Raw genomic sequence first — 68,329 nt, 5'->3', positions numbered from 1 at the left:
GCCTTTATAATAAACTCGTAAACGTGAGCATTAGAGCAAATTACCAAACCCGAGGAGGGGCTTGTGGGAACCCCCAATTCTGAGACCGAAGTCGTGGGCAGCCTACTACTTGCAGCTGGCATCTGAGGTTGGGGGGACCGTCTTGTGGGGCAGCCCGTCCCCTGTGCTCTCTTCAGGTAGGTGGTGTCAGAATTAAATCGAGTGTTAGGAGGCCCGGCTGGTGTCCACAAGGAACTGGAGAATTGCTTGGTGTGTTCTGTGTGAGCAGAGAATTGTGCCACGTGGAACTCACAGTACCCTTAGGCCCCAGAGGGGGAAACCAAGTCACACAGATGGAAAGCCACTAGGCCAAGGTCGATAGCTAGCAAAGGGCACAGCAGGATTCGAACCCACGCCGCCAGTCCCGGTGCCGCCTACTTCATTCCTTCCCCACATTGTTTCTTAGACTGACTCCCTGTATTGTGTGGGCCCAATGTCCACTCCCTCCCCCCGTCTGTGGGGCCCAGACCAGGAGTACAAATGGGGGCCCACACCCCATGTCTTCCAGCTGCCAAAGTGTTCATTGAACTGGGTTCTATCCTCCTGCCTTGACACGCAGACCTTTCTAATGCCCTGGAGGCCAGGTGTGAATTCAGAATTGGTGATGCCTCAGAGTTTCTGGACAGGACTTGGTGCCCAGGAGAGGTTGCCCAGGGCTACCTCCTGTCTTCTCAGCCCTGCAGGAGGCCTGGCACCCTCGTACAACATCCACTGCACTCCCCAGGTCCCCCCACCCCTGCCGGTGATGGGGCTTGGGGTGTCCACTTCTCTGAGAACGGGCCTGGGATGAGATCACTGAGGGCCCTGGACTGAGCTCCGAGCCTTTTATGCAGGGGTTTCGGGCTCCCAGAGCAAGCCCCACATGCAAACCTTGGGGGAGCAGCACACGGCGGTGGGGGGAGATGGCAGAATTACTCCCCGCGCTCCCCAGGCCCCGGAGATCTCACCAGCCAGGGGGTGTCTGCTCCTGCCTCGCATGGGGCAGCCACACTGGACGGGGGCACACAGTCGGTGACATTGAGCCTGAAGCCTGGGTCACACGGGCAGTCCTCCTGGCACAGCGTCCCTACAGCTGTCAGGCAGGGCAGGCTGGCTGTGGAGGAACACAAGTCATTTGTCACAAGCACGTGGATTCACTGCCCCAAGATCAAATTCTCTTGTCTGCTACCTCCCCAGTACCCAGCACAGGCCAAACCTTGATGAACAGTTGCTGGAAGAGTTCATGAACATATCGAAGCCCCTCTCTGTAGCATCTGTTCAACCCAAGCTCAAGCATCTACGACACGCCACGTCCCAGTCCCTGCCCAGGCTTACCTGTCACCTCCCAGAAGTGATCCTCCGTCATCCCCTTTAATCCCACGGGTGCCCGCCTTGATCGACCGACCCCAGTCACACTGGCTGTGGGGCTTGGGTACCCACTGCCCACCCACACCGTGAAACCGGCCCCCCTGGGGCCCCTCGACAGGTGTAGGACCTCTGGGTGGGGATGGGGGTCACCTAACACCTATCTTTCGGGAACCCCACCAGGCTCCAGTGTGCACTCACACAGCTCCCAGCAGAGGGCGCTCAGCTCTGGAGCCCCTAGGGGCAGGACACGGCCCTGCTGGGGGCAGCCACAGAAGGCTGGGTCCTCCAGGCCCCACCACTGACCAGACAGCTGGTGTCCCTCATGCCTCGCTCATGACCGACCCAGTCTGCGGCAGGCCAGCGACTCCTCGCGTGGGCACCTTGCCTCACAGAGATCAGCACATGTCTCCCTGTGGCCATTTTGGGGGCAGGATTGTTCAGGAGCAAGGAGGGATGGAGAGAAATCAGCACCAAGCATTGGACAATCCCCTCACCCCTCCCTCAGAGCCCCAGACCTGTGTTTCCCTCAGAACCACCCCCAACACACACACACACACAGAAGAGTTGTGTCCTCTCCGACCCCAAAGCAGGAACAGACGTTTCTGTGCAGTTCACAACCTGTGCCACTGTATACAGTCGGTCTTGGCACAGATCCCACCCTCCTCTTTGCTGTCTCCCTCCAGCTCACCGCTGAAGCTGGGAAAACACTAGGTGCCCACAGGGATGTCAACAGTTTGACAGACTCTCACTGGCTGCACACAGCTTCTCCATGCAGCTGGCCCTGAACGGGCCCACAGGCCCAGATTGCTAGGGGCCTGTCAGTTCTGAGAGCTGTCCATAGGCCTTGAGGCCTGCCTACCTGGCTGTCCTGTGGGCCGGGCGGCTGGACCATTCTGAGCTGCAGGGCCCCACCTCCTGCCCTCCAGCCTGGAGCTGCTCAGGCTCCAGCTGGCGCGTTCCCAGGGGCTGCAGGGCCTCGGGCCCATACACACCGCAGCAACTGTGACCTCAGCTTCCAGGTGCACATCCTGGATCCACAGTTCAAGGCCCACGTCCATGGCCAGGTGGACGACTGAGTACCATGTGCGGAGGGCGGCGGAGGCAGAGGAAGCAGGTGCCCGCTCGGCTGTGGGGACAGGATGAAGGACTGGGATCAGGGGGTCCCTGCAGGCTCAGTTCTGGGGGGGGACAGTACAGACTCTTGGTGGGAGGCATTTCGGATAAAAACCCCTGTATCAGGAAGAAGGGGGTAAGGCTCAGGGGATGAGTGATACTCTGAAGAGGGAAAGGGGATCGACGGCAGAAAATATGAAAGTGATGCCCAAGGTTGTGGGTAAAGATGGGAGAGGAGGAGGGTGGGCCGAGTCCCAGGCGTCCAGGATTTGGGGTGCCGGCAGCTGGACAGGTGGGAGGAAAACCAGGAACGTGGGGTTCTGGAAGCAGGGAGAAAGCGCTTCGTGGAGGAGGAGGGTTGGGTTGTCTAAAGTCACGGAGTGGGCCACTGGACCGAGGGAACCTCATCCAGAGAGGTTTGGTGGCACGAGCTTGAAGGGGGACAAAAGCCTGACCAGAGGAGGTTCACAGAATGAAAAAGGGGGCATCGGAGGCAGTGAGCACAGACAGTGCCACAGTGGTTTTGCCATAAAGGGTTTCTAAGAAAGGGGCAACAGCTAGAGAGGCTGAGGGTTCGGGCAGGTTTATAAAGATGGGACAGATCACAGCCTGTTGGAACAAGATGAGAAGGACCCAGCAGGAAGGGACAGACCGAGCTCGGACTCAGACCAGTGGGGCCCAAACTACAGTGGACATCAGAGTCCCCAAAGGCCAGCTGAAACAGACCATGGGCCCCAGGGAGTGGTGGCCAGGAGTGGGACCCAAAAGCTTGCATTTCACACACGAGTTCCCGGATGCTGCTGATGGTGCGCTCTGGGACCCCGCTTTGAGAACCACAGACGCTGAGGAGAGAGAACAGGAAGAGTGCCTGGGTGAGACCCAGGAGCAGAGGCCATGGTCACTACAGCTTCCAGGACTCAGAGGGAGCTCCAGAGTTTCGAGAAAGGATGTGTGAGTGGTCATGGGCCAGGGAGGGAGAGAGCAAGCGTGCGTCGCAGGGACTGGGGAAGGTGGCCCTTCAAGGTCATGATGGCTTCACCTTCAAGGTGAAGCTGGCCCAAGGGCAAGAGCAGGAGGACAGGGGAGCTTTCTGCAGTTGGGTTTTCCCTGTGAGTGGGAGGAAGGGGAGGGCACAGGCCGGGAGGAATTGTAGACCAACCCTGGAATCCGAGAGGACAGGGCACGGGCAGCCGCGGTGGGCTCAGGGGTTGGAGGTTGGCCAGCCAGTGGGCTCAGCCAGTGACGGGTCAGGAGGCAGCCAGAGAGGGTTGTGCAGCCAGGAAAGTCGGGAGTGGAGCGTAGTGGAGGTGAAGCCCAGGCCTTGGAGAAAGTAACAAGAGGCCTGTGGTGACGACCAGACCTGAGGAGGGCCCGCCTGTCCTGTGACCCTCTGCCTCAGGAGAGCCTGCCGTGCGGTTCACCCTCTGCCTACTGTGTGTTCACCTGTCCGTCTGTCTCCCTGACTTCTGTCTCACCATGCTTCCGTTCATCCTGATATCATTCTGGCTTTCTGGTTTACCATCAGCCTGACGCTCTCTCTGTCCATCTGTCTGTCCATCTGCCGGACGGTCTGTCTCCTTGTCCCTCTCTCCTTCTGTTTGCCTGTCCAGCTGCTGTTTGCTCTCTGCTGCCGGGTTCTCTGCCTATCTCTGTGACCGCCCATTCTCCCACTGTGTCAATCACTCCCTGGGGGGCCCCTCCCCGCTCCACTCTCTAGCCCAGCCCCCGCCTCATTCACCAGCACGCATCCTGTTGGGGTCTCGGGATCTCACCACCATGTCCCAGCCCGGCACCACCAGCCGGACCGGCTCTGGCACTGGGGCTCCCCACCCCCCAGCTCAACTTCCACACGGACGACGCCAGGACAAAGTGGCAAGGCTGGATCTCAGCTGCATCTCAACAGTGTGTGCAGATGGCCCTGGGGACCAAGGTGGCCAGCCGGGGATGGGAAGTGGTATGCAGGTGCCCACAGTGGCCCTGCCGGCTTCGGGGATTGCTAATCCAGAAAGGGGTGGAGAGGCGGGGACTAGGCTGCGCAGAGAGTGGGACTGGGACCCGGACTCCAGGTCCTGAGAGAGGATGGCACTGGGGGTCCTGCTTCCAGGGCTTGAGAGTGGAATGGGGCGGGGGGAGGGTTGACCAGATTGGGAGCGTGTCCAGCCTCACCTCTGATCGCCTCGCTCCTGGTCACTTGATTCTGCAGGACTGAGGGTAGGGGCATCAGCCAAGCGCAGGGATCCACCCACCACAGCTGGTCCTTTTCCTGCGCCCTAGTGCCTGCCGGTGCGCCAGCAGCAGCTGGAGCATCGCCACGGCAGCCTCATGTGCTGGGTGGTTGCAGTGGCTGATACCCAGGGCTGCTGTGGGGGCCCGGGAGGGGGCTGAGGTGGGCCTGGGGATCCTGTACCTCAGCTCCATGACCCATTTTTCGAGGATCAGCAGGCCCAGGAAGCTCGTAGGGAACCTGGTCCTCAGCCGGTCTGGTCTGGCAGGGGCCAGCCCAGGCAGGCCTGCAGAGGTGGGTGTGGGGTAAGATGGGGAGAGCGGACAAATGGCTTCCAGGGCCTTCCCCAGGGGCAGGGTTTCCACAGGCACCCAGAGTCCAGGAGGAGCTCCCCACTTCATCAGCAGGCCCCAGCGTGAGTCCAGCAATCCGCAGATGGGGAACTAGAGCTCAGTGAGGGCACAGGTGCCTCTCCTTCCCTGGGCCTGGCCCCGGCCGGCGCTCTGCAGGACGTTAGAGATGCACTCTCGGCCTCCTGGGCCCTGAGCTGGCAGGTGCAAAGGAGGTGGTCCAGATGTGCCCCTGGGGAGTTTAAGGGGCTGCAGGCCGGCTGAGGGGCCCATGGGGGGCGGCTGCAGAGAACGATGTGGGGCTCTGTGCTAGAAACTCATAGCTGAGCATTTGGGAACATGCGTGGGGGAACCTACTGTCAGAAGGCGAGATTGATGTGGAGCTGGAAATAAGGGACCAGCAAAGAGGGCTCCTACCGTGCACCTGTGGAGATCAGTGGGGGCTGCTTTGGATGAAGACGTTCTGAGTTAGGCCAGGGGACTCCATGATCAATGTGGGGATCCTCAAGGCACTGCACTGGATCCTCAAACTCAAGGGTTCATCTGGCCAAACCAGGCGGGAGAGAGGGGTGCTTACCCCAGGCCCTAATGTGAGTGGGCCCCTCACCTTCCCCGACTCTGAGGAATCTATGGTTGAGACTTCCCAGCTGCATTCCCAGAACACCCCAGCATGGGGGCCAGGGAACCCCCCACTCCCAGCCCCCCGGGAGCAGTGTCCAAGCCTGATCAGCAGGGAGGGGCTGGCAGTGGGGGACCCGGGCCTCTCTCCTGAGATGTTAAGTCACAGCCCCAGTTTCACTCCCTCAGACACGCCACCTGGAGCAGATTACACGCCCCCCCTGTAGGACATCACACCCCACAGCCCTCTCCTCCTGGCATGTATGAGGATTAAAACAGCATTTCCCAGAGTGTGGCTGGCTGGTGGGCTGCTGGTGCAGGAATTCTGGAAGCACCTAGGAGGGAATGAGGAAGCACTGGGTAGTATTTTACTCCTGTTTGTTTATCTAATATTTGTGGGGCTTTTTTTTTTAAGATTTTATTTGTTTGAGAAAGAGCATAAGTGGGAGAAGGGGCAGGGGCAGAGGTAGAGGGAGAAGCAGGCTCTCCATGGAGCAGGAAGCCCAAAATGTGGCTTGACCCCAGGATTACGACCTGAGCCAAAGGTAGACACTTAACCAACTGAGCCACCCAGGTGCTCCCTAATATTTTTTATTTCTATTGAAAAAAAGTATGCCACTGCCACATGAAATCTTCAGTTTTTGAAAGAGTGTTAAAGTCAAGGCTAGGCTGAAAAAAGAGAAACACAAAAAGAAAGAGAAGCAGAAAGAAATGATCTAAATAAAATAATATAAGTGGGACCAGTGGTATTTGTTCCTGGTCTGTCCTCCCCACCGCCCCCCACACACAAGACAACCCCATAAGAGCAGGGATTTCATCTGACTTGTCTCCAGTTGTGTCCCTAGCGCTCGGAACAGCGCGCACTTGGCACATAATAGGTGCTCAATAAATACGAGTTGAATGAATAGTAAAAATTAAGAAACCCACACTCAAATGCCCGACTTGGAATAAATAATGGAATAACACACATAACATTCTCAGCAGCGCCCAGCACAGAAGTACTAAACAACATTCATACCCTTATTCTGATGAAAGTCATTATTATTTACAGGCAACAAAAAAGCATACTGGCCAAATCCTGACCAGCATTAAAATCCAGACAAGCCCAAAGCTGAGTATCACCATCCAAGGATGAACTTCTTGAAACATAAAAACAAATCTAAAAACATATTAAACATTTATCACTGTCACAATCTTTTTATCCACAATCACAGCAGGCAAATCTTTCAGGTCAAACACTTTAGTGAAGGACAAGGTCTCCACTTGGCCACCGGCCAACCTGCTCCTACAGTCCATGAGTTTCTGTGGCGGTTCTAAAACACGGCCCCAATTTTTTTCAACGGATTGAGATGGGGGTCTGTCTCTCTCTGCTCTTCTGAGTCTGGGCAGGTTTGTGACACCTTCAACCGACTGAGTAGAGCAGAGAGAGGCTGGGGTGTAAGAGGCAGTGTTTGCAGAAATGTTCACTGAGGAATCAGAGACCCCTAAGGTGTCCCAATGTCCTGAGGCAGCCGTGCTCAGAGGCTGGTGGGCTGGTATTGGAGCCCAGCCTCTGAGCCGCTCCAGCCCAGGCACCAGACGTGCGAGTAAAGCAGCTTCCCTACTCCTGTCTCTGTCCACCAAGTCCCTCCATCCTTGAGATCTTTGAGACCGTGACATCACCGAGCAGAGCCAAGCAGTCCCTGCTGCTCTCGTTTGACTTTCTGAGCCACAGAATCCACGAGCATTCTAAGATGGTCACTATTTTACGCCACTAAGTTTGGGCTGGTTTGTTATGCGGCGAGGGAACGAGAGCCGCTGCCCACATGATACCACAGGATTTAAATAGTGTTACTTTTCTGCAGAAACGAAAATCCATTCCCTGCTCGCACCACTCCTTGAACGTTCACAGTAATAATTTCTGATCATCACAATCACTGTTAATCACGATGGCATTTTCCTTGTAAGATAACTATTGTGAAAGACTGCGTTGCTCCTTCCGCTTGACTGGGAGGATGCCAGCCGAGGAACCACGTGCGAGGCTTTCCATTCCAACTTACATCCGGCAGCCTTTTCTATATTTGCAAGTGAATATTCAGCACATAGAAGCACTGACTGTGGATGCAAAGCCTTGCTTGAGCTCCTGATATGGTTACACTGGGTGGGCCGGATTCTTCTGGCTCAGAGATGCCCACCGGTGACATGGAAGTGAAGAATATGGATGGTCAATTTTTCTGAAGATCAAGATGCCAGCAGAACATCAAGACAACCCTATATTTTTTTTAAAAATTTATTTATTTATCTAACACAGAGAGAGATCACAAGTAGGCAGAGAGGCCGGCAGAGGTGAGGGGAAGCAGGCTCCCCACCAAGCAGAGAGCCCAACGTGGGGCTCGATCCCAGGACCGAGATCATGACCTGAGCCAAAGGCAGAGGCTCAACCCACTGAGCCACCGAGGTGCCCCAAGACAACCCTGAATTGTCATCATGGTTCTAACAGCTATGTGGCTCCTTGGGGAGGGGGGTCAAGGTTGGTGGGGGCAGGAGGAGAAACTGAGGCTCACCGATCCCTGGCAAACACAGGAAGCTGGTAGATGGCTGTTGAGTGAATCAAGGTTTCCCTAACTGATTCCCAGCTTCCAAGAGAGCAATAATGGTGGCGGATGCCAGAGTGGCCTCCTGGTCGACCTCTTTCCTGTGGCCCTGCTATTGGATTTTAATGCCCAAAACATCTACTAGATCCCCTAGAATAGGACTGCCTCCCCTCAGGTCCCCCAGGGCAGGCCATGCCCTCTTTTGTCCCCTGCAGAGCCAGGCCAGGTCTGCTCAGAGCACCCCCTCCTGCCAGAGTAAGTTGTATCCCCCTATCCCCTCCAGGACATGGTTGTATCTACTCAGGAGCCCCCACCCTGGGGCCATGTCCTCTCTGGATCCCTGAGCTTCATAAAACACAGGCGCCATTCATTTTTCAGCTAATTACAAAATTCTAACAAAACAATGTGTGAGCCAAGTCTCAAATGAACATCTCCAATAGGATGGGTCAGACCTCACAGCCCCGTGCAGACGTTTGGGAAACCTGCCTGGATCTTGCAGATGAGACTGGGCAGAGGTGGTGGGCGGGGGTGGATGTGGGGTGCTGGGGTGCTCTGGAAGGAAAAAGCTATGGTGGGGATCAGCTACGCTAAGGGTTTGGTATCCAAGGACTGAAGCTTGGAACTTCTTCCGAACAGTCGGCTGTTAGTCAAAGGCACTTGCCTGCGTCTACGTTTCAGGAAATTGCTTAGAGCATGCAGGTGATGGGCAACACTCTATAATTTTTTATCACCGGAAGTCATGGGAAACAGGCTCCGGTGAGAATTTTCCCCGAAGACCAGCTGGTTTTCAGCAACATGTGGACAATTAGGGCAGAAAATGCTCAATTTCTCACAGTTTAGGGGCAGCAGCACCCCCTGGTGGCAAACACAGGAAACACCCGCGGTGGCTATCAAGCCTTTATGAGATGGGCAGATGCTCTAGGGAAGAGTGGGTCCCAGGGGAAGCTGGGACCTAACCTCCAGCCCAGATGAGGGAAGGAGCAAGGGTCTCAGGGCCTGGGACTCCTGTCTCTACCCTACAGCGCCCAGTTTCTTGTGTTGGCCTATGGGGAATGTCTATTTTCCCTCCACTGGGCATCTACATACCTTTTTTAAGAAAAAGCACTCCGTTTTCCTTTGGGGAGCTCCCTACACTGAAGTCATATAGTTCTTGAGAGTCAAACCCCTGACTCACGTATCACACATCGTGATCTGTTGAGGGGCGAGCATATAACCCAAATATGTCCAGTGAGAACCAGGCCTGGGCCTTTCTTGCTGTAGCTATTGGGAAGAAAGCATTTTCTTTTCACTGGGGCTGCTCAGTGGTCCGTAGCATATCAGCCTAGCATTTGGGTAGGTGGGGGACATCTCTGTCTCTGGTTGTAGGGGAGGTTTCTTGCAAATAAAGCTTCTCTCCATTCAAAAGCAGATTTTGGAGCAGAAACGAGGCAGTCCTGATGAAAAATATTTGAGCAGCTGGATCCAGCAGTACCTGAAGCCACTTGCTCCAGAGCATTTTCAGTTAAGTGAACCAATTAATTTTTTTTTTCTCTTAAGCCAAGGGGAATTGGAGGATAATGCTCCCTGCCTGATTTGTACCAGTCCCTAATTTCTCCCTTCCCTCCCAGACAAATGTCCTCATTGCTATTTACACTTGCAAACTCAGAGGCCATGTTAATCAAAACCATCTTTATTATTTAAAGAGCATCCTGTCATCATGGGCACCTAGATGGGGGTCCCCAGATGGCAGAACAATATTTACATGGGGGTCAGGAGGGTGAGGCTCGGGTGTTCCCAGGGCTGAGTGGGCCCGCCACTGTGGAAGAGAGGAGCCTGGAGGGAGGGTATCCTTGGACCTGTGGGCTCAGCCCAAGAAGAAAAACGTCCCATTCCGGGCCCAGGGTGAACCCCATCAGGTGAGGCTGGAGCCACCTAGATGAACTTGGGCCCTGGAGGCGTGCACATCAAGGAGAAGCCACAGGTCAGAGCTGGGTCACCATGCCGCTGGCTTCGGAGTGAGTCTGGAGAAAGACAACTGGGGGCTTCTGAGGTCTGAGAGGCTTCCCCAGTCCCACGGCTAACCTCCCCTCCCCACAAGCCCTTGGAAATCCATCTGTCCCCTGGCCTGAGCACAGGTTTCCAGAAAACCCCTGCCTCCTCCCCACTCCCCATTAGAGTCCCAAACACTCCCACCCAATGGCCCCCATCTGGGCCCAACGTTCACCTTTATGGCCTGGAAGATCCACTCCCGGAAGTCACTGACTTTGGTGTAGACACCTGGTTTCTGGGCCAGGGCACAGCCGGTGCCCCAGCTCACGATGCCACACAGCCGCCAACGTGGCGTCCGAGAGATGCTGTCCTCACACACGAAGGGGCCGCCGCTGTCACCCTGGTGGGGGCAGGGGAGGCCTGGCTGGAGGCTAAGAGGGCATCTGGGAGGCCCTCTGGGATGGCCAGGGGCGGTGGTCACAGAGCCATGTGGCCCAGAGAGAGGGTCCCCGGCCACCCACTGCCTGGTGTGTCCATCCCTGGAGTGGCAGGGGCTCGGGGCCACCGCGCACAGTCTCACCTGGCAGGCATCAATGCCACCCTCAGGGAAGCCGGCACAGAACATCTTGGGCTTGATCTGGTTCGCGTAGAAGTCGGGGCCATTGCAGACCTCATTGCTGATTATGGGGACTCGGGCCTCCTGGAGTACCCCAGCCTGTTGGCCTGGGGGTGTGCGGGCAAGGCTGGCCGAGGCTGGGGAACAGGCGCGGCCCCCTTCCCTCCTGCTGCGCCCCCCACCCCAGGCTCTTCAGGATTCCAGGGCCTCAGGGCCAAGAAACATTTGCCTTTCCAGCCAGACTGCCTTTCCCCAGCCCACTTCCATCTCCCTCTTGGTGGTTCTGCAGGCAGAAGATGGGACTCACCGTAGTACTGCGTGTTGCCCCAGCCAGTCACAGTACAGATCTTGCCATGCACCAGGCCCTGGCCGGCAGCCGGGAGGCACACAGGCTGGATGTATTCTGTGAAAGACCCGGCGGTTCAGCCCCTGTGGGCCTGCCCTGCCTGGGACAAAGCCTCTGTCCCCAGTCTCAAAGGCCCCGACACACCCTCTCCTCTGCTCTTTTAAAACAATCACATTAGAAGCTGCCTACCCTGAGAGCCCACCAGGTCGATGTCATCCTGCCTCACTTCCTCCAAAGTCCTGCCAGTCCAGAGAGTGAAGGGCTAATATTAGCCCATTTCCAGAGGAGGCAGATGAAGCCGAGTCACTTGTTTGAGGTCTCATAACGAGGCAATGACAGAGCTAGAATTTGAACCCACGTTGGCCTGGTTCCCAAGCTCTGCGTTCTTAACCGTGGCCCACAGACAGCCCCCACTCCGCCCTCCCCCAAGAAGGTGACTTTGTGAGAAACAGAAGAAGGCCTCCCTATCTTTAGATACTTGACTTCCATCTGCCAGAAGATCATTATACTTGGTACACAGATCTACACCAACAACAGTGAGAATGGTGCCCCTAAGATGTGATGTCCTTGTGCAGTGCACAACCCACACCGTAGATCCTGGCAGCTCTGTCTACGGCCTGCCTGCTGGAGACTTCACAGGCCTATCATCAGGGCTCTCAGGTATAAAATGGACAGAATAATCATCTCGCTTAGAGGCTGTGGTGAGAAACCGGTGAAGCCCTTTGCAGCATGCTTGACAAATAGGAAATGCTCATGTAACTATTAATAGTAATAAACAATGACAATAGCAATGACTTCTCATGGTAACTGAGTGCTCACTGTGTGCCGGCATTACTCTAAGCTCTGTACTCATATTACCCTTCCTTTTTAAAGATTTTATTTATTTGAGAGAGAGCAAGAGAGAGAGCCTGAGGAAGGGGAGGGGCAGAAGAAGTAGGCTCCCCTCTCAGTGGGGAGCCTGACATGAGGCTCTATCCCAGGACCCCAGGATCATGACCTGAGCTGAAGGCAGACGTTTAACCGACTGAGCCACCCAGGTGCCCCTCATATTACCCTTTTAATCGTCTCGATATCCCTAGGAAGACATTTAATGGATCAGGGAAACTGAGGCACAGAAAGGTGAAGCCAAGATCACATGGCTGGCAAGTACCCCAATCTTATCCCAAACTTTGGGCTCTTACCCCCTTGGCCGTGTGTTTCCCAGCCAAGTGGCTCCCACCCCACCCCTCCATGCTTCCATGGACCCTTCCCTATGTCACTATTTGCAGCCCTTCCCTCCCTAAAGACAAGAATTTGTTTAATTTTTTTTTTAAATGTGTATCATCCCCTTTGATGGAAAACCAGGAACACGGACCATTCAAAAGAAAATAACCATGAAAAGAAGTAGAATGCAGGCCACAGAACAGCCCCAGCAGCAAAGCCTGGGGGTTACAAGCACAGACTCCCGCGCCAGGTGGCCTCGACCCAAATCTTTGCCATTTTCCAGCTGCAGGACTTCAGAGCCACTCTGCGTGGGGACCTTCCCCCGTGTGGGAAAACAGTGTCCTACCAGGATCTGCTCTCCTAGGGCTGCTGTTGGAGCTAAATGCACACAGGCTGGGGACATGCTGAGAACAGGACCAGGCACGCAGGAGGTTGAGCTGTGAGTGTTGACACTACGACATCATCGCCAGGATAGTATTTTATGGTACTTTTTCGTTATTGCTATACTATTGCCTGCTAAAAGCTCATCTACACCCTCTTTGATGACTTCATCAGCACTGTTTTTATGAATATTGTTGTCATGCTGTGGCCTGCAGAGAGTACAGGCTCTCAATCCACTGGCATGCGGTGGAGAAACGCTAAGGACAGCCGAGACCCCAAGGGAGTCTTTCTCCGGGAGAGCAGGGAAAACACTCCGGAAAACTGCAGAGGGAATAACTTCTGATTCCCTCTCGGGTTCGTTAACAGCTGTTAAAAGTTTTCTTCATTGCACTTCACTGTATTTTTTGGTAACAGATTTTCTGAGATGGAATTCACACACCACACAGCTCACCCCCTTCGAGCGGACAAGTCAGTGGGTTTTAAGGGGTCCACGGAGAGTTTAGTTGTGTGCCTGGCCATAGGAAGGTGCCACCATCACCACCAATGATTTGAGGACATTTGGATCACCCCCAAAAAGAAAGCCTGTCTTCTCTGCTTGTCGCCTCCCAATCTCCCTGTCTCCATCCTCCTCCCCACCTCACACCACCCCTACTCCCTGGCAACCATCTTCTCTCTCCCCCGTTCTGCCTCTTCTGGACATTTCCTGTAAATGGAATCACCCAGTGGCCTCTTGTGTCTGACTTCTTTCGTTTAGCACAATGCTTTCAAAGTTGATCTGTTGTGTCACGCATCAATGCCCCATCGTTCCCTCTTAAGGCCAAATATTACTCTATGCTAGAGATCTACCTCATTTAGTCTCTCCCTGTGTCCAATAAACATCTGGGCTGCATCCGTCTTTTGACTGTCACGGACAGAGCTGCCACGAACACCGGGGTCTAAGATCTTACACGCACCCGCGTTTTCCTTTCCTCTGGGCATGTAGCCCCAGGCAAATCCGCTGCAGCAAATGGTAACTCCGTGTTCCAATCCCCTCGAGATCGGTTTCCTGATCACCATGGATTCCTATGACTCGGTCCTCTGTCCTTCCTGCCTCTGGAGTCCCCAGGCCCAGGCGCATCCCCAGACTTACCCGTAAGGGGCAGAGGATTGGACAGGTGGACCAGGGCGATGTCATTGCTGTTTTCCTCACTGTTGGGGTCTCGAAAGGGGAGGTAGGCCCCGTGGTAGATGACTGCCTGCACCCCCAGCTGCAGGCCATGGGGGGAGGCCTGGGCCACAGCGCCGGCAAACACTCGCCACCGAGATAGGACCCGGTTCCGCCTACCAGGGAATAGGAGAGGAGGGAGGCAGCTTCCCCTGGGCGCAGACTTTCCCACCTCGCCTCTCCCCTGCCTCTCCCGCTTGGGGCTGTGCAGGACACTCACTCAGGGAAACAGTGGGCAGCTGTCAGCACCCAGTCCCCAGAGAGCAGGGACCCTCCGCAGAGGTGTGCCCCATCGTAACGAAGACTGACTTGCCATGGCCACTTGCCCAGGCTGGTATCTTGGCCTCCCACGATGCGATCCACAGGCAGCTTCCTTCGGCCACAGTCTGTGGGAGAAGCAGAGTCAGAGGCCGTGGGAGGGTCTGAGCCTAGAAACTTCAGGACATAGCCCCATCCCTGGGGACCTATAGGAACATGGCCCTGCTTTGGGGGACTGAGGGGACACGGACCTGCCACCCTGGGAGAGTCCGAGGACACAGCTCCATCCTCATCGGATCTAAGAAGATATGGCCAGTGGGAAGGGGGAGGATGTCTGATGGGATGAGACCCTGACCTGAGGAGTCTGCGGGAACATGGGCCCAACCTAGGGGAGTGAGGAGGCATAATCCCATCCCTGGGACCCTATGGGGACATGGCCATGCCACCTAGGGGTGTCTGAGAGGACACACACAGCTCCACACTTGTGAGATAAGAGGTGTGTATATTTGGGGGGACGGTGTCCGATGGGACATGGCTCAGCCCTGGGGGGTCTCAGGGAGAGGGTTCTGAGTTTCAGGGTCTCACCTTGGCAGACGGTAGCTAGGAAACGGCCCCTGGGACAGTCACTGTGACAGAAGGATCCGGGCAGGGGCAGAAACAAAAGGGGAGGCCAGTTAAGACAGGAGAAAGGGTCCCAAGAGTGGGTGGGATGGGCATCCCAGCCCGTGGCCCTCCTCACCACACAGAGATGACCTCGAGCAGCCTCCGGGCCAGCGGCAGCCTCCCCTCGTCCACGCAGAAGAAGCCTGACGTGCTGTTGGCGCCCGCAGTCCGCACATCCAGTTCCGAGTGGCTCAGGGCCCTGGGCAGGCAGGGGTCAGGCCTGCTCCTCCCGCCCCGCCCCACCCCGCCCGGCCGCCCTCGGGACTGCCCGGTACCTAAGGAAGCCCATCTCCTCGCAGCCCAGGCCCGCTACCCTGGCGTTGGAGCGCGAGGAGCACAGCAGCCGCCACGTGCCCTCCGTGTCATCGAACACCATGAGTCGGGCGTCGGCCGGGCTGACCTGCACTGCAGGGCGACAGGACGGCAGCCTGAGTCACCTCCCCGCCGCGCCGCCCCCCACCCAGCCCGACCCCATGGAGCTCCAGGTCAGAGTCCCCACAGGGGCCGATAGGAGCCTGGGGTGCACCTGCGGGCGGGAACTCCAGGTCCTGCCTGTCACCTCCTGCTAACTAGAATGGCTGCGCATGCGCAGCACACCTGACCCTTAGCTCGGACATCAGACACCCGGGAGGAGGGAAGCGGTTTCAACCACGCTGCCAAGAGCATGGCGTTTGAGGCTGGAGCTGCTGGGGGCATTCTTTCCCCCCATGTGGGGAAAAACAAGCCAACATGGAGGAAAGCCAGGGGATGTCTACCCCTCGGTGGTGGGAGACCCAAGAGACCCCCAGAATGGTTGGATAAGTAAGTGAATTGTTTCCCTTGTTATTTAACCAGTTTTCTCCTTTTGTCTTATGCAGCCAAAGACCCTTGACTAACACCTCAAATGGCCAAAATTCTTAGATACCTAGTCTTTTTTTTTTTTTATCTTTTTTTAATTTCTTGGTAGATACTTAGTCTTTAAAAAAGAAAGAGGAAAAAAGGGAAAGAAAAGCTATCTTTTCTGCAGGACTTGTCCGAGCCTTGAATATTCTAAAGTGCAATTCTCCAAGCTGAGCATGAGGTATTCGTTCATTCACTGGCTCACTCGTTCATTCATTCACGGGGTAATAAGCGTTCACTAGACGTATACCCCATACCCAGCCCTGCGGGTGGGTGATGCTGGAGGCACAAAGATGACCAAGACAGCCCTGGGCTGTGCCCTCACCAAGCCAAAGTCTAGGACTGGGGGAGACAGACAGCAATAAAAAAAAGTCACTCAGCCAAACACATCATCGCAAACTTTGAGAAGAGGGGGGATGCGGATACAGGAAGGCTGGAGAGCACTGAGGGCTTCCTTGCATCTGGGGCTGGTTGTGTTGAAAACTGCCGGTCCTCTTAGCTCGTCCCAGGCTGTTCCCCACGCATGGCCAGAGGACCGTCTCTTGCACCTAAGCCAGGTCAGTCCTCAGGTGTATTTATCTATATATACTACACCGGCTGGGCGAGGCTCTATTTTGGGCAGTGAAACAAATTGTCACGGCATAAACAAATCAGACAAAATCCCTGCTCGGGGGAACTCCAGGACCGGTTGGTGAGATAGGTAAGAAAAGGTACAAGCAAGCAAAATAGACCCTGCATGTCACAAAATGAGGGGCTGGGGAGACAAAGCCAGCTTGACTGAGGCAGGGGCATCCTGGCGTGCGGGGAGAGCTTGCCGTTTTCCACAGGCGGGCAGGGAAAGCTTCACGGAGAAGCTGGGGTGCGAACATAGATCTGAAGGAGGGGGGCGAGTCTCGAAGGTAGGTGAGGGAACAGAACTAGGCCACAGGAACTGCAAGTGCAGAGATCCCAAGGCTGGTGCGGGCAGGGCAGGGCGGGGTGGGGGAGGCACTGCTAGGAGGGTAGAGGGGAGGGAGGGAGCGAGGGGCAGATGAGCTGGGAGGCAGGCCAGGCTCATGGGAGGACTTTGCTTCTCGGGCAGGGAAAAAGGTGCAGCTCGGGCGGGGGAAAAAGGTGCAGCTCGGGGAGGCTCTGAGCTAGCAGCCCCCTGACCTGACTCAGGTTCCCCTGTGAACCTGCTCCTAGGTGTGAGCCAGGGGCAGACTGCAGGGGGGCGCCCCAGGAGCAGGAAGGGGGTTGCTGCTGCAGAGTCCAGGCAGGGGAGGATGGAGGCCCAGTGAGGGCAGGGTCCATGGGGAGAAGCATTGAGATTCTGGAGACATTTTGTGGGTGGAGCTGATGGGGTTTGCTGACAGACTGTGAAGGAAAAAGAGGGGTCAAGGACAACTCCAAGGAATCTGGCCTGGGCCCTAGAAGGATGCAGCTGCCCTTGGCCAGGATGGGGGAGGGGCAGAAGGAGCAGGTCTGGGGAAAGGCCAGCTGGAACCCCCTTGGTCCTATTCTCCTGAGCCTCGTGCACTGCTGGCGCCCGGATAGCACATTCTAGGAAACCAGATCTAGGGCAAATTCAATTTGGCCTCATCCAAGCTGAGGGGATCTGGACAAGGGAGGCAGAAGTTCCAGACGCAGTTCTAGAGAACCCTGTCTGCTGAGAACCTGCCATGTGCCCAGTATTATGCCTCACATCCTCCCTGCCCACAAACAGCAGGACCTCGCCACACCACTCCAAGGCCACAAAGATCATCCCCCTTCTGATCAGAGGAGGAAAATGAATCTTGGAGAGGTGGGGCGCCTTGCCTAGTATCACCAAGTGAGTGAGCAGCGGAGAGGACTTGCATTCAGGCCTGCGTGACTCCAAACCCCAAGTTCTGGATTTGTGCCCGCACAGCCTCTCCAGTGACTTCCTTACCCACAGCAGTCACTGATCACTTCCCAGCTGCCTCGTTGCAGTCTCGGCCCCCTGCTCTGGGGTTGGGTATTGGCGATGCCAGCGCTTCTGCTAGATGGCACCTCCCACCCCTAAGGCTTGAGTTTGAAACACCAGCTGGGGGTGAAAAGTTTCCAAGTGTTCCAGATAGGGTAAGGTTTTAGGAAAGAAAAGGATCACTTTATGGATATCCTTGGGGGGAGCCAGAGGGAGGGAATGTCAAAGGCCCCCTCCGATTATTTTAAAAGCCACGTTCTGTACCACTGTTTCTCACTTTTCCGCTCTTTATTCTTGTTGGTATTATTTGCAAAAAAAAAAAAAAAAAATGTGTTCTTGGTCATCTGGTTTTGCTTACTGAATTATCTGATATATTTAGAGGTGTGAAAATCCCAGGAAAATGAGGTGGGGATATAGTTTGGGGGTTGTTTTCCTTTATTTGTTTTGTAATTTCCCATCATTTTTGGAAAACCTAAGTACAACTGGAGGGCAGAAGTGCTGGCCTTGGTGGGAATGAGGTCTGAACCACAGCCTCGTTACTTTCCAGCTGGAGGCCAAGGACAAGTTAGTTCAGCTCCATGACTTGTCATGTTCTCAAAGACCTCCTGAGCAACCCTATGGGCAGGACACCATCTGGGGTGGCAAACTCAGGGCTCCCGTCCTCCTGAAATGCCCCAGAAGTCAAGTGTGGGGAGAATTTTACCCTGGGTAACAGGCATGGCCGCAGGGTTGCGGGAGCATGGGGCCTGGGGGTGCGGGAAGGCCTTTCTCAGGAAAGTTAAAGCAGGGTGAGACCTAAAAGCCACATTTACCAAATGGCTCAGAGCCAAGCACTGTATCATCTCTCCTTATAGCTAAGGAGGTTGGGACTCAGGGCAGGACTGGCCTGAGGCCCCAGAGCTCAGCAAAACCTCGAAACTGCTTCTAGGTGTGAGCAGACAAGAGGTGGTAAGCCAAGACCGTGGGGGCCAGGAGGGTCCTTCAAGGGCATGAGAACGGCCCATAGGCTGGACCCTGGAGAGTGCCAGGTGCACGGGTGAGGTGAAGGCCGAAGAGGGGTCTGCCCCCGGGGAGCCCGGAGCCTGCAGGGGCCTGAGACTTTAACCCAGTGTCCGTGGGGAGCTAGGGAGCATTTTCTGGGCTGTGATCCCTCTGGCCTGCTGCTTCTTCAGTGTGTGGTCTTGGGCGAGTCAGTTCCCTTCACTGGGACTCAGCGAACCCCATCTGCAAAAGGGGGGCGATGATGATGGGTCCAAGGTTACAGCGTGGGTGCAGCAGATGGTAGCTGTCGCTATAGTGAGTCACTTGGCTGTTTCTCGAGAAACAGCAGAGTGTAGTAATTCTGCATAGACAGATCGAGGCCTGGGTTCAGATCCCAGAGCTGCCGTTTCCTAGCTCTGAGACCTGTGGCAAGTCGCCGGGCCACGCCTCGGTCTCCCCATATTAAAATAAGCTTTTGTGAAGGTTAATGAATTGAAACCATAAAGCCCCAAGGCCTACGCCTGGCCCCTGTGAGGGGTCGCTAAGTGCTGGGACGGTGACCAGAGCTGATGTAGGCTTTCCCTGTCCGGATTTTCATTTCTCCTCTTAGCATGATCTGAGTCCTTTAGGGAATTAGATGAGGCTCCTGGGAGTGAAAAATACATCCCATCACCCAACTTCCCCTTTCTTCCTGCTGAGCTGGGCCATGGAACTGCAGCTGGGGGCTGGCACCCAGGAAAATTCATCCATTCATTCCCCATTTAGTTTCCACATCTATTATTAGTGTGGCCGTTCATTCTCAGCTGCCTGCAGACACAGCTCTGCTGGGCCTGAGAGCTAGCTATTCCTGGCCTCATCATCTCCCAGCTGTGTGTCCTCTCTGGTCTCACTTTCCACATCTGTAAATGGGGATCATAGCAGTAGCACCCTACCCCCACCCCCGGAGAATGAGGAAGGGGTTGCCAAATTCATACAGCACTTCCCAAACGGGCTCTGACCCTGCCTCGTTGTAAAGAAACACATTTTTATATTTTACAATGTAGCCCCGAACTTGTGCTTTCTGGAGCAAATCACTGCATTGCTCTGAGCCTCAGTTTCCCCCCCGCTGTCAAATGGAGAGAACAACAGCACAGCTCTCATGGAACCGAAAGGAAAGATTAACAAAACTTTTCCGAGCTGAGAGAGATGTGCGGCGGTCTTTTCTAATCTAATCTTCTTCATGTTTCTCATTTTTTTATTTTTTAAAAGATCTTATTTATTTATTTGAGAGAGGATGAGAGAGAGCACAAGCAGGGGGAGCAGCAGAGGCAGGCTCCCCACTGAGCAAGGAGCCCATGTGGGACCGGATCCCGGGATCCTGGGATCATGACCTGAGCGGAAGGCAGACACTTAACGGACTGAGCCACCCAGGCGCCCCTCTCCTTCATGCTTTTTAAGTGTGGTTTCCAGCTCCCTAATTGGATTGCATGAGGCACTAACGGGTAACGCATTTAGAGTCTGGAAAGCACGAGACAAGGTGGAGTGCTTAGAACCGCCCCTGGTCTAGAGCAGGTGCTCAGTATCAGCGCTATCAACATCTCTGCGCATGCTCACACAAGTCACTCAGAAATCTTTCCTTGAGCTCCCACCAGGTTTCCTCCAGGGATCCCCAGAGGGTCCCAGCCTGCTTTACTCACCCGGATACAGCGGCTCTTGATCACTCTTGAGTAGAAAGGTCACTGCAGAGAAGACAGAGGTGAGGGCAGGCAGGCAGGGGGCTGCGGGGGGGGGGGGGGGGGGGGGGGAGAGGCACAGGGGCCACTCTCACCAATGGCCCAGGATGCTGCCCCAATGCCTGTCAGGAGCAGCAGGGTCCCCGCAGTGAGAGCTGCCACCTTGGGTCCGGAACAGCATGGCACCGTCCGGCCACCTGCAACAGACACCACGCCCGGGCGGTTGCCAGGCCTGTCCTCCTCTCGGCAGGGCCTGGGCACGGGGCCAGCTCTGCCCTGCCCCCCTGGGGCTAACAGGACGCTGGATTCTGCCACCACCTGCCCTGGGCCAGGTTTCTCAGGACCCACCCTCTCCTACAGTGTGGCTGACCAGGTGTCCCCAGCGTTCCGCTGGGAAGGGGCGTGGCCAGGAGAGCTGCCACCCGCTCCACCCTCCCCGTGGCACTCCTGGCACTGCGGACTCTCCCTCGCCAGTGAGGCTGCACTTTGCTATCTCCTTCTTTTCTTGAGCCTGTCACTTCTGCTCCCTCTCTCAGAGGTCTTGGAGCCTCCGGGGGGCAGCAAGCCCTAACCTCCGCTCTCTTGGCATCTCACTTCGCTGCTGTTTGGCACGTCCTCACGGCTCCATCCTTCTCTGCTGTCCCAGTCCCTCTGTCCCTGAGCATTCCCCCCAAACCAGCCCTCTCCCACAGTACCCAGCTCTAAAGTCAAAAATGCCCCTGGAAGTTAAGAACCTAAGTTTGAAAAGTTACTGGCCTCACTTAATAAATAGTGGTCTTAGCCCTCCCAACCCAAGACCTTGGGCGGGTGACCTCACAGCATTGAACCTCAGCTTTCTTGTCTGTTTAATGGGCATCCACCTAGCACTCACCTCTAAAAATAATACTTTAAAGTTCTCATAATCATAGTAGCCAAACTCTTATCACAGGCTCATGCCCCCAAGCACTGTCCTCATTTTGGGGGAGGATTCCCATTTGTCAGACAGGGAACATTAGGCTCAGGGAAGTGGAGTGAGATGTGCGTGGGACTCAGTCAGCAGGAGGCAGTGGCGAGTCCTGGAACCCTGGGAGCATGGGGTGCTGCAGCCCAAGCTTATAAGCAAGAAGCCGTGCTCCCCTCCCCGCGCCATAATGCCTGCCAGAGAGCAAGTTGCCAAGAAATGCTTTTACATCATTGGAGCTGTGTGCTCCTGGGCAATACCTTTCACTTTTCTGGGCTTCCTTGGTGAAAAGGAGCTTTGTTCACTCCTTGTCCCACTCTGGCACTGTTCTAGTGTCTGGCACCCCAAGACAGATGAGAGGCTGGCTCTCATGGGGCCCACATTCTCATTCGTGTGAGATTGAGGGGAAAACATAAGCAAGTAAACAACTTGATGGCTCCCAGATGGTGGCAAAGTCTATGAAGAAAGTAATGCAGGTCAGGGCAGCAGGTGGCTTCTGTGGGGTGCTAAGAGGAGGCTCCCCCAAGAAGTGACCTTTGAGCTGAGACCTGAAGGCTGAAACTAGCCACGCAAAGATCCCAATGAAGAGCCCCGTGGGCAAAGGGAACAGCATAGGCATTCTTGAGGCAAGAATAAGAGCATGATCTATTCCAGAGAGAGACTCCAGATAGGGCCAGGATGGCATGAGTTCGGGGAAGGCGGGGACCTAGGCTGAGAGCAGCTGGGTAGGCCGTGTGGCCTGAGGGGAAAGGGGTTTTTATTCCTAGAGCAACAGGGGCCGTGGGGATTAAAAGCTAACCCCTTCACTAGGGATTATGGGAAGGCCAAAGAGGAAGGGCTCCCAAGAGTCTACAGCTGGGTCCGGGGTGTCCCTAGCCTCTGCAGGACATCCCCAGGGAGGCGGGAGTCCCAGGTCCTTGACCTGTATCGCAGTCCTACAGCTGGTGGGCACAGGGCCAGACCAGCACCCAGAATGGAGCAGGGCATAATCTGGGATCTTCCTGGGGTGGCCATTGTCCGGGTGTCTTAAGAATTTGAGAACGCTGCAGTTCCCAACAAGGTGAGAGAAAACAAATACACCCTCCTTCCATAGAAGAGGCCACAGGGGGCCAGGCCAACCCTGGCCTCCCGCCCACCTGCCAGCTCTGTCCCCAGCCATCTTCCTGGTTCCGGTGGGAGGTCCTGGCTCCTGCAGCCATTAGGCTGGTCCTGGTCTCTTTGTTTTCAGGTGTGCCCGTCAGAGCTCTGGGCCACTCCGAGCCCAGCCCAGAGGCTTTGGTGCCTCTGCTGGGATGGCGAGCATTGCCACTCCAGGAGAAAGACCTCCTTCCACACCTTCTGAGTCAGGGGGCTTTGGGCAGCCCTCAAGCAGGTGTCCCGGATAGGACAGCAAGTGTCCCCACTCTGGGTCCTCCAAGTGCGAGGGTGCCCCCACCTTAGATCTTCAGCCCCCACCATCTGGCTGCTAAATCCTCACAGGTGACATCTTGGGCTCCTTGTCCCTGAAGTTCCGCTCAGTCAACAGCTCATGTCTCAGCCCTCAGTGTCCCCAACTCCAACTTCCCGAATGAAAGTCTTTCCTTTGGCCTCTGGGACACCGCATGCGTCCGGTTTTCCTTCCACTTCTCCAACCCACTTACTCCCTCTCCTGACCCTCTTCCAACTCCCTGAAACCTGGAGTTCATAGGATGGGACGTGGCTTCCTCCCCCTCATTCCCCCTGGCTCCCAGGTCTGACTCACACACCTCCACAGCCTCAATTTCCCTTTTCTATCCTGCAGGTTCGTAGATACCTCCCCCTGGGACCCTCTGGGTCCTTCACATCCCCCAGGTCTCATACTGGCCTCAACGTCCCCCTGAGTCCCCAGGTCCCGTCTCAGAGGCCCTCATCCTCAGGACTGTCCCTCTTCTGCAGGACACCTCCCGCCCACACAGCTTGCCCTCCCTGAAGCCCGCAGGTCTCCTGAGCAGATCCTGTCAACCCTCTCCTTCCCTGTACCCAGCCCCACCTAAGCCCTGGGCTCAGCCTCCCCTCTGGTCAGCCTCCACACGGAAGCCTGATGACCGTCCTAAGCACCAAATCCGCTCTGCCCCTTCTTTACCTCGAAGCCTCCAGGACTCCCCAGTGTCCCCAAGACAGAGTCTAAGACCCTCAGCCCTGTGCTGCCAGCCTATCTAGGATGTAAGCATGGCTGTTAGAGGTTTGGGAGTCAGAACCTATGTTTCCCCAAATTCCCAGACAACCTTATGGGTCATTATCAGGCCCCTGACAGAGCTTCCAACAAGCAACCAAACCCACAGAACTTGTAAAAATACAAGCCAGAATAAGAGCAACAAAGAATGACTACCAGCGCCATCTTGTGGAGACACCTGGCACTGCCGGCGCCTCAGCGGGCCCTTCACCAGCAACAGTCCCGAGGGACCGGCTCACTCCCCTCATCACTTTCCCCAGCTCCACTTCCCACATGGCCTCTAGAAATACCTGAATTCTCCATGTGCCCCTGCACACCTGGCAGCTGGCTGCCCTTCCCTTTGCTGGGCACCCCCTACCTAGTCCCAACTCACCCTGGGTGTCAACCTCCTCCAATTCCAAGTCCCCAGGGAGCCCAAGAACCTTGTCTCCAAGTGAACACAACCGGCTTGCAGCCCCCGCATAGTCCTGTCCTGCACCTTCCTTCCAGCCTCACAGCAGGTGTTAATAAGGAAGGTGTCATTACCGCCATTCCCGGCGTGCAGATGAGGAAAGGAGACCCAGAGAGGCACAGCCACCTACCCAGGGTCACCCAGCAAGTAAGCAGAGCACCAGAACCTTTGCATGTCTGGGTCCAGGTTTGATCACCGGCTCCAGCCCTGACAGCAGGACGCAGCCACGGGGCCAGGCCAAGCTGCCTGGAAAATGCACCACAGCCCACTCGCCTCAGTTCTCTCTGTCCCCAGACCATCTCTGGCCATCCTTCAGGGCATGATCTGCTTTTCTCCCTGGTTCATTCTTGCAGTGGCCGGGGCCGGGGCCCTACAGACTCCCTTCAGCCAGCTCCAGGAGGAAAATTGTCCCGAAGGGTCTAGGCTCTGCCAGCCACCTGCTCACCAAGGGCACAGTGGCCCCCCTCCTAAACCACTGGGAGCCTGGGTTTGCTCTGGGCCCTAGCTGTGTGGTCTGGGACTTGATGTGCTAACTGCTAGAGCCCAGGAGGCCAGTGATCCACATGGCTCATTTCAGCCAACACAACCAGCACTCCCGGCCTCTCATGCCCTTGAAACCTTCACATCACCCTGGCGGGGTACAGTCACCCCAGATCCATTTTCCAAATGAACACTGAGACCCAGAGAGGGTGAGCCCCTCCAGCTGGCTCCCCAGGGAGGTGGAGGTTGAGAGGGAGACAAGCTGTTTGGAGTCTACCAAGGGCCCCTCAGGGCCAGCCACCCAGGCAGCCGCTCTGCTCCCATCATTCCTGGAGCAGTTTCTCTGCGCTCTCTCCTCTCCATCCATCCCAGCTGAGTCCAAAGTCCTCCCTCTGCTCTTTTGCCCACAATGCTAAGAGGTGGGAGGAATGTCTGGAATTGGTGGGGGTCTTGGGTCCCTGGGACACAGGCTGGCTGGCCTCGGTCATGATCATGACAGCTCTGGTTCATGGCCTGTGTCTCATGTGCTAAGCCCCTCGCCGGTGCCTTAGTGTGGATTCCATGCTCCCAGCAAGCCCTGTGGGTCGCTAGGCAGGTAGCCTTAGGATCCATGCATGACCCAGGGTGCGGGGGAAATGGAGCCCAGGGAAATGACATCACTTGTGCAAGAGCACACAGCTAAAAAGTGGCGGAAGCAGATTTGAATACAGGCCTCCAGAGTCTGTGTCCATAACCATGATAGCTGGTCTTCCCACCTTAGCCCCAATCGGGTACAGGTCCGGGGTTAGCTAAGACATCACTGGGATGTGAGGGGAAACTGAGGCAAGGAGCCAGGAAGGTCGTATGGTGTAGGCAGGAAGGCAGGTGGTGGCACAGCCCCACAGAAAATTTGGTTAATAGTTAATCGGGTGGAGGAGACTTCAGAAGGGGGTGGGGATGCGCTCAGGAGGGGCACCAGAGAGAGGGGGGCTCTGAGAGGGCAGAGGGTTGGGAGCAGAGCACAGAGGGAGGGGTGCCAGGCTGAGCCAAAGTTGGGACTCAAGGAAAAGGGGACTCACCCTCCTTTTCCGCCATGTCACGGACTCTTGTTAATGATTCCCCGGCTGACCTCCCGGGCCGGGGTGGGACCTGTGGGGAGATGAACAGAGAGGCAGGGCCTGGGGGAGCCGAGCCCAGCCCCGGTGCCCCCAGTCCCAGGCGCCCATCCAGGGAGGCTGGACAGACTGGGCCCTGGCCAGAGCACGCCGTGATCACGGACGCAGATCAGGCTGGGTTCAAGGATGGGGTCAGTGTCTGACCAGCAGCCAGGGGACTCCTGGATTTGCAGGGGTGGGGGCCCCTTTCCTGGGCCTGGGGGAGGAGGAGACCGAGGGTCTGAACTCCCAGCTCTGAGGAAGCAGAGACACCTGGGGGCCTGAACTCCTGGGTCCTGGGGAAAGAAGGATTTGGGGGCTCAGAACAACTAACTGGGTATGTGGGAGGAGGGGCATAAGGGCCCAGACTCCTGAGTCTGAGGGAAGAGGAGACCTGGGACCCAATCTCAGAGTCTGAGCAGGAGGCAGCTGGAGCTCCGAGGTCCTTGGAGAGACGTCTGAGAGCCCACTCTTGGGGTCTCCAGGAACCCCACTATTGGGAGGTGGGCATTAGGTTGTGTGGGGACGAGGGCACCCGTACCTTGGGCCTGGAACTGAGGGCCCTGGTCCTTACCCTGGGGTCCGGCAGGTGGGGCCGCAGCTGAGAGATGGTGCCCTCTTCGGGTCAGTCTCCGGGCCTGGGCAGGAGCATGGTGGCCCACGGCAGCGGTGGCCCGGAGGCAGAGGCAGCGGCGTGGGGCCTGCTAGGCCTGGCTGCCTCACCTGAGGAGGAGGGGGCCGGGCGGGAGGCGGGGGAAGGGGCGGGGAGGGGCAGGGCAAAGGGATTGGCAGCACTGGAGGCCACCTTGCAGGCGGGGCAGGGTTTGCAAGGGCTGGACCTGGCTGGGCCCGCAACCTCATCGCCTCCCTCCTGCCTGGAGGGGGCCCAGGTGTGCCATTCTTAGGGGAGGGGGGAGCTGGGACAGGTTTGGCCTGAAGGCAGGGGCTTTGGGCAGACAAAGCAGGCTGGGAGGGGTGGGGGGGGGCGGGGTGCTTACAAGGACTGAAGTGTGGGTCTTTGAATTGGAGGGAACCAGATATGGGGCCCCAGCTGCCCCAGCCCACCCCGCTCCTGCCACTTCTTCTGCCTCCGGCCCAGCCCCTGCCTTACCCCTGCCTTACCCATATTGGCCCCAGCATACGGGCCCCAGCTCAAGCCTAGCTCCCTCCCTAGCCACCCCTGCCCCTTCTAGCTCGCCACCCCCATCCCCAAGCTGAACTCAGGCCTACCACTGCTCCCTGCCATTTCCTGTCCCCATGTCCAGCTCCTGCACAAGGCCATCCTGGTCCCTGCCCCAGCCCTGGCCCCAGACCCCACCCTCCCCCAACTTCGCCCCAGCCTCAGCCCCAGCCCCCTCCCCCCAGCTGCCTTCCTACAAGTCACGGGGGCTGGTTTGCTTTGGCAGCCTCTCTGCTGCCTGCAGCCGTGACCTCTGGAGCCTGGAAGTCCTGCATGTGGGGGGGAAGGGGGGGCTTGGCCCGGAAAAGGCAGCACCAAGCGCTGAGGTCCAGGCCAAGGGGCCGGAAGTGTCCACAGGAGGATACACACTGTCCCGCCAGCAGCCAGGAGCGATCCACGTCAGACCCCAGGGCCAGATAAACACCCAGACACACAAGGGTCACGGGCAGCCACCTGCTAGCGGACAGCCATGCACCCAAACACAGACGGCAGCTGCTCACCTCACGAGCAGAGCCATAGCCTCCCACAAGGGCTCCTGCTGGGCGGGGGGTGCTGGAGCTGCCAGCCCCTAGTCTCTCTCTGCCACTCCCTCTACCTGCATCTTCCTCTCCTTCCCTCACCCCTCTCCAGCTCCCACCGCAGCAGAGAGAGCCACCCTGCTAGGAACTCAGCAAACCCCCAAACTCAGGCATCCCCTCTCTTCCCTCCATGCCACCCTTCCCTTCCCTGCTGCCCCCGTGACTCCTCTCTGGCCCCCTCCCACCCTCCTGGCTGCGCTAATGACATCCCCCACCCCGCCCCCGCTAATCAAGTGCTAAGTCGATGAGAGTCACCCACCTGTTCCTTTGCCCTCCCTTTCCCTGAATGTGCACCCAAAAGCGGGTTGGGGTCGGGGGAACCAAGGCTTTGGGGAGGGTGACAGGGCTCGAGAGAGAGACTCTGAATCAAGTCCAAGAATCTTTATTTCATGAACAAAACTACTTGTGTGAAGAGAAAAGAGGCTGAATGGGCCTTTCTAAGTGGCCCCAGTCCAAGGCTGGTGAGAGAGGGCAGGGCAGGGCCGGGGCAAGAGTGCATCACAGGGAGAGGGGACCCCAGGTCCAGCCAGAGGAAGGAGGGGAAGTGTCGCCAGAGGTCTTCGGTCGCAGTGGGTCCCAGAAACCCCCTGCCCCAAACTGTGCCGCCCCATCCGGACCCCCCCCCCCCGCCGCTGGGTTGGGGAGGAGGCAGGGGGGGCTGGGCCCCAGTAGTGTGCATCTGAAGCGGCCAATGTGTGCAAATCAGCAAGAAGGAAGGGTGCGGAGCCGCTGCCCCCGCCTCACCGCCCTCCTCCTAAACAGGCAGCAGAAGCAGGGGTGGGGACAGGGGCAGTATTGCTTTACCCATCATGCATGGCGCGGGTGGGCGATGGGGCAGGAGGAAGTAGGCCGGATTGGGGGTGTTGTGAGCCAAGCCCCCCGCCCCCTCCCACCCAGGCGGCTCCGTTGGCAGGACTCTGAGGCTCGTGGAGGTCCAGGAATGGCCAACCCCCATTGGGGGCAGGCTGTGCCCAGATGTTCCCCATCAGGGCTGGCTCTTCCTTGAGGTGGAGCCCAGGGCCTGAAGGTGAGGGAGAGGCAGGTGTCAGGGATCCAGCCAGCTGACCCCCGCCCAGGCCCTCAGGCCCCCTGTCCACCCACCTACCTTACCGGGGCTATTCAGCCACCTGGACACCCGTACAGTTCTCCTTGCTTTCTGAGGTGATGGCCAGGTATTCCGAGCTGTAGGGACAAAGGCCAGGGGTACAGTGACCAGCATCATCAGTCTGGCCCACCCTGGGGGAAACCGAGGAAGGTGGGGGTCTCTGCCCCAGGTGCACAGGGTTTGGAGTTAGAGAGGTGGGGACTGTGGACTGGACATCCAGGGATCCACGGGAAGCCCAGGCATGAGGCCTGGAGTCCCGGGTCTGAGGCAGGAGGGGACTCAGGGAGTCAGACTCTGGGTCCTGAGGGGAAGGCACTGGGGCCCGACCTTACCCATCCACGACAGCAGATGGACGTACCCCTCTGGGAAACCCGCGTGTCTGGGTCACCTGACCCCACCCCCACCGGCGCCACTCACGCGTTCTCTTGTGCGGCGGCCTCAGTGGCCGCAGCGATCTTCTTGTAGCAGTAAACCATCTCTGCCACGAGCCATATGGTCAACACCACGATGAGCACATACATCATGATCTCCGACACGATGGACGCCATGTCTCTGTTGGCTGCAAGGGCAAGCAGGGTCAGGGGGCCATCAAGGCCAGGCTCAGGAAGCCTGAGGTGACCCAAGCGTGCGGGGTATGAGCCTGGCCAAGTGACCTGGCCTCCCTGGGCCTGGTCTGCCAACAGGACCATGCTGCTTCCCTAGAGTCATCGTTGTTACCGTCACTCCTGTTTTCTTTTAGAGCCCAGTGTGGGGCTTGAACTCACAACCCTGAGATCAAGACCTGAGCTGAGATCTCGAGTGGGATGTTTAACTGATTGAGCCACCTGGGCGCCCCATCACTGGGATTCTTAATAACTAACCACTGTCCAGGGGCTTTGGGATCCCCCTTAGCCTGCCGCCCTGTGTGGCTGGAGGGGGCATCTGTTTCATTCAGGCGGCCGCAGGTTCCCCGGGAGCTGCAGCTTTGCAACCAGAAGGCTCGGATTCAGATCCCAGCTCTGCTACTTGCCAGCTGTGTCACCTTGGGCAAGTGATTCAACCTCTCTGAGCCTCAATTCCCCCTCTGTAAACCGGAAGTGACAGTACTCATGCCTTCTCATGGGGTTACCAGGAAGAGAAAGCAAATTAATCCCCGTAACACGCATGGACGGGCTCACGCTCTGCACACTGCCTAAGTGTTGGCTATTCACCGACATTTCCCGGAAACCTTCTGTCCTTTCCACGGCACTGGCTCTTGCCATCACCAGCTTCCTCTCACTTAGCCTAAATTTAAACTGTGGAGGGGATGTGCTCAGCCAGGGAACCAGAAGCGAAGGCCACTGTGACGTCCCTGGCCGGATTTCACAGGTGTGCGCCCCATATTCCTGGGCCTCTCCTTCCGGGTGGCCAGGATCTCCTTTGCCCCCGCTGTCCTCACATGGTCTTTCCTCCCATCAGTGGGCACTCTCTGCTGCTCCAGCCCGTGCAGATGGCACCGACGCTTTCTGGGCCAAAGGGAAAGAGGGCACAGGGCTGGGTGTTTCTCCCCTGCTTCTCTGCCAGGAGGAGCTGGTGCAAGGACTCACACCTCATTCATTCATTCGGAAGTTCGGAATGCGTGTCATACAGAGAACGCATGCTTCCAGCCAGGCTCTGTGCTAAATTCTTTATATGAGCATCTCCCTGCATCTCTGAAACACCCCCAAGGATAGAGAGAGTGCTGGCTTCCCACATCAGTTGACCTCAGGAAGCACACTGAGTTGGACTGTTGCTGGGCAAAGCACGCATCTTCAGAATTCTCCTCCCTGCTCCTGGAACTCGGTGCTCTGATGGAGTTAGGTAATCTGGTATCTCCTGCTCTCCCAATCAGATTAGGACAGTGACTGGCATGGCTCTGCAGCCCATTTTCCAGACAAGGACACTGAGGCTCAGAAAGGGGACGGCTCTGGGCAATGACGCACGGCCCAGGATCGGATTCGGAGCCGGGATTCAACTCCAAGTGTAACTGACTGCAGGCTCTGAGCTCTTCCCTGCTCTGGAAACAACCACAGCCAAGGAAACATTGGGTAAAGGGCGCTGTATATCCAACGTAGACTCCACCAAGCCACACAGACATTTCAGGAGGCGGGACTGTCATTCCCCCATTTCACAAAGGAGGAACTGAGGCAGAGGGGTCACTGTGGTGTGACGAGTAATGTTAAAAATACTACAATATGCTGGCTAACAATGAATACAGTAGAACAAGTAAAACTTTCAAATACTACAGTATGATTAATTTGAAATACTATAGCATTGTGGGTAAAGATAAAAATACTCTAGTACGATGGACTATGATAAAAACACTGTTGTATGTTTGGTAATGTTAAATAGTATAGTATATGGTAATATAAAATACCATACTATGGTGATAAGAAAGAAAAACCACTAGAGTATGTTGGATACTCCCATAGACTCTGGGAGGTAGTAGAATATGCTAGATCAAGTTTAAATGGGGCTCTGCTGGGTCCGGGGTATGCTCCATCCCTAGCCTCCAACCCTCAAGGGCAGAGCGCAAGAAGCAGTAGGACGGAAGGAACCAGGGAACCTCCCTGCTCTCCTGACCCCCGGCCTCTGCACTGATTCCCAAGACAGGATTGACACAGATTTTTGTGAAGCCACAGGATTTGGGGGCGTTTCTTGTTCCAGCCTCTCCCAGGGGCGGGGCTCCGTCTTCCACATCCGTGCGTGGCCGCCCACCCAGCACCGTGACCTACAGCAAAGAGGAGCTCAGACTTGTCTCCTGCGCTGAATCCTGCTGGTTCACTTTGATAACAAACGTAAAAATGCTAATTATCAAAAGAAACCCACAGACTCTGGCTGACAGCAGAGAGTAGTGAAGCACGCCAAGAACAGAAACGGCAGTCACACATGCCTGGCTGGGTTCAAATCCAGGTTCCAGCTCTGCGATCTCGGCCACGTAATCTTACCTCCCTGAGCCTGGGCTTTCCCCTCGGTAAAGTGTGGACAGCAGCAGCCCCTAGCCAGGAGGGTGGGTGGGGAGGCTCCATGAGGGACTGCACCCCTCTTGGGGAAAGGAAGGACAATGTACGGTGATAATGCGCGTGCGCCGTCGGCCCCACAGGACATACTTGCCGTGGTTCTTTGGTGCCTCAAGTTCTGGGATAGCTTCCTGACTCTAAGCCAATGGGCCCTCCGGCCCTGGAAAATTCCAATTTACACCCATCGGAAGATGGTTCAGAGAAGGGATCCAAGGCAGCTGGAGCCAAAATGATGCAATGTCCCCAAACGCCTGAGATCCTTGCTGTACACTGTGGCCCCACACCTGCCGCTTTGGCTTCGCTGAGAGCTTGTTAGAAATGCAGCCGCGGCCCCCCACCCCCACCCCGGGGTCTGCTGAGCCAAGGTCTCCCAGGACGCTCACTCGCACAGTGGAATTTCAGGAGATCTGCTCCAGGGAACACACTCTTATCTCTTCAGCCAGGGTGACAAAGGGAGGAGGTGCTGAGGCTACCGGACAGTCAGAACCTCCACTGTCATTCCCACTACCGGGGCAGCTGATACCCACCCACCGCTCCATCCTCACACTGCACTGAGAGATGGCTACCGTTATCAGCCTGTTTCCCACGGGACAGCCCTTCCACAGAGACAGGAGGACACCTGCACGATGTCCCACAGCACAGGTGGCAGTTTTGCATCCAGAACTTTCACAGGAGGGGTCTGCCGGGGCTCTGAGGCAGTTGAAAGGAAAGGAAAGCCGGAGCTGGGGCTGGGGAGGGAGGTGCAGCTCCCCCTGCTGCCGTGGGCGTTCGCCCGGCCCAGGCATGGAGCCAGCCTGTCCCCTGCCTGCCATCTGTCCCACCATCTGGCTGCCAGTGGGCAACAGGGGCGAGGGGGCAGGCAGGACCGGACTCACCTTTGTCCACCACCTCAAGGTGGATCTTTTTGACAACGCTGGTGTTGTGCTCATAGTTCTCAAAGAAGAGCAGGCGGTAGACGTGGCACTCGTAGTCGCCGGAATGGTTGTAGGTGACGTTGGTGATGAAGATGGACAGGTCCTGCAGGTCCTTGGTGCCCCGGCTGCCGTTCCACACCACCCGGCCCTCAAAACGCTCGTCCTCCTCCAGCTGTAGGACCTCGTTCTCATAGCGCAGGATCTGGGGGGCAGCCAGGCTGGTCACTGCCTGCGCCCGTCCCCCCCACCCTCGCCCAGACCATTCTGTCCCTCGCCCTGACACTCAGAGAGACAGCAGACACACACGTGGGCACCACGACCCCGGGCACAGAGGGCACAGGGGGGCGAGGATGGTGCCCTGGCCTGCCCCTCACCCTGACTGTGTCCCTGGGCCAGGCACGCGCACTCATGTACATTTTCCTCAGACATTCCCCCCCGGCCCCGCAACCCCAGCCCTCTTTCAGCCTTCCTGGCTTTCAGTCTCACCAGGCACACCCCTCAGCCAGGCAGAGAGGAGTCCACTCTCAGCCACAGCAGACCCCACTGCTTTGGGAGGCCCTGTGAGTCTGCGGAGCCTCCTCATGTGTAGATCAAAATACATATAATGTAAAGGAAGGCGGGAAAGTTCTGCATCTTTCATGATGACTACCGGAGACGGCCTTGCTGGTACTGAATCTTTGTGCCACCATGTGCCAGGGCAACAACCGGACCAACCCTCACCCAAGCCTATGAGCTAGAGCCCACCACCACCCCGTCTTTACAGAGAAGGAAACTGAGGCTCAGAGAGGCCCAGTGCCTGGCCCAAGGGCACCAGCCAAACAGGGATGGAGCTGGAATCTGAATCCGGGTCATCACAAATAGCACATTATCAGAAATGAGCAAACACCCCCCCCCGCCCCCGGCATGCTGCCTGCCACCATGTCCCGCCGCCCTGCACCTGTGCCCCCCCCCCCCCCACACACACACCTTGACAAACTCCTCAGTACCCTTCTGGCGGAAGGTCCACTCCGTGAAGGTCTCGGCCGTGGTCTCGCTGCGTCGCTTGCAGGAGATGCACAGAATTTTGAAGGTCATTCCGTACACGGCCTCGGTCTCTGAGTCCACCTCCACGCAGCCCCCCCAGGCTGAGGACACTGCAGGGACAGCAGGCTCAGGTGGAACAGGGGCGCCCAGAACCCAACACCAGGCTTGCTGGCTCTTGGCTCTCCGGCCTCTCGGAAACCATCTGTTTCCCCTCGATAATGAATACGAACGGATAGAACCAGACGCTCAGCCTGGCCCTGCCACTTGCTGTGTGCCCTTGGCGAGTCCCTCATCACCTCTGGCCTCAGTTTCCCGCAAACGGTCATCTCTGCTTGGAGGGGTTGCTTGGCAGATTCCACCATGAGGTAAAGCCCCAGCAGGGGGCCTACCACGCAAGAAGCCCCCCACCAACCCAAACAACATAGGGCTGTCACTGTGGGAAGTAACTCAGAATCTTTGCTCTGTAGCCAAGTAGACACCCATGTACCCCTTCTTAGGAAGTCCCCCTGCCCATGGTACCGCAGCATTTAGGTGGTGGAACTAGAATTCCAGATGTGTTAGAAGTTCAAGGGGACAGAGTCATTTCCCTAGCCCCAGAGAAGGGGTTGGGAGAAGGCAAGATCTCAGAGGGGCTGGGGGGTGCTGGAACCAGGGCAGCCCCACACTCCAGCCCAGCTCTTCAGTCCCCCAACCCCTACCCAGCTTCTCTGGCCCCTGTTGCCCTGCCCCCAGGCTCCTCAGCTCCAGACCCCTCTCCCACCTCCTATCAGCTTCTTGAAACACACTGAGCTCTTTACAGCCTCAGGGACTTTGCACCCCCCACTGGATTCCAGTCCCCTTGGGTGCCTCCTCCGTATTCTCACCTGCCTCCCCCTTCCTCAGCCCCAGCGCTCACCAGATAATGCTGAGCCTCTCTGGCTCCAGCTCCAGGTCTGTTTCCTTGTCCCCGAGTCTCTCCTTCTGTGAATCTTGGGAACTCCTTGTCTTCCTCCGCTGCTCTTTCTAACTCCTTGAACACCTCTGTGTCTGTCTCCCTTACTTCATATCCCTTACGGAGTCTGTACCACTTTGTGACCTCTTTCCACGCTCCGACGGCCTCTCCCGGTCTCTCTCTCCACCTTTCCCTGTCCCTTTTAAACTCCACCTCTCCCAGTGTCTACCTGTGTCTCCGTCCCTCCTGCCTCTCTCAAGTTTGTCTCGCCGGCGCTCCCATTCCTAACTCGCTTCTCGGCCTCTCTCTGGCACACTCTACAACCTTCTCGGTCTCCTTCTCCCCGGTTATTCCCGACTCCCAGTCTCGGCGGAGCGCTCTGGAGTACTCGGAGTCGCTGCGCCTCTCGCGCCTTCCCTTGCGTCCCCATCTCTCCCTGTCTCTCGGTCTCCCCCGTCCCAGTCTCCGGGCGCCGCCTTCCCCCACCCCCTCCCGCGGCTGTGGGTGTCACATTGCAGCCTGCGGGGCTCCGGGAGCAGCTGACTCCGCGTTTCCTCGCCCCCGGCTGGGCGCCCGCAGCCGCCGAGCTGTGCCAGCCCGGCCCCCGCCCGCGCTCGCCCACCCGCACCTCCACCGCCCTCCCCCGCCCCGCTCCCCGCGCTCACAACTTCGGAAGCGGACTTAGCCGGGCCGGGGAGTGGGCCGCGGGCGGGGGGGCAGCCCTCCGCCCGCCGTCCCGGGTCCCACGCGCTCACCCCGCCCCCGGGCCGCTGCCCGGGCCGTGGCCCCCGCCGCGTACCTCCCCGCCCCGCGCACTCACCCAGTGCCGCGCCGACCACCAAGGCCAGCAGTGTCCCCATGGCTGCGCGGCGCGCGCTGCGCCCCCCTCCCGGGCCGCCGGTATTAATAGCGGGGCAAGAGGCAGCGGGCCCGGGCGGTGGTTAGAATGTCCCCGGGAGCGCGCGGGCGCAGCAGCTGCGGCTCTGGGACCGGCGAGGGGGGGGGCGGAGGGGGGGCGCGGCCCCCCCGCTCCGGTTACCGCCGGGGGCCCAGCCCCGGGGCCCGGCGTCCGGGCATCCCCGCCGCGCGGGCGGCGGCCGCTGCTCGGGCTGCTGCGCTGGCGCGCGCAGCCGGGCGCATTCGCCAGGTGCACCGACCCCGGCCCCGCTCCGGCTCGGGCGCGCTGAGGCGCGGGCCGCGGTCTCCTGCGCACTGCAGCGGCGGCGGCGGCGGCGGCGGCCTGGGTAGGGAGGAGGGAGCGGGAGGGGGCGGGATGAATCACCGCGGGGGGAGGGCGCGGCCGCCCAGCCTTTGCCGCAGCGGCCCAGGAGGCGCCCGCTGCACCGGCCTCTCCGGGTGGCGCAGGGGCCGCGGCTTTTGGGCATGGGCTGATGGCCTGGGTGTCCCTGACCCCTCCCGACTCTGGGGACCCCCAGCATCGGAGTCTGGAAAAGGTCACCTCCAGAGTCACGGAAGGGCTTAGAGGGCGTTTGGGGGACAGGGCTTCCGACTTCAGTTTATGGAGGTCATCCTCGTGGGATGGAGGGGGACTCGGCTCGGACCTCCAAGTGACCTCCCCTTCAGCTCCCTGACATCCGGGGCTGGAGGTCACTGTGCTGGAACCCAAGTAGGCATTCGGTGGGGGTGTCAGGCTAGGGCACCAAGAATACTTCAGACTAGCAGCTGGGACGTGCTAGATCTAGACCAGAGGCCCTGCTCTGGGAGCCTGGGGGTACCATGTTTCAGGAGGAGGGTCCCTGGTCTCTGATGTTACCACCCCTCCCACCACCACCACTGTCCAGGCCCCTGCTGCCGGTTCTCAGCGCACCAGACTTATTTCTGCCTCAGGGTCTTTGCCCACCCTGTTCTTCCCTCTGCCTGGACCACTCTTCCCCCTGGTGACCAAAAGGCTCACTCCCTCTTCTCCCGCAGCTCTTGGCTCCAATGTCACCTTCATCAGGTCTTCTGTCCATTCCCAGGAAACTGCCTCCCCTGTCTCTTACTTGACCAACTTTATTCATTTCGTTTTTTTCCACCACAGTTGTCACTGACATTATACTCTTCCTTTATATATATCTTCCTCCCAACGCCTGGCCCTCCAGCCCTGGACTACAAAGAGGCCCCCAGGTGAGGATACTATCCCGTGCACCACTGTGTTCCCAGCACCTGTTACTATGCCTGGCACATTACATATGCCTGATAAATATTCATCAAGTGAATAAATGCCAACGGTAGAGCCCTTCCGATACGCCAGATCCATTTCTACCCCCCCCCCCAGTCATGGGCAGCAAGTTCTATTATTATCCCCATTTTACGGAAGAGGAAACTGAGGCTGAGAGTTCCTCATGCCCTTGCCTAGGGTCATGTAGCTGGCCTCAGGTGGGTCTGGGAACCTGCCCCAGCAATGCTGGGGTGGAGAAGTTGGGGGTGTGGGCTCTGGGCTGTCAGGACCCGGATGGGAGTGAAAGTTCGGGCTGGCTGCTCAGGTCCTGGCCTCCAGTTCTGGGTGCAGTGAAGTTCAAGGATCCCCCTAACCCCGTCCCGCTGAGCAAGAGGAACCAGGGTGTGGGGCAGCCTTGGGGCAGAGAAACAGGAAGCCGGGGACACTGGACACCTTTGTGGTCTGGGCCTCTGTGCCAGCACTTCCTGGGCTGTGAAATTGCCTTGCAGAAAATAACTCTCTTGCTGCACCGAGGCCTCCCCCTAGCAGTGGCAGTGAGGACAGGCCTTAGGTACTGGGCAAGGGCACCCACTCACAGCCTTATAAGCTGTTGTTCACTGAGCAGCTACCGTGGGCTTGGTGCTGTTCTCAGCACTTTACTAATGTTAACTGCAATTCTTCCTACAGGGTGGGTTTTGTCACTATTCCAGTTAACAGGTATGGGAAATGGAAGCCCAGAGTAGGTAACCTGCCATGTTCACACAGCTGGAGGGGAGGCTGGCTTGGCCTTTTGCCACTCGTGGTCCCTCTCACCTCCATCCAAACCCCTCCCTACAGTCCTCTGTCCCAAGCCATTTATTAAGAAGTTTCTCACAGCCGGTGACATGTCAAAGGTCTCTCCTTATCTCTCACTCACTCTGCTACCAGAATAGGGTTGAGTGAGACACACCTGGGTTCTACCTGGACCAGAGACTTGGCCTCTAAGCCCACTTCCTCATTGGCAAGATGGTTCCAGATGGCCTCAACCTGTACAAGCCGTGGTAGGGTCCTGCAGGGGACAGGACCCTGCATCTAAGTGTGGAGACACCAGGGACAGGCCTGCAGTGGCCTCAGACACATACCTATCTGCCTCCCCCCATCTCACGGAGTCACCATGAGACTTAAACGAGCACCAGACCTTGCCACAAAGTCTGGTCCCCATTTGGTGCTTACTACAGGAGTCACTTTCCTCTCCCCCCCATTCCTCCACGGTGAGAGGAACATCAGCTGAATACTCACTCTACGCCAGGCCCCGTTGTGAGGCGCCACACTCATTAACGTAGCGCTTATCAGAGTGGCTCACGAAGTGGGATCCGGGGATCTTGTCGGAAGTACACACTCTCAGCCCACCTCAGAGCTGCTGACTCAGAAACTCAGGGGGGTGTAGGACTATTCACTTCTAAGAACCCCGGGAGACAAGTGCTGCTTTTAACGCCCATTGTACAGAAGGGGAAACCGGGAAGCTCAGAAGGCTTGACCTGGGTTACGTGACCGCTAAGGATCAGGAGTAGGATCTGAACCCAGGCATCCAGGCACCTGTGTCTGCCCTCACAGTCCTGACACTGGACCCCGAAGACACAAAGCCCGTGGAAGATGCTGAAGAATCCCAGATCATGTGAGTGACTCGGGCCCCCGGAAAATGGACAGATTCCCCATTCCAGCACAACAGGAGACCCACGCCCACTCCCAGGGACCCTGCAGGCACAGCCACAGCTGTTTCCAACCCTTTATTGGGGCTTTCCGTCGGCCCCAAATAAATATAATACATTAAACCCAGAGCTGAGGGAATCGTGCACCCCAGAGGCGCCCCCCACAACCCCAGCTGGGCAAAATAAGTTAGCGGGGGGCCAGGCCAGCTCCCTGGCTGGGCCGGTGACGGCAGCTGGACTTGCACACGCTGGTCTAAAGTGCATCTCGGTTCTGTGGTCCCCATGTCTGTGTGGCCCCTGGCTGGGCCAACGGGGAGGGGTGGGCGGGAGGCTCCCGGCGCTCACACCGTGCCAGCAGTGGCCACCGAGGCTCTGTGTCCGTCTGTCCGTTAGGGGGGTCGGCCATGGGGCTGGGGTTCCTCAGGAGAAGCTGTCATCAGGCCGTGGCTGGGAGTCGAAGGGAGGGTCGGAGATAGTGATGCCTTGATGCAGCTTCTCCAGCGAGAACTTCATCTGGGAGGAAGAAGTGGGCAGGGAGGGAGGTGAGTGCTGGCAGGGTTTCCCACCGTCGAGGAACTGGGGAGGCTCCAAAGAGGTCATGTCCCCAACCAAGGTCACCCCGTGAAAACAGTGGAGCCGTATTGCCCCCAGTTTAACTTCTAAGACTCTGGTGAAGGGAGGGGGTCCCAATGGCCCAGGTTCCAGGCACACCCCTGCTATGTACTGGGTGGTCTTGGGCAAGCCCCATAACTGTCCCAGGCTCCCCAGCGGAAAGATCACAGGACGAGTTCAGGGCTCTGATGGCCGAACACCTAGCACTTGGCACAGGAGCTCTTCTTATTCCCTGCTGTGTGACTTTGGGGAAGTCTGGGCTTCTCAGACCTTAGCCCCCTCTCTTAGATGCGGGGCAACACAGGCTGGCCTGAGGAACAAACTGGCTCACAGGACAGCCCAGCTCCATCTGAGGCTGCGGTAAACGAAATTTGTGGAGTCAACTCTGCCCTTGGCAATTTAAGAGGAAAATAATCAGAATTTAACTTAGGATGGGGAGGCCATGCCACCCCTCTCTCCGGGTGATGTGACCCCAGCCTCGATCCCCTCCTGCCCTGTTATGCACAGCCTACCCAGCACGAGCATCTCCCCGCCAACCTGGTTTCAGGGTGCAACAAAGCCCCCCCGAGATAGGCTCCACGTTCTGGTCTCCAGCGACCACACACAATTTTGCTGTCATGCCCCAACTCGGGCTCTGATATCCTTGGGCACCCAGCCAATGCCAGCCAGTCCTCCACTTCCCACCCCTCCTCCTCCCACCTTAGGCACCACCCCAGTACCTGACCTTTGTGTTGACCCACCACCACATTAACAGAGCTCCTACTGTGCGCGGGCACTGGGCTCAGGCTAATAACCGCAGAGACACGCGCAGTGTTTACTACGAGCACTATTCCAACGTTAACTCATTTGATCTTCACGCCCGTCTTTGAGGTAACAGCATGTACAGAGGAGGAAGCCAAGGCTGGCAATGGTGTAGTCACTCGTACAACGTCACGCAGCGGAACTTGAACGTGGCCATCTGCAGAGATGCAGCCACTGTACTACAGACAATGTTCGGGGCAACCCCTTCTGGAGACGAGACCCTCCTCGCATCCTTGGGAGGAACTCTTTCCTACCCTCATCTGACCCCTTAGTGGGAGTGGGGTTCAAGGACCAAGCCTCGCCTGCTCCCAGCCACTGTGATGGGTTCAGGGATGGACAGGTGAGCCCAGCGGCCAGTGAGAACGAGCCCTTTCCTTTGCATGTCAGCCGGAGTGGCAGCTGCCACCTTGGTCAAGGGCAGGAGGGTAGGACACCGCCAAACAAAGCCAACCCTGGCAGTGGGCAGAGTCAGGAGATGGCATGAGGGTGGCTGGACCCACCCATGCCTGAAGTCAGACACCGTGGACATTTTTCCTTGGCTGCGAGCCACCTCTTTCTTCCATTTTTCCCGCAACCCGGAAGCTGGGGACTAGGACTGGCTTCCTCCTTGTACAGAGGAAGAAACTGAGGCCCAGAGGTATCTGCCACACACCGGGATCCGAACCCAGGGCCCCGCAGCCCCAGAGCCGTACCTCGTCGAGGAGTTCCACGGACGCCCGCAGGATCTGCCTCCACTTGTGCACCTCGACGCTGTGGAACTGCTTCTGGAGGGCGAGGATCTCCGCCCACTCCGTGGCCGTCTGGGGGAACTTGCTGCAAGGGGGTGCAGGGCCTGAGTGGGGCGGCGGCCTCACCTGACCCGCCCAAGTCCCCAGCCCCCTCGGGCCCCCCACTCACCCCTTGGCCAGGGCCAGACTGTGCCAGGACTCGAAGGTGTGGGCCGTCCTCTCCAGGGACCAGAGGCGGTAAAAGAGGAGGACATTGAGGGCGATGAGGATGATGAGGCTGAGGGCAGGGGTCAGAGGTCAGTGTCTGGACACAGAAGCTCTCCTAGGTCAGTAGCACCCACACAACCAAACCACAAAGGGGCACCACGATCACCCCGCTTTCCAGAGGAGAAAGTAGAATCAGAGAGGGTGACTGACATGCCTATGGACACATAGTCCCTAAGCAGCAAAGTCAGGGATAGCATCCAGGCCTTGCCCCTCACGGCCACAGCAGGCTGCCTGGCTGGGAGAGCTGGGGGCTCAGGGCCGGGAGAAGGGGCTGCAGCTGGGGGTTGGGGGGAGAGGGGAGAGGGGTGCAGGAAGCAGGGCCCTACCTCACGCAGATCCTGGGGAGGCAGCAATAGGAAGACAAAAGAAGTGAGAGCCTGCCCTGCCCCGCCCCTCTCTTGAGTGTGCCACATGGCCCCTCTCCAGACTTCGGGTGCTGGGAAACTGAGGCCCAGAGAGGCTCAGTGTGTAACCGAGCTGACTCTCACCTTCAGGGTCTGCCGGAAGCTCGGACCTCACTTCCACGTCCTCAGAGTTTCCTGTCCCCACCTCCCCTATCCCCGGCCTCTGTGCTCCCGGGTCTCCCTGCTTCACCCGCCATGGTCTCGGCTCAGGAATCCTCTGCTTTTCTGGGAAGCTTTCCCCAGCCTCCCGCAGCTTCCCTGTCCCTGCGCTGTCCCCCAGCACCCTGGCCTGCTGACAGGTCTCTAGTCAGTTCTGTGTCCCCAGTGTCCCCCAGCTTAGGGCCGGACACAGAAAATAGGACTGAGATGTGTGACAGTGCTTTTTCCCCAGATCTCTCCCGGTTCCCCTCATTCTACCTCCTCTGGGTGCCTGCTCACCCAGAAAGCCCTCCCTGCCCCAAGGCTGTCAGGCTCCTCTGACCTCCCAGAGCTCTCAGGGCCTCGCTCTCCCAGCAAGACAGACTTCTCCACGACATACTGGGCACATTCAAACATCCTCTCCCTCCATCTCTGCTATGCTAAAAAGTGAGCCCATGCTCCCACTCCACTAGATGCCCAGAGAGGCCCAGAGAGGCCAGACGCCTGCCTGAGGTCACACAGCCAGAATGCAGATCCAGGCCTGTCTGACCCCACAGCCCCGGCCCCTTACTCACACCACGCTGATGAGAACCAGGGCGCTGGGGACGCCTGCCCCGGGGCCTGGGTCCGCGGACGGTTCCGAGAAGCGAGAGCTGAGGGAACCTGAAGGAGAGCGCCGTGCTGTCAGACAGAGCCATCCCAGCACACCCACCAGGGCCCCGGCCCCGCCTAAGGGGACACACCTGAGGTGTGCATGCCCGCCCGGGCGCAGGGATCCGGGTCCGGGTGCTGGGGCCCGTCGCCGTGACCCCTCCAGCTCAGGGGCCGCTTTCGTCGCCGCAGGCCTGACAGCAGTCCGCGTGCATCCTTCCCGCCTTCCTCCAGGGACAGCTTCTCCGCCTTGGCAAGCTCCCGCTCTGTGGACGCAGGAGGGGCCTCTGCGTGGCTGCACCGGGCCAGCCGGGCCAACACCCCATCCCCAGCCGGGCCGACCTCCGCCTACCCAGGTGGTGGAAGTAATCTTCAATGCCGCTCCAGGAGTTCTTCTCGATGAGGGACTTCACGAGGCTCCAGGGCTGCTTCCGGTAGCGGATCTCAGAGGACACCCTGGGGTCGCGGGGGACAGGGGGAGGGGGTCAGGGTCTGACTCTGACCATTCCAAGGGGGTGCTTTCCTTCCCCCAATTCAGAGAGGGTCCCTTGTCACCCACAGGCCAAACCGACACACCTTGGCAAGTCTCCCAGACTTAGCAATGCCCTGGGCCCCCCGCAGCTGAGCCTGCAGCTGAGCCTGCACCTGGCCCCAATTCTACCGTCTTGTTGCTGTGCCCCAGCTCCACCCGGGGTCCAAAAGACAGCTCAGCCCACCCCAAACTGAGCTCATCTTCCCCCAAACCTGTCCCTTGCCCCCTTCCCCATCCTGGCGGATGGTGGCTCTGGGCCGGTTGGCTCAGGCCAAAGCCCTGGGGGCGTTCTGCCACCTCTCCCTGAGGGAGGGGACTCTATCAGGGGAGGGGCTGGGCCGCTGCTCACCGCAGCCGGGCCTTGTTGCGGGCAAGGCCCAGGATGCAGTAGCGGTGGGCAGTGTAGAAGTAGTCCTGGTACGGGATGCCCTGGGTCAGCACCTCGGAGTCCACCACGCAGCCGCCTGCCTGGGGGCCACGCCGGAACAGTGTCTGTGGGAAGGATGGAGGAGGGAGTCAGGCCCCCCCAAGCCAGCCAGGGCTGCCCGGCCTGCCACTCTGCCCTCTGCCCAGGCCCACCTGTGTCTCCACCACAGAGGCGCTCTTGGGGCCCAGGGGGTTGCTGATGGGGATGGTGTACGTCAGCACTCGGCGCTGGTGGCACTTGTTGTCGCCACTCCAGGGACTCAAGGTCACATCTGGGAGAGGCAGGGAGGAAGGGACAAAATGAGGACACCATTCTCCAGTCTTCTGCCCACAGGCTGTGGGAACTAGCCTTTTTTGGACCGTTCAGTGCTCCGGGAACTTGTCCCCAAACCCACCCTGCCCCCGTGCCCCATCCTTCCTTCTGGAGCCCTAAAACTTCAGATGTTGGTTAGACTCTGAGCTGGGACCTCTCTCTTCCCTATGCTTGTCACTCATCCTCGGGCCATCTCATCTACTTCTGCGGCCTCAGTTTCCCTCTCTGTACCAGTCCTGACTTCTCCTGTGTGCCTCAGACCTAGGGTCCTGTGACCTCCTGAACACCTTCCCACGGAAGTTCCCCAGACACCTCAGGAGGTCCCACTCTGGCCTCGGCATCCTCCTTCATCTCGGGTCCCAGTGCAGGGGAGGCCCCACCATACTCCAGACTCCTCCAGAGCCCTGGGCCCTGCCCTGGACACTCCCTCCCCCTTGTGTTCACTTGAACTGAACATCGCTCCTGGTTCAGTCCATCCCTGCCTGCCCGGGGTCCCACTCCGCCCCCCCCCCGAGTTTCTGGCCTCGGTCTCCACCTCTGAGGTCCAGGGGTAGCTTCTTAAAGCCAAGCCTGCCCCTGCCCGTAACCTGCCTAGAACAGTCCATGGCTCTCCAGGGCCCCCGGACAGAATCTGAGTTCCTCAGTCTGATGTGCCTGTCCCTCCAGAACATGAGCATAGTTTTGGAGGGCTGTGGGCCCCCAAACCAAGGCACGCTCTCACTCATTCTGCAGAGAATTCTACCTCATTTTCATCAACACAAAAAAAGAAACAGAGGAAAGACGACCAACTGACTAGACCCTCCCCTGCTTGAATCCCTTCCACAGCCTCCTGAGCCGTTCAGCTAGTCCCACCGTGAACCCTTCCGTGTCACCTGGCACTGTGGCTTCACCTCGCCACACATGGCCACAGAGGCCCAGCCTCAAGGGATTCTCCCAGTGTCTGCCCCCAGCTGCAGGGCCTTTGCAGGTACCCTGCTGGCCTCCTGGGTTTCTCTCCCATCTCCTCGCCTTTCCCCAGAAGAGGTCCTCCTTCAGGCCTTGGTTCCTTCATCACATCCTTCCAGCAGCTTCTCCTGAGACCCCTCAGGTCATAGACTCCCCTCTGGCACTCTGTCCCCGCACACCTGTGACTTATTTGTGTGTCTGTTTACTGTCGTTCTCACTAGATCCTCGACTTCGTCTATCCTGGCCTCTGCACAAATCTGACAGGGCGGCCACTAAATGTGTGATCGTCAACTTGTGTTTATTAAGTGCTTACTGTATACCACTGCTTTTAGCATGTGTCTAGTTATCAACTCATACAGCTCTCAGGAGACCTGGCTACAGCAGGGACTGTTATCATGCCCCCAACATATGGACGGAGGAAGAAACTGAGGCAGAGAGGCTCGGAACCCTGCCCGAGGCCATTCAGCTAGTTAAGAGGCAGAGCCCGTCTGGTCTGGTCTCGCGGATGTGGCTTCTCACTTGCCCACCACCCCCTGGGCCACATCTGCTCTGTAGGGCTTGCTGGTCTCCTGCTTCTGCGCCCCCCGCCCCTCCCCTGCAGCCAGGGGAGCTTGGCCCCCTGACCTGTAAACTTGCACTGCCGCAGGAAGCCCTGCAGGAAGGGCGAGTCTGAGAAAAGCATCTGCTGCAGCCGCTCGGCTCCCACGTGGAAGACGGAGTTGATGAGGAGCCGGCCGGAGAGGTCGGGCAGAAGGGCGGCCAGGTCAGCTGGGGGACAGAGAAGGACGGCGGGGGCTGCACTGCTCCCTCCTTGGAGCAGCGCCTCGGTTTCCCTTGGCTGACCGCTCCTCTCTACTCCCAGGCCTCGCGCGGTGGAAGGGCAGCCCCATCCTCGAAGGCTGGGGTGGATGCGGACCGGAGCACTACCTGGCCCCTTTCTGCCCCCTTTCTGCCCCAGGGGTGGCTTTAGGGCAGGCACGCGCCCCCCCCCACTCAGCCAGCCAGAGCCACTGTGATCGGTTCATGGAGCAGCACACGCCCGGGGCCCAGGGCTGCTGTCACTGGCATCACAGGGGTGGGCCTGTGATGCTCCCGATCAGCCTGGGCTCTCAGCTGCTGTGATTGGTTCAGGGACAGGTCTGGGCTCCAAGGTGGACCAATAAGAGCCAACCCTAGAGCTTCTGGTGCCTTCTGTGGGAAAAGCAGGCTTTCTCCCTGCTAGGCTTGGCAGGGGGTGGGGGGTGGGGGGGTGGGGGGGGCTGGGGCTCTCTGTGCCCCGGCTCCGCCCAAGAATGGAGGCTACCTAAGAAGGAAGCTGGCACATGGGAAATGGAAAGAGTAGTAACAAAAGCCAGCACCGACAGGCCTGAGGACTTTACAAACATTAACTCACTTTCATTCTCTTAACATTGACCCCATGAAGTGGGCAGGATTATTGCTAACCCCATTTTTCGGAAGAGAAAAATGAGGCTCGAAGGGTTAAATAATTTGCCCACGTTACCCAGCTAGGAGGCAGTGTGGCCAGCATTTGGGCCCGGGCAGTCTGGCCTCACAGCCTGTGCTCTTACCCATCCGCTCTGCTGCCTTCGAGCCAGAGCTAGACAGATTTCTAAGAGCACCGTCTGAATGCCTGCACCCCCTGGATCTTTTCATCCCAGGAGTCAGCCAATCCCGTGCGGACGCCAGTCTGAGCAGGGGCTGTCCCATGGAAGCAAAGCACATGCCTGGGGCCACCTGCCTCACCTTCCTCCCCTGTGGACGAGGAAGAGTTGCTCGTGTCCGTCAACAGCTCCTCACTGCGCAGCAGGTCCAAGGGGCCCAGGGAGGTGGGCCCCTCAGGTGGGGTCGGCTCAGTGCTTGGCGGTTCCGCCACTGGGGTCACAGTCTGGCTGGAGGAGGCATCTGGCTGGCTGTCCGTCTGCTCCTCCTTGTCCTCCTCTGCCTGCAGAGAAAGGCTGACTCCAGCTCTGTCCCCCTCCATTCCAGCGTGAGGGCCCCCCCGCCCCGTGTGCCCACATTGGCCATAAGGATTGAGACTGGAGGAAATTCGATGCTGGGGGTTCGCGTGTGCACGAAGCTTCCAGCCGAGCCACAAGGGGCCCTGGGGCTGCCCAGATGAGGGCCCTCTCAGCCCCTACCAGGCCTGTCCTGGGTGCCTGGGCCATAAACCTTCTCATACCTCTTCTGCCCTTCTGTCTACCCTTCCGTGCCTTGTCTGTCCAGCTCTGCCAGTCCATCGTTCCATCCATCCATCCATCCAAGCCTTGCTTCTTCTGTCTCAGTGTCTTCCTGTCTTCTGCCCTTTCACCTCTCTCTCTCATTCCATTTCCTTTGCCCATCTTAGCTCCATCCCATCCCTCTGTCCATCCTCTCCCTTATCCCTCCATCCACTTCTTCTCTGGCCCTGTTGGTCCCCTCCCCATCCCTCCACCACCTCTCAGTCTGTTCCTCTCCCTGACACCCCCCCACACACACACACCGTCCTCTGTCTCTTGCCATCAGCATCCACTCTCAGCCCCATTCTCTGCTCACCCCATGGTCTGCATCGCTGCTGGCTCGGGAAAGGTTGGGGGTGATGCGACCACGGCGCGAGCCCACTGGGCTCGGCTCTTGGCTGTTGTCGGCTGCCCCTGAGGGGGTGATGTCACTCAGGGCGATCACGTCTCCCACTTCCTTGGAGCTCCTGTGGGGGAAAGGGAGGATATGGGACTGCTGTATCTTTGCACCCCACACACCCTCCTGGTCTCCCAGACTCTGTGACCAACTCAGTCCACCCGGGACTCCAGGAGCTCTGCACACAGAGCCTGTTGTCTCCCCCCACCCCAGGAACCAGCCACCAACCTCTGACTCACCCTAGACCATTCAGCTGCAAGGGGCAGACATAGTCCTCATCCTCGCTGGTGAGGCCCAGCTCGGAGCCATAGCACTGATGTACCAAGTGCCAGAGCTCACGGGGGCTCAGCGTCTGGGCAGACAGAACATGGGGTTGGTCTCCACTTCCCTGGGCCCACAGCCCTTCCCAGCCCCAGCCCTGCTAGCCCTCAGGCCAGCATTCCCGTGGTGTCCACAAGGGGGCAGCAGCGTCCCCCATCCAGTTCCATCCGCCCCCTCACCAGGACACAGGGTGCTCAGGACTGTCCCCTTAGGTCCTCACAAGACTCCCACATCCACACGGTAGCATTCCCAGATTTACAGAGGAGAAGATGAGGCCAGGGGAGCGGAAGTCATGCGCCCAAGGTCCCACAAGTGACCTGGGGCAACTCAGGGTTCTACACGCAGCCGGACCCCAGAGCCTACGCTCCCACCCGCCATGCTGTCCTGCCCCAAACTGCTTTCCTAAGTGCTCCTGGCCACAGTGGCTGGAGGCCTGGGACGGAAGAGCAGTGACAGCCCAGCAGCAAGGCAGCCAGCCACCGCATTATTACCAGGCGTCCTGTGGCAAACTCACTGAATCTTCTAGAACAATTCTATAAAGCACTAACATCATTGTTTTAAGGCAATGATGCTGAGGCACAGCGATGCTCGAGTGGCAGTGGCAAGATGTGACCCCCGGGGAATGGGGGTGGGGGGACTGCTCTTGCACCTTGGAGCTGACCACAGGGCCAGTCTGCCTCACGAGAGCTAACCTGACCGAGCACTTATTCTGGGCCCAGCTTTGGCTGCTATGAAGTAGGGAAAGGCCCTCTCTGATGGCGTTCAGTGATTTGCCCCGGGTCACTCAGCTCCTCGGTGATGGAGTGGAAACCCCAACCCCAGCAGTCTGGCTCCAGGGCTTGAACGTTGAACCCTCCCCAGCCCTCCCCCTCCCTGGAGGCCGTGACCCTCTCTTGGACTCCTGCTCCAGCACCATCACCTCTAAGGATGGGCACAGCTGGAGCTGCCCCCGAGGGGACAGGACAGGAGTGTGGCACAGCTGGAAAGCAGGTTTGGCCTGCTTGGTGCTGTCGGCCAGCAGTCGCAGACACGGATCATGCCCACCTGACATCCAGCCATCCTCCCTCCCCACCAGCAGAAACCCAATTTGTTCAGGGCGAAAATCTTCCCCAGCCCTAGGGATAAATTATAACTGGTTTACGCCAAGTTTTCCATCTTTCCTTTGCAACTGAGGTGGTCCTTTAGCCAGTTCTAGCCAAAGACATGCAAAGAGCAATTGGCTTAAAGGGGGGTTTTCCTTCCCTGAAAAAGGAAAGTGCCCTTTCTACCCACGCATTTTCTCCTTCATGTTTGGACACTTATGTGACGAAGGACATGATGTCAAGGGCTATGGCAGCCATCTTGTAACCACGAGGCAACAAGCATGTGAATAAAACATCAACATGCAGAAGGCAGACAGTGTGGAAGAATAAACAAGAGCTGGGGTCCTTAGGCATAGGGGATGCGGGAGAGAGCCCTCAAACCCGCCCTGGGCTGCCTGCCTCCAGACCTCTTGTAAGAGGAGCATTAGCATGATACAGAATCTAACTGCCAAGGTCAAAACCCCAGCTCTGCCACATGAAAACCCTCATGACCACGGGCAAGGCTATCCCTCCACGCTTCACTGGTGAAACAGATAGCTACCTCCCAGGGTGGTTGTGAAGACAAAGTGAATTACTGCGTGTAATGCTCAGAGCAGTGCCTGGCACCCAGTAGCACCCGAAGTATTAGCTACTATTATTACTCAGGAAGTAATTCAGTGTCTGTTTGCTTAAAGCACATGTGGTTTAGTTTTCTGTGACTTTCTGTAACTTGCAGCCGCCTGTATAAACTCACGCAACCACAGCCGGCTTGGGGAGCCTGTGGGCCAGCCCACAGTAGGCCATCGGAATATGCCATGTTTAAAAGCCCTTACACAAAATGTCTTGGGGCAAGACATAAGTCAAAATTAAGAAAGTTGCAGATCTAGGAAAGATAAGGTAGTGCCTGTACTGCATGTAGTAACACGGGACCAATAACGATGACTGTATTGTATTTAGTACACAATGCACAATATATCAAAGGTTCTCCAAGGGTGGTCCAAGGATTCCTGGGGATCCCCCAAGCCTTTCAGGAGGTCCATGCCACCAAAATTATTTTCATAAGTGTGGCTAAGTGTTACTAGTAGTATAAGATACTTCTTGCCTTTTTCACTTTTATTCTCACACTAGTGTACAGTAGAAATTAGAATAGTACAGAGACTACATGACACGTGACACTGTCTTTTTCTGGGGGCTCATGCAGTGTGCGCTCACGTATTCTTGTGGTTAAGAATTCCCCAGTTTCGATTTCTAATACAGTAACTATTGGTAGATCTAACCCCCTTAAACAAAAGCTCTGTGGAGAGTCTACCATTATTTTAAAGAGGGTTCTGGAAGCTACAGAGTTTGAGAATCACTGGCATATTCAATATTGAACAGATATGATAACTTTATGTTGAATTACAATCACATCTAAGATGCACCCCAGTCGAACACGCCAATATTTCTTGTCCTAAACGATCACACGGAGGTAAACGTAGGCCTGTGCTGTTCACGAAGCACGTGTAGCCGTTTAAGTTTAAGCAAATCAAAATGAAGTGAAAAACGCAGATTTCCAGCTACCCTAGCCGCTTTCTGAGAGTTCAACAGGCCCGTGTGGCCAGCCGCTGCCATATTTTGACAGCGCGGATGGAGAATACTTTGATCGCAGCAGAAAGTTCTATTAGAGAGTGCTGCTATAGACTAGAAACAACTATGTCAGCTCGGGGCCGGACCTTGCTACGGCACACACAAAGGCACCTTCTCATTTTCAGAGCATTCTGCATTTGTGGTGGTGAAGCAAGGGCCATGGGGAGACACAGATATAGGTGCATGGGGGCAGGGCCAGGCACCGGGGCCCGTGGTGGTCCCTGCTGGAGTCTAGGCAGGAAGCTGCAGGCAAGGCAGGCCTGTGCCCATGGAGGAGAGTGAAGGGGCCCTCCAGCTCCCCCAGTTCAGATCTCCTGGCTCCAGGATCCCCCCTACCTCGATCCCCAATCCACTCTCACCCAGACCCACCTTTTCAAGCAGTGCATTCTGCCAGAGGCGGAAGATGAGGAGGAAGCAGCGGTCCCGGGCCCCGAAGGAGGTGAAGAAATGCTGCAGGAGAGAGGGAGCTGTGAGCGTGCGGGGGCAGACATGGCCAGAGGGAGGGGAAGCTCCGTTGCCACCTTCACTTTGTGCCTGGATCTCCATCCTGATGGATCCATTCATCCATCCCTTCATTCACTCCACAGAATGTTTATCCTGTGCCCAGCCTGGCACCAGACGACGCTGGAGTCCCCATGATGAGGTGATGGCCCCTGGCCCCAGCCCCTAAGCTCCCAGTCCAGGGCAGGAGACAGGCACAGCCCAGATGGGTGGGCTGTGCGGGGGGAAGCCCAGAGCACTCTTCTAGGCTACTTTGACCAGGAGGGATGGTCCCCTAATTCCACAAAGGGAAATCTGCTGGGAAGTCTCCCCCCAATTCCCTTCCTGTCTGAGTCACTGGTGTCAGGCAGCCATCTTGGGACCACGAGACAACAATCATTAGGATAGAACAGAGAGTCAGGGAAGGCTTCCAAGGAGAGGGGACATCTGAGTTGATAGGTATGTGGGAGGGAAGAATTCTACTATTAATATGATCCCTGGGCAGCTGTGGTGGGGGTGAGGGGAGGGCAGACCACAGGCACTGACATGAGGGAGTGCAGGGGGGTCTGGGTCAGAGGTGATAGGAGCCTAGGCCAGGCCAATAGGGGCGGCAGGGGAATAGACAGAAAGCAAGGGATTCTGAGAGCTCAGCGTGCAGAATAAACAGGGCTTGGGGCAGGAGGGGCTGGCTGAGGCCAGTGCCCACAGCCCCCCAGCAGGTCCTCTGGCTCACCTTCTCGCTCTCAGTGCAGATCTGGATGGCATTGGGGATCAGCTTGGCTGTCTTCTCCTTCTTCAGACAGGTCACTTCCTTCAACTGGATGGAAATCTGAAGACGAGAGGCCAGTCAGAAGAGGCCCCGGGCCCAGTCCGCCCACCCCTCCTCGTCCCCAAGTCGGCTCACTGTTGTTTCCCAGCGGAAGATGTTGCTGTAGAAGCAGATCCAGTTCTCGGAGAGGTAGAGGCGGCCTTGGAGGAGGATCTCGCGCTGCAAGGCACAGGAGTAATCTGAGGCGGCCGAGGGGAGAGACGGCAGACACCCAAGTCACACACGCTGTGCCTGCCAGCGCGGGCAGGAGAGGGGGGAGGGCAGCGCGAGGGAACCAGGGCCCAGCCCGGGGACGGGGTCTGCACAGCCGGACTCACCCACGATGAGGCGCTCAGCCTCCGGGAGCTTGCTGAACAGTTTCCGGAAGTCCTCATTCCGCTGTTTGTACGTGGGGCTCAGCATCTGGAGGAGGTGGGGAGGTAAGAAGCCAACTGGGGTTCACACCCCTGTACTTGTGCCCCACAAAGTGCCCAGAAGCCCCTCCGGCTCCTCAGCCCCCGGCCAGCTCTCAGAGGCTTCAAGTCTAGCTCCCGGCTGCCTTCCCCAGCCCGCCCACGAGATTAGCCAGCAGGAGAACGGTCATTTACTGATTTCCACGTAAGCCTGTGCCAGGGACCTACTGGCATCACTCTTAGCAAGAGTTCCCTTTGGCTTTGTGAGGCTGGGACAGTGTCTCCGGAGACTGGCCCAGAGAAGTTAAGCAACTCACTCAAGGACACACAGGAAGTAAGCGGCAGTCCAGGATGTGACCCTAGGTCTGCTGACCCCGGCACCTGTTCCCCTCCCTTTCTTCCCTCCAGCCCCCCTGCCCAATACTTACACTGTACCAGCTCTGCATCTTCTGCAAGAGAAAGGAACGGAGTCAGAATGAGCCCCTAAATTCCCCTGCCCTTCCACCTGTCTCCCCACCCCACTGGGCTTGCACCGACCTTGCTATTGCGGATGAAGTTCCGGCTGCCCAGGCTCTGGGTGCTGGGTGTCCCAGGCACCCCACCCTTCTCTGAGGAGCTGTCTGACCCCTTCTCCACCATGGTGCCTGGTTCAGGCTCAGGTGGGGATCGGCTTGAGGGCAAGAGCTGCAGCCGCTTACGGAGAGACGGGGAGCTGCTTGGCGTACTCCGGCCAGAGTGGGGGGTGGTGCTGGGGGAGGAGAAAAAGAGAGGCATTGGCGGGAAACAGGCTGGGTATGGGGACGGGTCTGTTTTAGGAGGCCCACATATCAGCCCATGGATCCCACCCACCCATCTGACTCCACTTCCAGCTGTGTGACTGAGCGAGCAGCTCCCTAACACTCTGCATGTCTGTGACTTCGGCTCTGACCCATGGGTGGTAAGTACGTGTCCTCGTCTGCTTGTCAGGGCGGTTCAGTGAATCACACGTGTAAGGTGCTTCTAGTAGCGCCTGGCATAGAGTTAAGCTCTCAAGAAGATTGCTATTTTTAAAATAATTAATTCATTCATAAATATTTGAGTAGCCCCTCCCCACTCACTTGCTGGAGCTAAAACCCTAAGCACGTGCTTCGTTTGCTTCTTGTTCACTCTTCACTTCTGATCTGTTAGCAAGTCCCACCTGCTCTACCTCCAAAATCTACTTCTATTACACCCATTTCCCCTGCTCCTGCGCCCTGGCCCAGCCTCCATCCTCACCGACCCCTACCCCGGACATCATCGCAGTCTCCCTGGGTTCCCTGTCCCCATCACTGCCCCTGCAGTCAGCCCCCTACGCCAGAGGAAGCCTGTGAAACTGACTTGGGTCAGGGCCCTCCTGGGTCAGATCCTCTCCGGGCTGCACCATATTCCAGGTAAAGGCCAAGTCCTCACCTCGTCACCTCAGGCCCTGGTGTGGTTCATACCCTCCACTTCAGCTCCCCCCACCCCCAGCACCCTTTTGTCCCCTAAGATCACCCACTGCATTCCTACATCAAGGTCTCTGCAATTCTATTTCCTCTGCCTGGAATGGCCTTCCGTATCCCAGCCCACCAGGGTCTGTCTTACTCAACTCAAATGCTCCTCATCCCCTGGGGACCCAGCCCCCGAGGCCCACTTCACACCACCTGGACTCAACCCATCCGCCTAGTCATTTTGCCTATTGTTGCCTCCGGCTGTGAACTAAGGAGGTCTTAGTCACCACTGTGTCCCTGGCACGCAACATTGTACCCAACACGGAGCAAACTCTCAAGAAACATTGGTGACCGCAGGCATGCTCTGCGCTGGCTAGAGCGGGAGCAGCAGAGGGACACTTGCTGGCATCGTACCAAGACGCTGGCAAGCTCCCCGTACAATTACGTATTCCTCAGGCAACCCTGGACACGTGACAGTATCGCCATCCCTGCTTCCCGGAGTAGAAGCCAGGATGCGAGGCCACCAACCACCGGTCCCAGGATACACCGCTGCTTGAAGCCAGGGCACGACTCTACCTCAGGGGACTCCATTGCCTCTTGGGGGGGTGGGGGCAGATGGGGGTCCCTGGACCACCTGGGGCTCCTCAAACTTCCCTCACTTGCTTCCAAGCTCCAGCATATGCCGTTCCCTCACTGCGGACTGCCCCTGGCCTTCCCTGTCTGGCAAATTCGTGTGCCTCTCCCAGGGCTCTTGGTCACCACCCCTCCATCTCAGACAGGGCTTCCGTTGTGGCTCCCTAGGGACCCCTGGCAGCTCCCATCCTGTTGCTAACCACTCTCCTGCACTCTGCCTCTGCGTCCCCCACGCCAGCCCTCACTCCTTCTGGGTGGTCACTTGTCAGACGACAGCTCCATTTCCTCCACAGGTCTGTGAGCTCCCCGACAGCAAGGTCCTGGTCACTGCTCTGTCCCTGGTACTGCCCAGGCCAGGACCCAGGATAGGCATTCCAGTCACACTTAGGAAATGAGTTTGTGGAATAAAATACGTAAGTAAATAAATGAAATAGGTGGTGATCTGGGCCACTGTCATGCCCCCCCGGATGCCTGGAGCTGGCTTCTCCCAGGTCTCCCTGACACCCATCCCCCACTCTGCTCCCCACCCGTGGCCAGCAGGGGCCTGTGAAAGCCTAAGTCGGGTTGGGGAACCCCCACCCCGGGCCCACTGCACCTGACTCCAGCGAAATGAGCCTCTGGACCCTCTCATCAACCCCTTGCTCACTCTTCCCCAGCTCCTGCCTTGCCTGTTCCCCTACCTAGATAGGTCCCTCACCTCCTTCACGTCCCTGCTCAGTGGACACTTCTGAGTCGGCTTCCTCGCTTCTCTATTCAAACCACACTCCCACCTCTCGATCCCTCTCCCTCTTCATCTTTTTCCACATCACCTCCCACACTTGACCTCTGGTCCTGTCCCTCTCTGCGCTCCACGGGGCATGGGGGTATGTTACCAGCCACCTCCCTGCTATCTAAGAACAAGGCTGGGGCACGGACCATTTGCTCCTGTGGACCGACCAGCTCAGTGCCCCTCTCCCACCCCTCACGGGACCGGGATTCAAGTAGGGTGAGACTGGCCCAACCCTCAGCAAACCCTAGTCACTTGCTCCCCATGTGGCTTGGTGGCAAGTGTCTGCACCTGTGCCTCATTTTCTTCCTGACCACGGTGGGACTAATGACATCGCCTCACAGGGTTTCTGGGGGAGAAAGTGAGGTAACAGACAGCTGACCCTTGAACAGCACAGGTTTGAGCTGTGTGGGTCCACTTAAATGGAAATTGTATTCAATAAACACAATAGTCTTCTAAAGGTATTTTCTTCATGATTTTCTTAATACCACTTTGTCTAGATTACTTTATTGTAATACAGTACATAATACAGATAGTATACCAAAAAACGTGTTCACTGACAGCTCACAGTATCAACAAAGCTTCTGGTCATCAGTAAACGATGAGGAGCTAAGTTTGGGGGGAGTCGGAAGTGACACACTGATTTTCAATTGCAGGGCAGATCAGCACCCCTCACCCCTGCGTTGTTCAATGTCAAGGGCACATAAATCCCAGCACGAGGGACGCACTCTGGTTTGACCAGTAGGTTCTGTGGGACTAAAACGGAGGCCAAGGTCCTGCCCCTGGCCCCGCGCACCTGTGCTCAAGAGGCCAACGCTGACCCCAATGGGGACCACACACACACCTTAGCCCAGGGCACGGGGCCCACACTGACCCCAATCTCCATCCTGACACGCTAAGTACGGATTAAGCACGTGCCCTGCGCCAGGCGCTGGCGACACAGAAGTGAACAAAACAGATACCATCCCGGCCTGCAGGGACCTGACATTCCAGTTGGGGAACCGAGATGAGCAAAATAAGAACACGTGTCAAATGGAGACACTGAGCTCAGGCACCCCCCACGCGAGCCGCACAGGCAGCCCTGGGGCTTGTGCGACCCACAGTAGACCTCTGGGGGTGGGGCCCAGGACGGGGAAGTGCTTTCAAGTCTGAGGACCATGGAAACAAAGGAGGGCTAAGTGGCTACGTGGGTGGGGAGTAGGGCACACTTGAGCTCAGCCCAAGGATGAAGAGTAGCTTAGACAAAAACTGTGTTAGGGACAGGGGTATGGTGTTCAGGGACAGGACTGAGCCTGGCAGGTCTGAGGAGTGAGGTGGCCGGCAGGGGAAGGAGGACAGGAGGGCACAGGCCGCCCCCCTCCAGGCCCCTCAGGCCCAGGTCAGGAGTTTGGGCTTCCCCCTGAGGGCACTGGTGAGCTACAGGAGGAGTTCTGAAGGAGGGGGTGACCACTATCCTCCCCTGCCCCATCTTCTCACCTCTCTAGCCTGAAATGCAGATGCCTTCTCCACCTGCCCTACTATCCCACTCTCCCACGGCCACGGGCCTACAGGAGGGTGCCTAAGGACAGGCCTGATAACACACAGACGAGGCAGGGCCTATGGCCCCCAGATCTTGCTTTTCTGTAGAAGGAAGAGGAAGTGTTCGAGAGCAGGCACAGGCCTGAGGCTGCCCAACCAGGCAGGCTGCTGCAGAGGGAAGGGAGGAGCCCGTTGTGGCTGGAGGACCGTTATGGGGGGCAGGGACTAGGAAGAAAACAGGGTTTTGCCAGTGCAGACACCTTTCTTCTGACTTCCTGGACCTACACAGGCCTAGAGCTCCCTCTGGTCAAACAGGGGCAGTGCACACACAGGTGTGCATAAAAGAGAAACGTGGTATGGGTCCCACGCAGCCAGTATAGGCAAAAGGTACTTCCCCACCATTGCAAGAAGTTTCCCCCCTCCATCCACCTCACAGCAGAGCTCCCACAAGTGTGTCAGCCTTGTACCCAGAGCCGCAGGGTTCTAGAATAAAGATTCACACAGCTGCAGCATGACAAGTATGTTACAGCCACAAAGTCCCAGAAGTTACACACACACACACACACATGCCTGTCCAGGATGCATGAGTGCAGCTGCAGAGGGTCACAGAAACCACAAAAAGTTCCAGATACATGACATTCACACAGATGGCCCTAAGAAAGTCTCTGAGAAGAGGTGAAAGCAAATCACATTCTACAGGGACAGCCATACACGTAAAAGAGCGGTCACAAAGGAACTCAGCCAATGCAGGTATCCTGTAGATAAATTTAAGCCATAGGGTCAGCTTGGCTCTCCTGGTGTTCACAGCCTGGTGGGGAAGACACAGTGAAGGACCCCTCTAACGTGGCAAGGGGAGGAGGGGTCAGCAGTCTCTATTGTCGCCAGAGAACCCAGACATTCACACAGCCATGAAGGACCCAGGTAGTCACAAAAACAGCTTAATAACACAATGGCCAGCTATGGAAATAATGCATTGGACGTGCTTTATAAACTGTAGCACGGGAACAATGTCAGTCATGACTGCTCCAAACAGTCAAGGGTACACCCGAGGTCTCAGGAAAGAGGGTCCCGCGCCCACAAGAGCCACAAGGGATCTCTCTTTGTGCTCTCACACACACAAAGCCCCAGGGGTCTCCGCTGCATACACACAGAAGCCCAGGCACGAACAGAACTGTCACCTACGGATTACGGAGACACACAGGAACTTTCACACCAAGATGTAATCAGAAGTAAATTATAGGCACAGCCCCAGGGGGTTCCAGCCATATACCCCAGGCCCTGGACACACAATGTCACCTAGGGACACACACAAGTCACTTACATTTGCACCAAGAACGAATATGTTCAGAGATAAATTATAGGCACAGACAGAGACAAAGGATGATAGCTGTAAACACCGTGTCCACATACCACCAAGTCACAACTGGACACACAGGCAACTTACGGAGAGGCCTGGAGCCACAGATGTTATCCAAAGCAAATTTCACAGACACACGCACAACCAGGGAGGATCTCCGCTGTCTGCACACTCGGAGACCTAGACACATGTACATACACTCCGAAATCACAAGTAGGAGTGCATGGTCTGATGGGATGCGATAACACATCACACACATACACAACCACAGAAGGTCACACCACTCACACAAAGCCTCTCACACACACACAACTGGAGTCGCAATCAGACATACTCAGGAAATTTACAGTAACACATGGAGCCACAGATGGAGTCTGACGTAAATTACACACAGCCAGAGAGGATGCACAGGAGGAATACAGACACGCAGACACACGCTTCCAAGGTAGAGCTTCCAATGGAGACTCCAAAACATAGCGGGCCCAGACAGGGAGGAGGTCAATTCCGGCCCCACGACCTGGGGAATTTCAGGCACAAGGCCGGCCGGCCACGAAGCCCCCACCACCAGCGGCGCCGGGACTCGCCACAGACAGAGGCGGTGGGAGGGGGCCTAGGCCAGGATGGGGGCTGCTCCCGAGCTCCGTGGCCTGTGCGCGGGCCAGCGAGGGGCTTGTGTCCGCCTAGCCTGCACCCCAGGCCCAAAGCCCGGGGTCAGACTCGCACCCACTCCTCGCCTCCCGGACCGCGTCCGGCTAGGCCGGAGCCCTCCCCCGCAGGCCCCGCTCCCCGCGGATGAGCCCGGGACCCCCACCAAAGCCCCGCCACCCCGGCGCGTCTCGCCCTGGCAGTGACGAGCCTGGGTCGCCCCCCACCTCTCCCCCGCCATCAGCGCCGAGGCCCCAGTGCAGCGCCGGCCCCCTCCCCGCCCCCACCCGGTCGCGCCCACCGCCGCCCCCCTCCCGCCCCGGCTCCGGTCGCGCCACCCTCCCCCCACCCCGAGCCAAGCGCGCGCGCAGCCCCGGGCCGGCGGGCCGCGTCCTCCCGCCCGCCGCGCCCCCGCCCGGGTCCTTACTCGAACATGGATGCGGCGCGGCGGGCGCGCCCGGCCGCAGGGCTGGGCCGGCCGAGCGGGGCTGGGCTGAGCTGGGCGTCCCCGCGGGGCACCTGCCTCGCCTTCCGGGGCCGCCGCCCCCACCCGACCGCGTCGCCCGCCGCCGCCCGCAGCCCGCCGCCCGCACAAAGGCCGGAGCCCCGGAGCCGCGGGAGCCGCCGCAGCGTCAGTGCACCCTTCCCGCCCCCGCCCCGTCGCGTCACGGCGCCGCCCCCGCCCGCGCGGGAAGGGGGGCGGCGCGGCGGGAGGGCCCTCCGACCGGGGGAGTGAGGGGGAGGGGCGCCAACGGGCCGGGCCGGAGAGGGGTGGCTAGCGAGAGTTCGAGGCGCAGGGCCGGGGGCGCAGGGGGAGGGCGAGCGCTCCGGGGAATCGAGAGGGGCGGCTGGGACGCCGGAGATACCGAAACAGGAGAGAGGAAGGGAAAAGAGAGACGCTGGGAATCGGAGGCAGCTAAGTGAACAGAGGAGAGGGAGGGACAGAAAGAGAAACAGATTCGATTCAGATGAAACGCGGCCATGGCAGCTGCCTTGGCTCGGGCCGCGACCCTCTCCCCTGGTACCCGGAAAGGGTTTTCAGCTCCCCTTCTGCCCCCTGGCCGGGAGCTGCCGGCCGCCCGGGACGGAACCGGAGACGGGGGGCGGGGGAACGAACTGGAGGGGGTGGGGTGGGCGGCTGGATGGAGATTCTGGGAAGCAGAAGGGTGGGGTCTATGGGCATCGAGGAACCAACGCTGGCGGGAAGGGGTGGGACCCGGAGGCCGCCTCCGTCCTCCGGTGCGTTTCCGCCCACCCACCCCTCACCTAGTGTTGGCCCAGGAGGTCCTCCAGGTCTGGGGACCTCTCTCCGTCCCAGTCCCCGTTAGCCAGACCAAGTTAGAATCCAGCCTCCCTGGCTCTGAACTGTGCTGTGACCTTGGGCAAGTCACCCTGGCCCTGGAGATCTCACCAACTCTGTGGTAAGGGGCATTCCCGCGGGACAGCGCGGGGGTGGGAGACAGCACCCTTTTACAGGTGGGGAAGCCCTGCCTCAAAGACGGGAAGTGACTTGGCCCAGGTCACTCCGGGGTAGGCTGCAGAGCTGGACACAGCCCTGCAGGGTCTGTCTGAGTCTGTTGGTGTCCCTGGACTGCCGGTGTGAAAGCCCGGAAATGTGAGTCCCACCTCACAGCTCTCGACCAGAGGCACCCCAGCATGGGGACTTGCCCCCCACCCCTACCTTCCGACATGATGTCCTACCGCTTGAAAAAATTCCATTCCCATCCCTCTCCCCACCTTTGCAGCACCTCGCCCCCCAATAAGCCCCACCCTGTTTCCTTTTGGTGACTGGCAGGCCCCAAACTTCATCTTTCCTGGCCCCTCTCTTGCCCTCACACCCACATCCAATCTCTCAGCGGTCCCTGGCCACTCCAAGCATAAAATCTCTCCAGAATTTAAACTCTTGGCTCATATGGCCCCTGTCCAGGACAGCACAGCAGTCCCTTGGCTCTTCCTATCCTACCTCCTATAGTCTGCTCCCAACCTGCAGCCAGAGAGAACCTATGAACGCCTGAGTTAGGTTAGGGTCCTCCCAGCTCAGAGCCCTCCTGTGGCTCTACCTCACTCCAGATAAAAGCAAAGTCCTCCCAAGGTGGTGACAAGGACCACCCTTGGGCCAAGTCCACCCAAGGCCCAGGGGTGGTCCTTGTCACCATTCTGACTTTGCCTCCTCCTTCTCCCCTTTTTGAATTCACTCTGATGGCTGAGCTTCCCTAGCTTCACCAGACACACTCTTGCCACAGGGCCTTTGCACTTGCGGTTCCTGTTGCATAGACCTTCTCTCAGGTCTTAAAGAGGCACTCCTTCCACCATCTCCCTCTGTCTCACTGGTCTCTTTATACAGATGACCCTTGAACAACATATGCTTGAATCCACTTATACATGGATTTTTTTTTTTTACAGTACAGTACTGCACATGTATTTTGTCTTATGATTTTCTTAGAAACATTTTTTTCTCTAGCTTATTGTAAAAACACAGTATATAATACAGATAATATATAAAATATGCATTAATTGATTGCTTATGTTCTAGGTAAGCTTTCTGGCCAACAGTACGCTCTTAGTAGCTAAGTTTTGGGGGAGTCAAAAGTACACTTGGATTTTTGACAGCATAGTGGGTCAGTGCCTCCTAACACCCGCATTGCTCAAAGGTCAGCTGTACTTCTCTTGGCCCGTTTCTTCTTTTGAAATACTTACAAAATTTTAATTAGAGACTATTTATTTCAAACAGGAAAAAAAATGGTCATCCCATCCACATCCCATATCCAATAGATGTGGACATTTTGCCATTTCATTTCAGATCTTTTCTTTCCTTTTTAAAAGAAATAAACTTTTACAGGCACAGCCAAAGACCCAACTCCCCATCCCTCCTTTCTCCGCTCCTGCGCCCAAGGTACCCACCGCCCTGAAGCTGGTGTGTGTTCCTCCTGTGTACTTTACCATCCTGTTTTAATATCAGGATGGATCCACCAACAATATACCCTATTGTTTAATGCCTTTTAAAAGATACACTATTAGGCTCCTACTGTTATCATTTTGCAACTTGCTTTCTCCATCATCATTGTTTCTGAGACTTCTCCATGCTGGTACACAGAGCTCTAGTTCATAAACCTTCACTCTTATCTAGCATCCATTATTGGAAGAAACCACACTGGGTGTTTTTACTCAGGCCTGGTATATTCTTACTTCTTTCCCCCTGCAGCCTTGAACCTTCAGCTCCTGTCTCCTTGTGCCAGGGGTGCTGTCTCTTCAAAGAAGTTTTGTTTACTTCTTCCCTACCCTCCCCAAACCCCCCCCCCCCAGCCATGAGCTGCAGCAAGACATACCTTTTACACTGGCTTCCAATACGAAAACTCTATGTGACATATAGAAATATATGTGACGTCACAAAATTTGCAGGAAACTACGCTTACTACCTCACAGACTGTATTTCCAATTCTATCCTGTTTCTGTTTGGAAAAAGTGCTCATCGCAACGCACTACCTTGGTTTCACGGTCCTTAAATGGTCATGATCCACAGTTTGAAAAACACGGGGTGTGCCGAAGGGGGTGTCCCCCCTCCCCCCTTAGCAGGCAGTGTCTAGCGGAGCGCGGAGAGCTCAGGGGCCCTTGTCCCAGCACATGTTTCCAGTTGCCTCTTTCTGTTCATGTGCCTCTTTCACAACCTCCGGTAAGGCCCCATGTGGGGCTAAGGCCATGTTCCAGCTGACCTTCAGCTCCCGCATCCAGACAGTGTCAGCCCCCCTGGAACAGTGTCAGAGAGGGAGAGAGCACCTCCTTTTTGTCCCAACACCCGGCTGACCTGTCCTGGGACAGACTGTCCGGGTCTGGTGTCCTCAGCAGCTGCAGGCGTTGGGGGGTTGGGGTGCACGGAGGTGATTCCCCGTCACTGCATGGTGTGATGTAAATGGAGGGCACCTCTAGGAACCTCCAGGGCTCATGGGCCAGGCCCTCTGCCCTGCCACCCTTTGGCTGCTGGCTCTGCCACTTGGCCCGGGGCACTGATGCATCCTCAGTGCTACCCTCAGCCAGTGGGGGCCAAGGCAGCTGGGGCAGGAGCTCCGCCATGGGGAGGGCTCCGCCTGTCCAGTAGGGGGCCGTGGATAATGGCACAGTCGCTGCAGGAGAAAAAAAGAGAAGTGAAGTGGGGAGCCCCTCTTTAATCCTGCCTCTCAACCACTCCCCCACCACTCCTCTAAGAGGACAGCCGAGCTGAGGGTCAGAGAGGTCTGGGTGAGATTCCCACCTCTGTCAGGGTCCTCTCTTCTGGACCCCGAGCCTCAGTTTCCTCTTCTGGAAACTGGAGATCCTGATGCTCACATCCTCTGGTGGCTGGGCGGCATCAAAGAGCTCTGACATGTGGGGTGCCCAGCCCAGGGCCCCATACACAGTAAGTGCCCAGGGACCATCTGTTCATGCCCCTGCGGGGGTGGTTATTTTGTCTGAGCATTCGCCAAGGCCAAGCCCTGGGTTTTCTATACACCAGTGACCCTAGCTCCCTTACACATACACACACACACGCACACGTGCACGCTCTCGCACAAGGCCTGGAAGGAGCCAGAGGCCTCCGGGCCTGGGTAACGGTGAGGAGACAGAATCCGGGATTTCCCTTCCCTGTTTGCTCAGCAGTTACCCCTCCCAGAGCAAACAAAGGGAGGGTGGCCGGCTGTGGCCTCCTCAGCAGGGAGGAAGCAAGGCCAGTTCTTGCACTGTAGCCGTGGTATGACAAGCCACCTGGGTCCGGGGACATCAAATTGGTCTCTCTCTGTCCACACAGCAGAACACAGAAAGGGCTGCTTGGTGCCCGGCTGCCCAGGGAATAGGGAAGAAGGACCCAGAGAGGGTTTCTCCGGCTTGTGGAAGAGAACTGGACCCCAGGGCCCATCCCAGGCACCCCAACATCCATACCTTACGGTTTCCTCCTCCTGTCCCCACAGGGTTCCGACTTCCAGAGTAAGGACAAGAGACCAGGCCCTTCCCTCCCCCCAGGAGTCCTGGCTGGACCCAAGAGTCACAACCTTGCGTCCAGAATAGCACGTCCGGCCGGAGTCGTGTTCCCCTCTGACCAGCTGTTCCTGGGAGAAGAGATGGAGTGGGGGTGGGGGTACCCACCCCACAGCGGAGGCTAAGGTCAGCCAGCCTGCCTTTCCCTGTTGGCCGGCAGCCAGTCACAATGTAGCTTCTGTCCATCCCCACTATTCCCCCAGAACCGCGCCTCCGCCCCCTAAGGGACCAAATCTGGGACGTTTTCCAGTCCTCCTCTTCCTACCCTGCTCTTAGAAGACACAACCTGGGAGACCCGTCACCCTTCTGGGAGGTTCTCTCTGCCTCTGGGATGCCCCAGTTTCTGGCTCTCCTCCTCCCTCACTGGCAGCACCAGCTGACGTTTTTATGAACAACCCTCTCCATTCCCTGGTCTGTAGAAACCGGTATTCTCCATGGCTTAGGTCTAGACGCTACTCGTTTCCTTTCCCCTTTTTATTACATAATAATTGACACTTACAAAAAAGTGTCTGCATCACAGACTTGAGTTATAAAGCCTAACAAGGTGAGCCCCACAGCCCCCCACCCAATTTGAGAACCAGTACATCCTTGGTGAGTACCCCTGTGACTGCCTTAGGCCCCTCCCCACCCTACCCCACTTCCTTTCCAGAGCTCTCCATCACCCCTCACTTGACAGTTCTCATTCCCTCACATTTTTAGCCATTTTTTCAAATCCCGTCGGTATGCGTCCCTAAACAATACATTTTTTTTAGTTTTACTTGCTCTCGAGCTTTCTGCGAAGGAACCACACCATGTGGTGTCTGTGACTTGCTTTCCTCGCTCAGCGTGATTTCTAAGGTTCAGCCACACGGGGATAGTTACCTTCATCCAATTCTGCTACAACGTTGCCTTCCCCTGGGGGAGCACCCCACTATTGCTGTATCTGTCTTCCCTACCTGTGGACAGCAGGCTGTTTCTGGCTTTCTGCTCTGAGGAATAAAGCTGCCCTCTAAGGGGCGCCTGGGTGGCTCAGTGGGTTAAAGCCTCTGCCTTCCGATCAGGTCATAGCCCTGGGATCAACTACTCAGCAGGGAGCCTACTTCCCTTCCTTCTCTCTCTGCCTGCCTCTCTGCCTATTTTTGATCTCTGTCAAATAAATAAATAAAAATCCTTAAAAAGAAAAAAAAAAGCTGCCCTCTAAGTTCCCGGATGTGTTTTTTGGGGGGCAACTCCCCAGTTAGCCAGCATCCCACTGATGGCCCGTCCCCGCCCCCACCCTGGGCACGTGTGTCTCTGGGTGCTCAGGTCAGTTCTGTGGATCTTCCATCCAGCCCTGAGTCTATGAGACGTTGTCATCATTACTTCAGCATTAAAGGAAATCTTGATGTCTGGTGAGCAGGGCTTCCTGTCTCATTCCTCTTAGACCAGAGTCAGCTTGTCAAGTTCCAAGGGGAAAAAAACAAACAAACAATGGGAACCTGATTGTCATGCTGTAACCAACAGTTGGTATCTTTGCAATATGGAGAGTTTTCCCGAATGCCCACATGGGGTCACTCTCCAAGAATGTAGGGAGGTTTTAATGTCACTGTCTGGGTGTTGAGGAATTTTTCTTAATTGTGGCAAGATACTCATAGAAGTTATCACCGGAACCATTTCTAGGTGTGAGGTTCAGTGGCATCAAGGAAACACAGCGTTGTTTCAGGTGTAGGCATCACCACCATGCGTCAAGTACTTTCGAGAAAGAATTTTTCTTTGTAAAGTTCTTTCCTGTCTTTTTTTCCAGTTTTACTGAGACGTAACTGACAGTGATGTGTACTGTGTAATTTAAGCTCTACAGCTTGGAGGACTGACCTATATATTGTGAAATGATCCCCACACTAGGTTTGGCTAACGTCTTTCTCAGAGAGACGGTAAAAAGAAAAGAGGGGCGCCTGGATGGCTCAGTTGGGTAAGCGACTGACTCTTGATTTCGGCTCAGGTCATGATCTCAGGGCTGTGAGATCAGGCTCCACACTGGGCTCTGCACTGGGTGTGGAGCCTGCTTGAGGTTCTCTCTCTCTTCCTCTCCCTCTGTCCCTCCCCAGTTTGCATGCATGTGTGCACGTGCTCTCTCTCTAAAAAATAAAATAAAAATAAAATATAAATCCATGACTTAATATATAATTATAAAGGAAGAACCCACAGACCCACCACCCAGGCCAAAAAAAGCATGTTGCCAGAACCCCCAGAAGCCATAAATGCCTTCCCAATCAAACCCCTTCTTCCTACAAAGAAAAGTACACCCTGACCTCTCTGAAAATCCCTTCCTTGGCTTCTCTTTAGCTTTACCACCTATGCACATATTCCCCAAAACCCTAGTTTCGTTTTGACTATTTCTGAACTTCATACAAATAGAATCACATACTCTGAGTTCTTTTGTATTTGGCTTTTTTCATTTGACATTATCTTTGTGAGTCATTCTCCCTATTGTGTACAGCTGAAATTTGTTCATTTTTAATATCCTATACTGTTGATATGGTACTGATAAAATAAATTGTGGAAAATACCACTACTTACTTTATCAATTATGTTGATGGCTATTTGAGGGCTTCCCAGTTTGGGCTATTAAATATAGTGCTGCTGTGAACATTCGTTTATGTGTCTCCTTGCAGTCCTCTCTGTTGGACATAAAGCATCCATCCACCCATCCATCCATCCATCCATCTATCCACCCATCTCTCCATCCATCCATCCATCCATCCATCCATCCATTCATCTATCCATCCATCCATCTACCTCCCCATCCATCCATCTCTCCATCCATTCATCCATCCACCTCCCCATCCATCCATCTCTCCATCCATCCATCCATCCATCCATCCATCCATGGGTGTCTCAGAGCTTCCTGAGTCTACTGGTCCAACCCTGTGCAAAACCCACACTACCTTAATTATATATACCTAATTATTCTAATTATATGTATAGTTTTACAATTAGTCTTGATATCTGCATTGGGAAGTCCTCCTACCTTGCTCCTCTTCAAGAGTCTCCTGCCTTTGTGTTAGATGCTTTCCTAACTATACATGATCCTCACTCATCAGTTCATATTTAGGAGGGGGGCCCAGCGTGAGGCTTAGCCTGTGGTTTGACACTGAAGGGGGAGCGGAAGATTGAAATAAAACGTTTTGCTGAAACACATGAAGAATTCTATTTAGGAGAACAGGTTGCAGATGTGCCTACAGAACCTCCAAATGGACAGGCCCAGTGGACAGCTGGACAAACAGACGTCAGGGTTGGCCTGGGCGTCCCAGGTATGTTGGTGGAGGTCACCCACCCCAAGACATCTAGCTGTCAAGATGTCCCCACCTCACCTGGTACCTCCGTTTCCAGAACCCACCCTTCTCCCCCTGCACAGGATTATGGTCTTCAAGAAACATCAAGGTCAGCTTAAGATTCTTTCTTAGGGGCTGAGCTGCACGGGGAATTGGGCTCGCAGTCACCGTTGTTTTTACCTTTCCTGATCTCTGCCTTTGCAGGCAGATTTCCGAGTACAGTTCATGGTTGGTGTCCGGGCTGTGGAGAGAAAGAAACTCATTAGAACCTAATGTCCTTCGAAATGAGAGGGGCTGGTGTGTGGAAATGAAATCTCACACGGAGCAAGGCCACCTAAGAACACCCCACGTGAGGCCCCCTCCATGTTTCTCTATGCCAAAAGCTCTATGGTTGAAAACCACCTGTCTCTTGTCCATTATTTCTGCCTTCCCCTCATTCAGGGGAGTGGCAGGGTCATGAGATCGCCCACTGGAGTCTCCTTCCAGCTGGGATGGGATGGTGGATTGAGGAGTCCAGATTTTGGGTCCTTTCTATAGTATTTTTCCACTTCCACGAAGATGTGGCGTACAGTTAGAATCTGGGCTGACTGTTCTGTGTTCTACTCCTACGTGAGTGCTAAGAGAGTGTGGGCTTATGTATTTCTGAAAAATAATAAGCAATAGTGTGATATTTGCATTCCCCAGATATTTCAAGCTTTCCTGACGGTATCTGTCTGTTTCCAGTGAACTGTGACTTCGGATTTCTTCTCAGAGCGTGCCCATGTGGGGCTGGGAAATCTTGACTCCGCACCAAACCTCTCCCACACTCTCTGTGTGCGTAAGGTTTCTTCCCCAACGTGTCTGATTTTAGCAGATTCCTTCCCACACTCTCCACCCTGGAAAGTCCCAAATTCTCTGATGTCCTCCCCTTCAATTCCTTGCCTGCATCCTAAGAGTTCTCTCTCTGGGCTGTACCACTTTCAGTTTCTACAAAACAGATAGGCGCCAGGTGGAAACCAGCTGCCGTGAGGCAAGTTGGACAGTTCCCTAGCGACGGCCCTCGCCCTTGACCTCCCAGTCAGTGTTGTGAGGGCCTCCGTTTCTCATGAACTTCTGCTTTGTCTGTTCAGCGTCTTGGCTGGAAGTGTCATTGCTGCTCCTCTCACAGCAAAGACACCCAGCCCAAGACAATGACCTGCCCCTAAACTTGGGCTCTCTGGAGAGGAAGCCTGGCATACTTTGAGTTGCCCATGGATAGGCCCCTTGACAAAAACAGGGCAGGAGGGAAGAAGAGGAATTTTTTTGCATGTTGTCAACCAGAAACTCCCAAGGGTTTCTTCCTTCTCCCCAGCACCTAGCTTTCTGTTTTGCATTCTCATTTTACATATTTTATTCCCACCCTAAAAACCAAAAGGAGGGGCCCAAAACACGGTCTAAGAAAAAGTGGCCTGCACGGCTTCTCGAAACCTGAAAAACCACATTTTTTTGACCACTTGAGTTCATTTCTGCAAGGAGTTACCGGAACCAAGTACAACATTTTCTGTAGGACTCATAGCTGCTTTGGGAGTGACCTGCAGCCTCCCCGTGGAATGTCCTTCTGTTTCCCCAGGACTGGGAACTCTCCAAGGAAACTTCCAGATTGGAGGCTTCCTTTCAGCAGAGATGATAGGGAGTCTTCTGAAAAACGGCAGCGATGTTCTAGGCTGTCCCCACCCCCCACCCGCCCACCCCCTGACACACATTGTTAGCCTCCTTTTTGGAAAATGGAGATCAAGCCATGGACAGAGACACAATCCCTGTCGTCCATGAGTTTACAGCCTTCCCCTGTGAAGTACAGCAAACAGAATCACCCCCCCTCAAGGGGTTCAGAGAGATTCTGATAAGATAAATAAGTGAGGGGCACCTGGGTGGCTCAGTCATTAAACATCTGCCTCCCGCTTGGGTCATGATCCCAGAGTCCTGGGATCGAGACCCGCATTGAATTCCCTGCTTGTTGGGAAGCCTGCTTCTCCCTCTCCTTGTCCCCCTGCTTGTGTTCCCTTTCGCGCTGTGTCTCTCTGTGTCAAATAAATAAAATCTTTGAAAAAAAAAATATAATATAACTGAAACGCTTAGCCTGGGCTCGAGCACCCAGTGAATGCCCAATCGATGTTTTAGTTTTTATTACATGTTCCAGGGCGGGGCGTGTTGGGGATGGTGTTTGAATGGACATCTGTGGATCGTGATTTTAGCAGCCACACTCCCAAGATGCTGGAAAGCAGGTGCTGGGGAAATAGGTCGAGGAGTAATGGAAGAATTCTAGATTGCTGGTCATGTCCCCGCGGTAGCTGGGTTTAACTCAGAGTGTTTTTCCACATCA

The 68,329-nt window shown here is 56.8% G+C and overlaps 3 protein-coding genes across 10 annotated transcripts; all 3 read right to left on the bottom strand.

Moving 5' to 3' along the window:
- Positions 1–9,915: 9,915 nt before the first annotated feature.
- Positions 9,916–26,340, bottom strand: HPN (hepsin). 2 transcript variants are annotated; one of them, XM_032841869.1, is made up of 13 exons: positions 26,169–26,340; positions 25,520–25,589; positions 20,495–20,596; positions 20,364–20,405; positions 15,179–15,308; positions 14,980–15,102; positions 14,826–14,866; positions 14,203–14,368; positions 13,914–14,098; positions 11,156–11,257; positions 10,813–10,955; positions 10,468–10,632; positions 9,916–10,278 (listed from the first exon to the last, which is right to left on the bottom strand). In XM_032841869.1, exons 2-13 carry the CDS (start codon positions 25,533–25,535, stop codon positions 10,237–10,239), a joined length of 1,257 nt encoding a protein of 418 aa, XP_032697760.1. In that variant the 5' UTR covers positions 25,536–25,589; positions 26,169–26,340; the 3' UTR covers positions 9,916–10,236. The 2 variants fall into 2 exon arrangements, with proteins under 2 accessions (XP_032697760.1, XP_032697761.1); XM_032841870.1 differs by having other exon boundaries at positions 9,916–10,264; positions 26,169–26,337.
- A 1,636-nt stretch (positions 26,341–27,976) lies between these two features.
- Positions 27,977–35,559, bottom strand: SCN1B (sodium voltage-gated channel beta subunit 1). 3 transcript variants are annotated; one of them, XM_032841885.1, is made up of 6 exons: positions 35,163–35,559; positions 33,355–33,521; positions 32,350–32,590; positions 28,875–29,016; positions 28,458–28,534; positions 27,977–28,373 (listed from the first exon to the last, which is right to left on the bottom strand). In XM_032841885.1, the coding sequence occupies exons 1-5, from the start codon at positions 35,200–35,202 to the stop codon at positions 28,468–28,470; spliced, it is 657 nt and encodes a 218-aa protein (XP_032697776.1). In that variant the 5' UTR covers positions 35,203–35,559; the 3' UTR covers positions 27,977–28,373; positions 28,458–28,467. The 3 variants fall into 3 exon arrangements, with proteins under 3 accessions (XP_032697776.1, XP_032697777.1, XP_032697778.1); XM_032841886.1 differs by having other exon boundaries at positions 28,463–28,534; XM_032841887.1 differs by lacking the exon at positions 35,163–35,559 and adding an exon at positions 34,307–34,795.
- Positions 35,560–38,254: 2,695 nt separating this feature from the next.
- Positions 38,255–61,780, bottom strand: GRAMD1A (GRAM domain containing 1A). Of its 5 annotated transcripts, none has more exons than XM_032842231.1 (20): positions 61,500–61,780; positions 51,868–52,078; positions 51,759–51,779; positions 51,256–51,340; positions 51,014–51,117; positions 50,843–50,938; positions 49,999–50,079; positions 46,861–46,973; positions 46,541–46,691; positions 45,752–45,950; positions 44,633–44,776; positions 42,904–43,022; positions 42,674–42,816; positions 42,145–42,248; positions 41,885–42,058; positions 41,717–41,804; positions 40,926–40,937; positions 40,502–40,609; positions 40,297–40,417; positions 38,255–38,704 (listed from the first exon to the last, which is right to left on the bottom strand). In XM_032842231.1, exons 1-20 carry the CDS (start codon positions 61,763–61,765, stop codon positions 38,612–38,614), a joined length of 2,433 nt encoding a protein of 810 aa, XP_032698122.1. In that variant the 5' UTR covers positions 61,766–61,780; the 3' UTR covers positions 38,255–38,611. The 5 variants fall into 5 exon arrangements, with proteins under 5 accessions (XP_032698122.1, XP_032698124.1, XP_032698123.1 ...); XM_032842233.1 differs by lacking the exon at positions 61,500–61,780 and adding an exon at positions 58,125–58,291; XM_032842232.1 differs by lacking the exon at positions 40,926–40,937.
- Positions 61,781–68,329: the final 6,549 nt, after the last annotated feature.

This window comes from Lontra canadensis, unplaced genomic scaffold, assembly GCF_010015895.1.
Source record: "Lontra canadensis isolate GAN:19392208 unplaced genomic scaffold, GSC_riverotter_1.0 scaffold125, whole genome shotgun sequence".
Lineage (NCBI taxonomy): Eukaryota > Metazoa > Chordata > Mammalia > Carnivora > Mustelidae > Lontra > Lontra canadensis.
This window is presented reverse-complemented; position numbering and strand designations above follow the sequence as displayed.

Coding starts and splice junctions, on each gene's coding strand:
- HPN (XM_032841869.1), bottom strand. Junction 20,406..20,494: donor GGCAGCATCCTGGGCCATTG/GTGAGAGTGGCC, acceptor TCTTCTCTGCAG/TGACCTTTCTACTCAAGAGT. Junction 10,956..11,155: donor GGGCAACACGCAGTACTACG/GTGAGTCCCATC, acceptor GCACACCCCCAG/GCCAACAGGCTGGGGTACTC.
- SCN1B (XM_032841885.1), bottom strand. CDS start 35,202: ATGGGGACACTGCTGGCCTTGGTGGTCGGCGCGGCACTGG. Junction 29,017..32,349: donor CCTTGAGGTGGTGGACAAAG/GTGAGTCCGGTC, acceptor TTGCCCTTGCAG/CCAACAGAGACATGGCGTCC. Junction 28,535..28,874: donor GCCGCCGCACAAGAGAACGC/GTGAGTGGCGCC, acceptor TTGTCCCTACAG/CTCGGAATACCTGGCCATCA.
- GRAMD1A (XM_032842231.1), bottom strand. CDS start 61,765: ATGGCGGAGCTCCTGCCCCAGCTGCCTTGGCCCCCACTGGCTGAGGGT. Junction 51,341..51,758: donor AGATGCAGAGCTGGTACAGT/GTAAGTATTGGG, acceptor CACCTCCTCCAG/ATGCTGAGCCCCACGTACAA. Junction 42,059..42,144: donor AGATTACTTCCACCACCTGG/GTAGGCGGAGGT, acceptor CTGCGTCCACAG/AGCGGGAGCTTGCCAAGGCG.